Below are 72,089 nucleotides of genomic sequence, written 5' to 3' on the forward strand. Positions count from 1 at the left end.
GTTGAACTGAGAAGAAAACTGAAGCTGGCAGTGATGCACAATCACTGTGCATCAGCAGTTCACGCCAGTGCAATGGCCTAGACAAATCCACTCATCCTATCCAGCTGAGTAAGATGCTGACTCGGTCTGACTTTGACCGAGTTGACCCCAGTCCGACTCAGTTGACCCGACCGATTTGACCCGGTGACCGGCGCGGACTTTACCGGTCACCTGAGCTGTTTTCCACCGACTTTATCGGCCGATGCACAATGGTGGTGTATTGAGACAAACTCAACCTTCGAGATCAAGCCGGGGTTGATTAGAGAGTTACCGAAGTTTCATGGCATGTCGAATGAAGATCCAAACAAGCATCTCATGGATTTCCACAACGTTATCATGGCTATGCTTCCACCGGAGACTAATGCGGATGGAGCAATGTTGTTCCATTCTCTTTGGCGGACAATGCTAAGGAATGGTTGTATTATTTCCCATCCGGAAGTGTCACTACATGGAACGGGTTGAAGAAACTCTTTCAAGAGAGGTATTTTCCTACGTCAAAGGCTACGCAAATTCGCAAAGACATTTGTGGGATAAAGCAACACGTAGGAGAATCTTTGTATGAATGTTGGGAGCGATACAAGAGATTGGTGGAAAGCTGTCCACACCACCAATTTAGTGACGTAATGATAATACAATACTTTTACGAAGGTCTCCAATCAAGTGATAGATATCTTCTTGATGCAGCGGGTGGTGGATCTCTAGTGAACAAGACGGTGTCCCAAGCTACCGAGTTGATTGAAAGCATGGCTGAAAACTCGCAACAATTCTACACAAGAGGTGAACCAATGGTTAGGCGAGTGCATGAAGTTACGGATTCATCATCACACCGTGATCAAAGGATGGATAACATGGAACAAATGATGCAAAAGATGGATGCGGTTATTTTACCTTCATATGGTGAAGAGTTGGAGCAAGCTAGTGCGGTCTTTCCAAATCAACAAAGATGGTATGATCCCTACTCCAATACTTAGAATCCGGGATAGAGAGATCACCCCAACTTTTGGCTATGCAAACAAGCAAGGCCCGGTTCAACAACCTACATTCAACCGTTCGGGTGGATTTGAACCACAACAACAATAATTCCAGCCGCAACATCAACAATTTCAGAAACCACAACAATCGATGCAAAATCAAGGTTCCGATATCGATGCAAAGCTTCAAACTCTTATGCAAGGCATTTCTACCATGTTTAAGGAAAGTCAACAAGAAACTAAGAGTGCTATCAAGGAGTTGCAGACTCAAATGGGCTCCATGGCGGTTGATATAAACAAATTGAAGGCACAAAATAGTGGGAAACTCCCTTCTCAACCTATTAACCAAAAAGAGGGTGTCAATGCTATTACGTTGATAAGTGGTACACAACTTGTGCAACCCGAAATTACTGATTCGGGCAAGGTGGAAACACCAAAGGAGCCGGTTTTGGAGGAAAAGAGGGATGAAATTACCCAAACACCCGAGGTACCTATTCCTAACTCTAAAGCTCCGGTTCTACTTATGTTCCTCCTTTACCTTTCCCTCGCAGATTTGCAAGTTCCAAGAAGGCGGAACTAGAAAAGGAGATTTTAGACGTTCTAAAGAAGATACATGTGAACATACCACTCATTGATGCTATCAAGCAAGTTCCCAAGTATGCGAAGGTGTTGAAGGACTTGTGTACCAATAAGCGAAGGATCCAAGATAATGAAGTGTTAAGTGTGGGGGAGAATGCTTCGGAAATCTTACAACACAAACTCCCACTGAAATGTAAGGATCTCGGTAGCTTTGACATTCCATTCACAATTGGTAACACCACATTTAACAAAGCTATGTTGGATTTAGGTGCATCCGTTAATGTTATGCCTGCATATATGTACAATTCACTTGAGTTAGGTACTCTTAAAAAGGTTGGAATTGTATTGCACTTAGCCGATCGCCCTAATGTTTACCCAATGGGTATTGTTGAGGATGTTCTTGTGCAGGTTAATCAACTTGTATTTCCAGCTAACTTTTGTGTGTTAGAGATGAATGAAGGCTCACCAGACTCGTCTCTTCCATTGCTACTTGGGCGTCCCTTCATGAAAACGGCGAAAACCATTATTGATGTGGATAAAGGAACGCTAACTATGGAGTTTGATGGAAAAACAATACGTTTCAACATTTTCGAGATGATGAGATATCCTAGTGATGTCCACTCTTGTTTCTCCATTGATGTTATGGATACATTGGCACAACAAGTGTTTGAATTGAATGGTGATGATGCTTTGGAAACCGTTTTGACTACATCCATGGATAATCGTGTAGAGTGTGGTAATGAAGTCAAGGAAACCCATGGTGATCTTAATTCACTACAAGGATGCCCGGAAACTCATAATATCTCTTTTATTTCTTTACCATGCAGTGATGAAAAGCTTGTACCTTCCATTGTTAAATCTCCGAAGTTAGAATTGAAACCTCTTCCCGATCACCTAAAGTACTTGTACTTGGGTGATAAGGAAGATTTACATGTGATTGTTTCTAACAAGCTTAGTGAATTACAGGAGCAAAAACTTCTAAGGGTGCTAAGGAAGTACAATACGGCCATAGGATGGACAATTGCCGATATCAAGGGTATAAGCCCTGCCGTGTGTATGCACAAAATCCGTTTGGAGGACGATGCAAAGCCTACAAGGGAAGCGCAACGTCGTTTGAACCCTCCCATGATGGAAGTTGTGAAAAAGGACATACTAAAGCTTTTGGATGTGGGTGTTATCTACCCCATATCCGACAGCAAGTGGGTGAGCCCGGTACAAGTAGTACCAAAGAAATCAGGTGTGACGGTGCTGGAGAATGATAAGAACGAACTTGTCCCAACTCGTGTGAAAACCGATTGGAGGGTTTGTATTGATTACAGGAAATTGAATGCCACCAGTAGGAAGGATCATTTTCCATTGCCTTTTATTGATCAAATGCTTGAACGTTTAGCTGGACGTTCTTATTATTGCTTCCTTGATGGTTATTCAGGTTACAATCAGATTATGATAGCGCCGGAGGATCAATAGAAAACCACTTTCACTTGTCCTTTCGGTACTTTTGCTTATAGAAGGATACCTTTTGGCTTGTGCAATGCTCCAGCTACCTTTCAAAGGTGTATGGTAAGTATCTTCTCAGAATATGTTGAAAACATAATCGAAGTGTTCATGGATGACTTTAGTGTCTTTGGTGATTCATTTGACCTTTGCTTGCACAACTTGTCATTAATCCTTGAACGATGTTTGAAACAAATATTGTGCTAAATTGGGAGAAGTGTCATTTCATGGTAACTCATGGCATAGTTTTAGGCCATATAATATCTTCTAAAGGCTTGGAAGTCGATAAATCTAAAATATACCTTATTCGTGATTTAACCCCTCCCACTACGGTGAGGGAGATACGCTCTTTTCTTGGTCATGCAGGTTTTTATCGTAGATTTATCAAGGATTTTTCCAAGATAGCATCACCACTTTGCAACTTATTGCAAAAAGATGTGGTTTTTAACTTTGATGAAAAGTGTATGGCGGCATTCAATCGTTTTAAAGAACTTTTGGTTTCATCCCCTATCATTAAACCACCGGATTGGAGCAAGCCTTTTGAGATCATGTGTGATGCAAGTGACTTTGCGGATGGTGCGGTGCTTGGGACACGTGTGGGGAAGATACCTCATGTTATTTATTATGCTTCTGGAACGTTAAATGAGGCCAAACAAAACTACACAACCACTGAAAAAGAGTTATTAGCTATTTTTTTTGCTTTGGAAAAGTTTCTCTCTTATCTAATTGGTATAAAAGTTGTTGTCTTTTCTGATCATGCAGCACTTAGGTACTTGCTTATAAAAAAAGAGGCGAAATTGAGGCTCATTTGATGGATTCTACTTTTGCAAGAGTTCGATATTGAAATCAAAGACAAGAAAGGAATTGAGAACATCTTTGCGGATCATTTGAGCCGTCTTGCTGTGGACAAGGAAGCTATCCCATTGCGTGAAAGTTTCCCGGATGAGCAACTATTCTCAATTGCCTTTGGAGAACCATGGTATGCTGACATTGTGAACTACTTGGTGTCTAAACAAATCCCAAAGAACTTGTCTCGTGCTGAGAGGGACAAACTTAAGAGGTTAGGGAACCAATACATATGGGATGATCCATACTTATGGAAACAAGGTAGTGACCAAGTGTTACGAAGGTGCGTTCCCGAATCTGAATTTAATTCTATCTTGTCTTTGTCACTCCTATGCTTGCGGAGGACATTTTGGGAGTAAGAGAACCGCTTACAAGGTACTTGAAAGCGGTTTCTATTGGCCAACCTTGTTTAAAGATGCATATATATTTTGTACAACTTGTGATAGGTGCCAAAGAACAGGCAATCTAGGTACCCGAAATCAAATGCCACAAACTTTTATTCAATTTATTGAAGTTTTTGATGTATGGGGTATTGATTTTATGGATCCTTTTGTCAACTCTCATGGGAATTTTTATATCTTACTTGATGTGGATTATGTTTCCAAATGGGTGGAAGCTAAGGCCACCCCGACTAATGATTCTAAAGTGGTTTCAGATTTTGTGCAAGCTAATATCTTTGCAAGGTTTGGAATTCCAAGAGCCATAATAACAAGATCTTACAAAGCTTGTTGAAGAAGTACAATGTGTCGCACAAGATTGCAACACCTTATCATCCCCAAACAAATGGACAAGCCGAGGTTTCTAACCGGGAGGTGAAATCCATTCTAGAGAAGACGGTGAACCCGACAAGGAAAGATTGGAGCATGCGACTTAATGATGCTTTGTGGGCTTATAGAACCGCATACAAGACACCTATCTGGATGTCTCCCTTTAGGCTTGTGTATGGTAAACCTTGTCATTTACCCGTTGAAATTGAGCATAAGGCATTTTGGGCTACTAAGAAATGCAATATGGAGATGGATGGGGCTGGAAAGCAAAGGAAGTTACAACTCCAAGAGCTAGAGGATCTTCGCAATGATGCATTTGAAAGCTCACGCATTTATAAGGAGAAAACGAAGGATTTTCATGATAATATGATTTTTAGGAAACAATTTTGCATTAGGCAGAAAATGCTTTTGTTTAATTCTCGCTTGCATTTATTTCTGGGTAAATTAAGGTCACGTTGGATTGGACCTTTTATTGTTACTAATGTGTTTTCTCATGGTGCAGTGGACATTCATAGCATAGCTACAGGCAAGGAACTTAAAGTTAATGGGCACCGGTTGAAACCATATTATGAGAATTTCACTTCTGAAGTGGTGGAAGGAGCTAATTTTGTGGATACACTCCCTCTGGAGGAGGCATAGAAAGCAAGGAGATAGTCGGGCTGATGACGTTAAACCAAGCGCTAAATGGGAGGCAACACATAGGATGAGTATTTCTTGTCTTGTATTTATTTTATTTTCTTGTTCTTAGCTTTTTCTTGTTTTGTTTTTACTTTTTCTGATTTCTTGTCATTATCATGTTATAATTTCCCACCTTGACTTTCTTTGGACGATTCAATTTACATTGAGGACAATGTAAAGTTTAAGTGTGGGGGAGTGGTTAAGCATATGCATTGTAAAATTTTCAATTTTTTTAACTTTTTTGTAAAATAGTGAATAAGAAAAATCCAACTTGTGGTTAGTTTAGAGTCACATAGTATACATGTCGCTAAGATTACATCGAGATTCTCATAAGAGTGACTGAACTTAGAGATGACAGAAAACATGATCGGGTTTCTTACTTGTATGAGAGTTAAAGTTGTATTTAACCATCCCAGTGACAAATGAGGTGCAGATTGAATTCGGTATTAGATTTGTGATACCTTATAGTGGAGACTACCCATGTTACATCATGTCAGGCACCGACCTTCATTTATAATATGTGCTTTTAGAGTGTGTGTCACCGTACGTTAACTCCGGGTAGAATGGTGAGCTACCCAACCTCCCACCAATAGAAGCACTATTTTGATCTCTTGAGTGCTATTTTATCAATCATGAATGTTGACATCAAATTGCTAACTTACATACCACTTGTGATCTTGTTCGCAGTTAGCACCATCCACTTTATCACTCTCTACACCGACAGGTCCATATAAACATTATCATCATCAACAAGAGGAACATCACAAATTCGAAGGAAAGTTGAAGACGTTTAAGGTTTACAAGCAACAGTACAGAAATGAGCAGGTTTCAGATTCAAGTAAAGCAACAAGACAAGGAGCAGAATTTTTACAAGTTGAAGACTATTGTACAAGAATGAAGATTATTAAGATGAGAATTCAAGAAGTTTGTGATATCGAGACATACAAGTTATCGAGCGGTAAAGTACTTACACCATCGCCTTTGTACTTGCATTTTTATTTTTATCTTTATTTTGTATTTGTATCATTTTCTCTTGTTAAAAAAAAAAAAAAACTTGGGACATGGTCATTATTATGCTAGGTCCCTTGCCAAAAAAAAAAAGAAAAAGACAAGAGAAGAGAAATTTTTTATTAGGTTCATCATTAGTTTTCATATTTTGTTTATTTTTATTTTGTATCTATTTTGTTATTATAAAAAAAAGTCAAAAAAAAATTAAAAAAAAAAAATCATTGCATCGTATTTTTGTTTGTTTAGTTCGCATTTGGATTTGTTTTTATTATTAAGAGCAACTTCATAAAACCCTTTCTTGTGAGGCAGAGTCGAGGCTTTTGATCACTCTGAACCCGAATTTCTTTCGAGAAGGGATGGTTATTTCTCTCTCAACTTTTAAGGATGAGATTGTGTTCATTTATGTGTCTAACTTCTTATGACTAGTGTGCAAAATCTCTATGTCTTCTTAGCGCGTTGGATGCTATTATTTCGGAGAACTAGTAAGTTGGAAAAGCAGGTTTTGTGGGTATATCTCTAGTAAACCCTCACAGGAGTTGTATGTATCCTTTAGAATAAGTTTTGTTTGGTTTGCTCGAGGACTAACAAAGTCTAAGTGTGGGGGAATTTGATAGGTGTTATAAAACACCTAATTTTATATCTAGTATTTATGCTTTCTTTGCGATTATCCTTGTGAATTACATCTCTTATGTTTAGTTTTGAGTTATTAGGTGCAATGGAGTCATTGGGAGAAAAATAAGGAGAAAACCGTCCACTTAGAGCGAGAAAGGCAAAAAGGTCAATTCACACGCGATATTTGGAGCGGGCTAAGGTGCAATGGTAGGATGTGAAGAATAAACTGTCAATTCTTCGAAGGTGACAGTTGAGCAGAGAAAGGAATTAGCTTGCCAGTTCTGCGAAACTGACAAGTCATATATGAGTTTGGTGGCCATGTTAACTTGTTGGGTGCCTATAGCAGTTTTTTCCATTACACAAGACCTAGAATTCAGTGAGAAATCAATTTCTCATTATTTCTTCTTCTTCCACCTGAAAATCGAGAGAGGAGTGGCTGTTGTTGGTGATGATAATAAAATCAGTGGGGATCGACTGGGATCAATGGAAGAATTCGTGAAGGTTCATATGAAGAAATTAGATATTCGGGAATGGGTCTGTGATGGTATCTAGGTTCTTATTTACAGTTAGGGGTTCGATTTGAAGAGAAGAACCAGAAGAATTCAGATCGAGGATGAATCCTGGAGTGATTTATAAATTGAATCTGGTGATGTTGGTGGAAGAATTCGAGGCTGAACTGAGAAGAAATTAGGGTTTGGTCGATTGTGTTACAGAGTGATGGCTAGAACAAAGATGTTTACGAATTGATGAATCTGGTGATGTTTTGAAGAAATTGTCAAGAATCAGAGATGGGTTTGTATGCTATGTTCAGGTTAGTTGAGAAGTGAACTTGGCAGTGAGATACAATTGCTCATGGTGGTGAAGCCGTGTGTTGTTCTTGAATGGGTTTGAATCTGAGTTGCGAGAAGACATGGGTTGTTTGTGATTGTGAAGAGATTCATATGGTGCTAGTATATGTGAAATTAGGGATCTGAAAATGGAAGAATCTGCAAATTGGAGAAGGAATTCAAGAAGCTATGCTCAAATTAATGAGATGGGAATGATTGTTGTGCAATGTGTTTGGTGGACTGGTATTACAGGTTGTGTGTTGAATGTATGAGCAGAAGGCAAGGCTGGAAGCTTGGCTATGTTGCATAAGTGCAGGTTGTGTTGAGTAAGTACATAACGAGATGGAGACTGGCTCAAGTGTGTTGCATGGAAGTGAAGAGTTTTCTGTTGCCATGAGCTGCAGGTGATGGGATTGGCAGTGATTAAGATGGTTTCTGCCATTGATGGTGGTGACTGAAAGATGATGAAGTGAAGCAGTTGAAGCTTAAATGTGCCAGGAGTTGAATTGAATAGGCAAATGGCTCAATGAACTGATGTTGTTCATGCGAAACTGAGAATGGTGAAGGATGCAATTGTGTTGGGAGATTGCAGGTGGAACAGATGATTTTCAAGGGCTAACTGAGATGGAGAATCGAAGACAAGGTGGTGCTTCATGGGTTCAAGGATTTGAATTGCAGGCAAAGGGGCTGAAGTTTATGATGTTGCTGTCAGTCAGGGATGGAATTTCTGTGGCAGGAATTGAGCTGAATTAGATGAATGTGCTGGATGAACTAAAGTTGATGGAGGGAATTAGTTGAGGCACTGCAGGTTACAGGACTGAAGTGTTGGTGTTGTTTTTGGTTCAATGGTGCCATGTTGGTTACAGTGAAGTCAGGGAGACTGCAAGGCTGAAAATGGAGATTGAATCTCAATTGCTGGTGGTGGTTGCAGCTGTGGCAGCAGTTCAGGTTGCAGCTGAGCATTGTTGTTCTGGTAAGTGAAGAATGGGTATGAGGTGGGAAGATGAGCAGCTGAAATGGATTTGGGGTGATGCTGGTTATGTATGCAAGACTGGAGGTGGTAGTTGTGTTATTATTACAGGGAATCCAAGGAAGATTGCAAGGATGAACATGGAATTTAGGATGGATGGGTTGTGTAAGAATGGATATGCTGCTTAGATGAAGTTGTATCTGAAGTTGGTAGAAAACATGGTGTTTCAGGTGGTGCTGATAATGAAAGGACTACAATGGGTGTTTGAGCAGCAAAGAAGTGGTGGTTGAACTGAGAAGAAAACTGAAGCTGGCAGTGATGCACAATCATTGTGCATCAGCAGTTCAGGCCAGTGCAATGGCCTAGACAAATCCACTCATCCAATCCAGCTGAGTAAGATGCTGACTCGGTCTGACTTTGACCGAGTTGACCCCAGTCCGACCGATTTGACCCGTTGACCGTTGACCGGCGCAGACTTTGCCGGTCACCTGAGCTGTTTTCCGGTGACTTTACCGGCCGATTTCCGGCGACGATTTTGGACATATTTTTTACATGGGTTTTTCTCACATTTGGGCTTGGTGGACATCTTGCTATTGGACTTTGGGCTTTTGAAGACTTTACCTAATTTTGGAAGGGAGAAAAGCTACAAAAAGAAAAGTTTTCTACAACTTTTGATATCACGTATTGTTCTTGGATCTTTGGAGGAAACTACTTCTAGGGTTTGCTTTGTTGTCATCTTCTTTATTTATTTTATTGATTATGATTATGATGAACTCCATTATTATGAGTAACTAAACTCAATTATTGGTTATGGGATAAAAGTTGATTTCCAACATGTTATTTGATTCAATGAATTAGTTTTGTCTCAATACTTTATTGTTTATGTTTCATTATTAATATTGTCATATGATTTGAATGCTAGTTTGTTTGAGTCCGGAATCAATTAGATTAGTCTTCATCTCTATTGCTAGATTTGGGTTTTCAATACGAAAAAGTTGTTTGTCCTTGATTTTAAGTAGCATAATTGTGGGTAGTGCTTGTAGTGATACATCCTACTAGTCACATATGAATCATAACCTTTGTTAAAACGAATTAGTGCTTTTACACATTTTGTTTGCATTGATTAGTCTTATTTCATAGAACTTATAGCTCTTAGGGAGTTAAACTTAATTTTGATTTTTACACTTTTGGTTGCTTTGTAGGTAGATTTCACGTTAGCATCTTTTAATGTTATTTGTGATAAAATCGGGAAATAAACGGGATACTCTTGCGATCAAGATATCCTAGGACTTCTAATAGATGAGAGATTAAATTTCAATTATAATCATTGATGAAAATACATTTTTGTGAATGATACTATCTCGTCACCAATATCTTCTCCTTATTGATTATTCAATTATTTTATTGCTTTTAATTTACTTTCATTGTTTTGTTTATTTAGATAAAACAAACCCCCCCCCCTTTGGTTACTAAGAAACTGAAAATTGATAACAACAAAAGCCTCTCTATGGGAACGAACTCTTTCTTATCGCGTACTATATTTATTTCTAGTTGAGTGAGGAAGTGAATTATATTTGCACGGCTGACAACCGGTCAGTGTCATGTTCCACGGCAGAACCCTTAGTATTGACCGACATCATCTTCGTATATAACAAGACACAATTCTTACTTCATCGTGCCAATGGAGAACCATGCCAACCACGTCTCCGCACCAAGGCATGCCAACCATGTCAACCGCACCACATGTGCCAATGGCATGTCGTGCCAGCCACATCTCCGCGCCAAGGCATTCCATCATGCCAGACACACCACCATGCCAGCAACGTCTCCGCGCCAAGGCATGCCAACCATGCCAGCCGCTCCACATGTGCCAATGGCAAACCATGCCAGCCACGTCTCCGCGCCAGGCATGCCAACCATGCCATCCGCACCACATGTGCCAATGATATGCCGTGGCAGCCACGTCTCCGCGCAAAGGCATGCCAGCATGCCAGCCACACCACCGTGCCAATGGCAAACCATGCTAGCCACGTCTCCGCACAAAGGCATGCCAGCATTCCAGTCGCACCAGATGTGCCAATGGCATGCCGTGCCAGCCACATCTCCGCGCCAAGACATGCCAGCATGCTATCCACACCACCGTGCCAGCCACGTCTCCGCGCCAAGGCATGCCAGCCGCACCACCGTGCCAATGGAAAACCATGCCAGCCACTCCTCCGCGCCAAGGAAGTCCAGCATGCCAGCCACACCACCATGCCAATGGAAAACCATGCCAGCCACATCTCCGCGCCAAGGCACGCCACCATGTTGGCCTTAAACCATGTCGCTGGCTGCCAAATAAAGGGTTGCAACAATCAACGACCACCCTTCCATCTCAGACGCAGATCTTAGCCATCCAAGGTCACCAACCAACGCATGGTAACCTTTGGCCCAACGCCAAAACCCTAGTTTTGGCCACGCCTAAACCGCGCCAAGGCATGCCAACCGTTCCACATGTTCCAATGGCATGTCGTTTCATCCACCTTGCCGCGCCTAAACCATGCCATGCCGTCCTTTCCTTTACGGCTGCCAAAACGAAGGGTTGTAACAATCAACGACCACCCTTCCATCTGAGACGCATATCTTAGCCGTCCAAGGTCACCAACCAATGTATGGTAACCTTTGTCCCAAAGCCAAAATCCTAGTTTTGGCCACGCCTAAACCGCGCCAAGGCATGCCGACCATGCCACATGTGCCAATGGCATGCCGTTCCAGCCACCTTGTCGCGCCTAAACCATGCCATGCAGACCTTTCCTTTACGGCTGCCAAAACGAAGGGTTGCAACAATCAATGGCCACCCTTCCATCTGACACGCAGATTTTAACCGTCCAAGGTCACCAACCAACGCATGGTAACCTTTGGCCCAACACCAAAACCCAAGTTTTGGCCACGCCTAAACCGCGCCAAGGCATGCCGACCATGTCACATGTGATGATGGAATGTCGTGTCATCCACCTTGCCACGCCTAAACCACACTATGTCAGTCTTTCCTTCATGACGTTGGATGCCAAAACGAAGGGTTGCAACAATCGACGACCAACTTTCCATCTAAGATGCGGATCTTAGCCGTCCAAGGTTACCAGCTAACGCATGGAAACCTTTGGCCCGACGCCAAGCCCTAATTTAGTTGCGCCCGAACAATACCAAAACCCTAGTTTTTGGCCGCGCCTAAACTATGCCAAAATCCTAGCTTGGCCATGCCTAACCATGCAAGGCATGCTTTCATGCCACTGGCTACCAAACGAAGGGTTGCAGTAATCAACGGCTACCCTTCCTCTCAAGATGCAAAATCTCGTCTGTTGAAGGTCACCACCGAGTCGGCAAGTCTCCCAAGCTCAACTTGCCAAACAGCAGCAACATGCTACATGTTTTCCACGAAAACACTCGAGACATCAACACATGTCACAAACTGGGGGATGCTCATTGGGGTATTGGTTTGGCGGTTTACATCATGCGGCGTATACTACTCCCATTACAAGGCAGTGTCATAAGGATGAGGCGGTTAGTAAATACATGGAGTAATGGCAAAACGCTTTCCTTCGTTATGGAACATCAATTCCAGGCGTTACCAGTTACCACCTCCTCTCATTTACTCAACCGTTTCCATTTCTTATGAGACCAGAGTACGTTTCACTTCGACTTGTATAAATAGGTTTACCTACTTTCACCGAACAACAAGTTTTGGTCAGGAGCACACAACACTCAGAAATCACTTGTTAGCTTTCCCATCTGTTAGATTTCACTTTCTGATACAAGTCAAACAACTACTCTTCCAGAATCAACTATTCTGGTCTCAACGCTCTCTTCGCTTCCCTCCCAAAAACCAACCCTTCTCCTTCACTTTGTGACCGAAGCAAGTCTGGAACGACCATTTCTTGGTTTAGGCCGGATTTGTACAGATTGATCTCCCGAATCTAAAGTACTCCCTTGTAGTACATTGTTTAAGGTTTAAGGTCGTTTCTCACCCACAACACACAAAATTACCGAAACCAGCAGAAACTGTTTTCACCCTCAAACAGGTTGATATGAGAGTAATCATATGGCTAATCTCGGTTAACTATTTGTGAACCAACCTAGTGTACACTTTTAGGTACGGTTACATAAACCTAAATAAGGGTACATTTCATTTGTGTGTAACAAGCTAAGTTCGAACTAACGGTTGAAAGATATTAGCTTGGTTGAATCAGTTTTTTCATCTAACGGTGATTATTGAATGCTTTGTTACCAAGGTAACTTGGATTGCAAAACCTGATTTGAAAACTATATAAAGGATAACTCTAGCAACTGGGAAAACTAATCCCCACACCTCTTGTGTGTTACTAGTTGCATAACTAGAGTCGATTCTCCTTTAACCTCAGGTTTCTTCTCGAAAGGTTGTAGGTTAACGACTTAAAGACTTCATTGGGATTGTGAATCCAGACCCAACTATTATCTTTGTGGTTGCGTGATCTGATCTTGTTGTTTCTATCGTGTTGAGTGCAATTGGAATAATTGGCTCGAGATTTTATATCTCTGATAGGCAAGGTAGAAAAGTAATCACAAACAAACTTCGTCTCATCGTTTGTGATTCCACAATAACTTATTTCTCTAGTCGATTAAGTTTATTGTGAAGTGATTGATGATACTAGGTTGTTCTTTGGAAATATAAGTCTGGTTTATCAATTGGTTCCTGTTCACCTTGATTTATCAAAAGACGGAACAAAAACTCTTGGGTATTTCTGTGGGAGATATATTTATTCAATCCAATAGACTTTTTTGTGTGAGACAGATTTGTCTATCAATTCTTCGACTTTGGGTCGTAGCGACTCTTAGTTGTAGGTGAGATCAACTAAGGGAATCAAGTGCATAGTATTCTACTGGGATCAGAGACGTAAGGAGCGCAACTGTACCTTGAATCAGTGTGTGACTGATTAGGGTTCAGCTACAGTCCAGTCTGAAGTTAATTGGTAGTAGGCTAGTGTCTGTAGCGGCTTAATACAGTGTGGTGTTCAATCTGGACTAGGTACCGGGGTTTTTCTGCATTTTTGGTTTCCTCGTTAACAAAATTCTGGTTTCTGTGTTATTTATTTTTCGCATTATATTTTGTTATATAATTGAAATATCACAAGTTGTGCATTAAGATCAATCAATTAGAATATCCAACCTTTGGTTGTTGATTTGCATTGATTGACACTTTAACATTGGTCTTTGGTACCGTTCAAGTAACTCCTCTTATATTCACTCAGGCTCGCAGATTTCTATTTGCTGATTTCAGATTGAATTAAGAGTTAGAGATATTAAACTCTTTCATATACTTTACTCTAGATTGAGTCTGACTGTCTAGTTGATTCTTTAGAAAGTGTATTGGAGTAAGTCCTCTCAGATTGCCAAACGAATTGTTGGGTGTGGTTATGATACCACCGCATTTTCACAAGGGATCACCTTTTCTCAAACTTCTTTGAGGTAATTAGTAAACCTCACTAGGTGCAACATTTAGAAAAATAGAAGCGGAAACAGTGGAAATGCATTGTTCGATCATCTTACACCAAGTCTCAGAAAAACCTAGTTTCTCAAGATATTTATATGAGGAAAGACCATTCTACTCTGTCAAATTCTTTGGACATATCTATTTTATTTCTTAACTCCTTACCCCCACCCCATCCTTAATTAGTATTTTTCTTTTTCATGGAATGCAAAACTTCATGAGCTATTACAATATTATTTTGTATTTTTCTACCAGCTATAAATGCAGTTTGAGCAAGAGAAATAATCTTTTGCAAAAAAAAAATCTTAGCCTAGTAGCTAATAGTTTTGATATATGATCTTATAACTGACATTGCATAAATTGATTGATCTAAAATCTAAAGCAGCCTTAGGACAATTATTCTTACAAATAAGAGCAGTAAAATTATGATTAATCTGTTTTAGCATGTGATTAGAGAGAAAAAATGGAACCATTTTAATTACACCGGATCCAATAGTTTCCCACATTAATTGGTAAAAATCTAGTGGGAAACCATCTGGACCTGGAGTGAACCAAAGTTTGTCAAACACCCCACTTTTAACCTCCTCATCAGTTGCAGAAGCAGTATGAAACATATTATCAGCCTCAATAATACAATCAAGCATTTTATTCAAATAAGAATCAGGATCAGGAGGTTACTTCTGCTCATATCCCCAACAATATCTCCTAAGTTCACCAGCCATAAAATCTCTATCAGATAACCAAATACCTAGTTTATTTTGTAAAGATTCTATCTGGGTTTGTTTTTTCTTAAATTTGCCTTTTGATGGAAATATGATGTGTTCCCATCGTTTAGTTTTCTAGCTTCATCCTTACCCCTTTGTCTCCAAATATCCTCTTCAACATCATACCAGTACTTAGGATCTTTAGTAAGTTCTTCTATCCTAGTATTGTTATTTCTAGTTAAATATGCCAATTATGATTCAATATTTGGAATATTAACAGTGATGTTACCGAAATGACTATTATTCAAATCTTTCGAGATATGTTTGGTCTCTAAAAGGCCTCTAGTGAGATTAAAAGCATAAGCTCCTTGAGATTGACAATTCCAACCATTTTTATTACATCGACACAAGTGGAGTCTTTAAACCAGGCTCTAGTTACCTTGAAGGTTTCTTACTGGTGTTGGATAAATTTAAAAGAAACCAAAAGGATAGAATAGTGATCACTTCCCACAACAATAAGATGATACAAAGATGCATTAGGAAAATTATCAAACTAGTCTATAAAACTTATAACTCTATCTAATCTCTCTAGAATGAGTTGGTTTTCATTTATATTGTTTATCCATGTAAAAAAAAATTAGCGATGTAATTCATACTATGCAAATTATTACTAATCAAAACAGCATTACTGGTACCCAATTCAGATCGATTAAGCCTTATGACTCTCCAAGGATTATCATGCTGACTCTAATATTTCTAAAGTAATCCCATTGCATCTTTCTATTATCATCATTTATAGCACCATAAATGCAAGTTAAGAGAGTACCAATATTTCTGCGGTGAAATTTAACCAAGCAATTGATAATATTGTATTGAGAATCTATAATCCTTAAATTAAAACCATCTTTCCACAACAAGCAAAGACCACCAGACAAACCAACACGATCCAAGAAGAATGAATTTGGGTACTTATATCTAGCAGTAAGGTATTGCATTCGTTTTTTTGTTTTTTTTGTTTATAGTCTCAGAGAAAAAGAAAATGTCAGTATCATGAGACCTAATCAGCATTTGTAAATGATTCCTAGTATATTTATTATCAAAACGACAAAGTATTCCAAGAAAGCACCTTCATATCTTTTTAGTAAAATAAATATTTAGAAAGGTTCTATTTAAAATGTTTAAACAAAAACTAAATGCAGGGAATAAGTTTTTAGTTGATACATTTTATTTTTTTGTATTTGAATGCCAGAAAAATACCTTATTCTCTCCATTTTCGTCACAAGATTTTGTCTCTTTGGTATTGTCTCTTTAGGTTACTGGTGTAACATGGATGCTCTTTTGATTGTTGAACTGGTTAGTATTTTCCTTATCATAAGCATGATTTGTGGCACCATTTCCTCATTTTCTTTCCCCAGTCTTATACTCTCATCATCTTTCCCCACAACTACTATGTTCCCAATATCAACCAGTATTCCAGATTTTGGAGGGACGTCGAATGGAACATATCTAGTAATCTTCTTTGGAGTTTGACTTGCAGGTGTAGTATCAGTTTTGACCTTTTTTGTTCTTTGAAGCATCAGTTTTGACTTGCAGAATCGTACATTATTCTTATTTTTAACACCCACCTTTCCAAGAACATGCAGTTTCTTATGTAAAGCTTCCAAGTATTTTGAAACCTTCTTACAACACCCCTTTGAGAAATTTATAATATAGCAGTTTGGAAAAATTGTGTGGGTTTTTTTTCCATAAAATACCTGATCCATCTTGTCATCCCTGAAGCAGTAATAACCATTACTCCTCTTCTTAATGGATTGTTAACATCAATCTTTACACATACTTTGACTGGTATTCCTGGTTCAGGAACAAAATTTGGTGGATAAATGACTTGAACTTCTCCCATAAGTTTCCCTATCTCTTCCACAACCTTTACATTCTTATGTTCAGGTAAGGAATTCTTCAATTGAATCGCAAACCATTGAATATTTCAATTCAATTCCTTGTACATCTGCATCGGATTATATTCATGGAGTAAGACCATGTTACCATTAATGCTACATGGTCTCTCATCCACCACCTTCTCCAGTGTATCCCTGCTTTGAACTTCAAAACCATGATGTTTCTATCATTTTCCATTACTTGCAGCTCTTCTTGCGGAATAAAAGGCCAAGTGCAACTTATGTGTTTTTCCACAGCAAATAAACTCATTTTAAAAATTCATAAAAAATCTCTCCTACCAAAATTTTTTTTTTTTTTTTTTGATTCCCAAGCATCAGAATTCTCATCCTAATGATAGATGTATATACTTCTTCAGTGTTACCCAGGGCTAAAGTTGCATTTTTGAACTTAAGACAAATCAGTAACCTCAATTTGGTTTTCCTCCGCCATTTCTAGGGTTTGAAGGTTGATTGCAACAATTATAAATATTTTATGTCTATGGTTTGTGGTTATTCCAAAATCTCTAATTACAGAGTTTGGTTTAGGGTTTTGAAATGGTATTTTTGAATATCCGGCATGGAGATATTTGAGGAATGAAAATCCGAGATGGAAAAGGAATTTAATAGTTGACTGTAGTTATAGGTATTGAGCTTAGGAAAGTTAGGGTTTGCATGACCATTCTTATCAGCTTGCCACACGTGCGATTTTTTGCTTACAATGAATCCGAGTTGAATCGTCTGTGTTGGATATGAAAACTTTTCCATCCCCAAGAAGAAGAGCTAGCAAACCACATTATCACACCATCTTCAACAAGATTATCAACAAAGGCAGCAAAAGCTTTAACCAAGATATAAACACCGGAAGATAAAAGGTACTTAAAGTACTTGATTTAAAAGAATATGACAGAGAAGGGAATTTAGTCAAAGCTTTGATCTTAGTGGCATCCCTTAGTGTAAAAATTTACGACTTATCAGATCAAGACTTAGGAGTACACAATATGTAAACACATTTAGAGAGAAAAAAGAATTTAGCTAGACTTGGACAACAACAAAAAATCAAAAATACAACATAATTTTGTAGAAATGAAAACTCAAGCTTGATCAAAATCTTCAATTGCATATAGTATGAATTTAGAAGCAACAAAATTTAAGTTTGGAGAGGGATATGATAAAAAAATTCTACTAAGCCCAACCGACAATGACTTTGAAGCTAATATTTTTGGTGACATGTTATTCTTATAAGTCTCTACATTCCAACCAAAAATGGGAGCATTCCGAGATGTATAAAACCACCATCTACGATTATGAATATCAGCTATTGAAGATTAACGGTTGAAATTAAAATTTGTGGATAGTGAAATTTCGTATTTCGGAACACACTCATTTTTGGTAGGAATGTAGAGTTTTATATGAGGAACATGTCAACAAAATCTTAGCTTCAAATTTATTGTCGTTTAGATTTTATAAAAAAAAATGGTGCCGCCATATGAAAATTATGTCATTATAACCATGTCAACGGATTCTACCTCAATGATAAAATATGTAAATTTAGTTGAACATTTTGTAATTGGATAAACTGGGGGGACTTGTATGATCGTCGATTTAACATTATCTAATCTAATTCTTACTCCCTCCGTACCACATATATAGGAGGAGTAGTCAAAATATCTTAGATTAAAATTTTTCTTTGATTTTATAAATTTTTATGTCTTTTACGACTTTACCCTTAATTATATTCCCAATGTTAGAGATGTACACTAAATTGTGATGATTCCCGAGCAAATAAATAAGGATAGTAGAAGTAAAAAAATTATTTTGGAATTTGGACTATATCTATATAGTGGTACAAGGAAAAATGAAAATTCCGCCTATATAATATAGGTTCGGTGGGAGTAATTAATATCATTAATTTTCCATTAGCACTAATTAAAATCTAGGGCATGTCAGTCACTAATAAAAAAAATAGTAGGATAATGAGTCATTGGAGATTACTGTTTTACTCATTTTTTTGTCCTCATTCAGCCCCAGATTATCCCCCAGTGCAGCCCAAACCACCGATAGCTTAATACGGAGTATTTTACCAAGATAGAGCGGGCGGGCTAAAAACTGGTCCATGCTTAGGCCAGAACCCAGAGAACTAAAACTGGGCACACCTAAATAGATATCAGGTTGCCGCTAACAAAAGAAAAAAGAAATTACAAAGAGAGGGAAATAGGAGAGTTGGAAATTGGCGAGATTGGGAGCATTTCTGTTGGCTCGTCCTATGATGTGATTAAATTGGCTATCTCCATTGATTTGGCAACCTATAAGATCTGATTTATCATGTTCCTTACTTTCCATGGGGTCTTTGTTCCGCATTAACGAAGACATTGGATGACGATTAGGGCATCACTCTCCAGAATTATTCTCTTGAAATTTCGATCTTTAGCAATCCGAATGCCAAGAATTAAGGCTATCTGGCTTCAGTCTCTAATGGGTTTGAAGCTTGGACAACAGAAACAGCGGCAGCTTGATTATTTGAAACTTGAAAGCTTCATCAGAGTTGATTTTGATGAATTCTTTGGGGCGCAAAGTCCAGATATATCAACTGAATTGAGATTATCAGTTGACATAGGGATTGTCTGCTCCACTGAAGTTGGATGGAGAAGGAGCTGATGCAGGTATTTCATCTTCGCTTCCCTTACAATGTTCTGGATTCTGAAATTCTTCTTCTCGAGAATAACTGCATTTCTTTATTTTCCATATACTCCACAACAGACATGCAAAGATTGCCCATTGTCCCCCAGCTGAATTCAGTGGTTTATCAGGTCTGGAAGGTTTTATTATGTCTTGGGTTATTCTCATGGAGTAATTGGAAGCAAAATGGGCAGCCTGAGTAACATGGCACTTGACACAGATATGCCCGGACCGTTTCAGTCTAGCAATGGCAGAGGAGACAAAGAGCGTAGGGAATGCTGATGAATTTACTGGTGGTTCAATGAATTACAACACCACCGTGCCGGATCCTCGACAAGAAAATGTGAACTCTTGGTGGAGGTTGTTTGTATTTTCAGAATTTCAACTAAGGAAATCAGGATTTTTACTTGAAGTTAATGCTCTTTTATTGAGCAGCTATTGGAAAGACTTTGAGCTAAATTCAGCACTCCGGGTGAAGATCCAGATGGACCAGACCGGCTTATCTTCGAGGTGCTCTTCAGGTATGGAAATGATAGCAATTTCCATGACATTGTGTGGAGAGGAATAGATAGAAAGAGCTTCTTGATTCAATTGTTTAGACTGGTGGTCAATTAGGTCGCTGACTGTCTTCATGTTTGCAGGAGCCAGATTGCAGGCGTCATGGCTTGAAGTCAGCAGTTGTAGGGATTTTCAAGTTGATATTGCTTCCATCTCCAGCGAACCAACATGTACGTTGTGGCTTGAACTGAGTTGTAGTTGCAGTTTAATAATTGCTGCTCTGAAGGCTTATTTTGTCAAGTCCACAAAATTATACAAATGTGAAAAACTCGGTTCGGTGGAGTTTTTTTTTTCTGTCCACCCATCATTCTTGTTTTTTAAAATGGTTTACATCCTTTATTAAACCGCCCTAGATTTTGGAATCCTGGCTTCCCTCATACTTACAGCTATATATAACATTTTATGGTTAGGGATGTTAATCAAGAATGTCAATGATATAGACAGCACTTATGTTCAGGAGTTGAAGATGTCAACAAAAATCCTCATTCAAGCATTTTGACTCTTCATACTTGCATCCAAAGTGTCAATACCAGAGTTCCGTATAGGAGTGTATTCCCAGTTTCAGCTTCTGACGATCGAATTGTTCAAGAACTTCATAACTTAGAGACAATGCAAACAAGGGTATTCGTTCTACATATGGTCTCGCCATTAGGATTACGTATTTTCGAGAAAGCTAAAAAGATTGGTATGATGAGCAAAGGGTACTCATGGATTGTTACCGAAGGCTTAGGCTCTGATTTGAGTTCATTGAATTCTTCGGCTATTGACACAATGCAAGGAGTAATAGCTATAAGGCCATATATTCCTATGTCCAAAGAGCTTACCTCATTTGGAGTGCAATGGAAAAGAAAGTTTCAGAAAGAGAACCCAGATATTGACTGGAATTTGGATATTTTAGGTATATGGGCATATGATACAGTTTCGGCCTTGGCAAGTGCAGTAGAGAAACTTGAAAGCACCAGTCCTCGGTTTAGTAAGCAAAAAACAACTTTGAACACAAGTGATGTTGAAAAATTAGGTGTTTCTCAAGTAGGTCCTGAACTTTTGCATGGAATTTCAAATATCAAATTTAAAGGCCTGAGCGGGGAATTTCATCTTGTCGATAGGCAGCTGCAATCCAAAACCTTTCAAGTACTCAATGTCGTTGGAAACGGGGCAAGAGAAGTTGGAATTTGGACACTTTCAAATGGAATCATAAAGGATATAAGCTTAGTTGAGACTACTAAAACCACATACTTGACATCAAATAAAGACAGTTTACGCCCTATCATATGGCCTGGAGATACCACGGACATTCCTAAAGGTTGGGTAACTCCAACTAATGAGAATAGGTTAAGAATAGGGGTTCCAGTAAAACAAGGTTTTAATGAATTTGTCAAGGTAGAAAATAATTCTGGTAGTTATTCAGGATATGAAGTCACTGGTTATTGCATAGAGGTGTTTAAAGCTGCAATATATGAGCTGCCATATGCTGTTCTCTATGATCTCATTCCTTTTCAGGATAGCGAAGGCAAAGCTGGAAGTTACGATGATCTTGTGTACCAAGTGAATGCTCAGGTTAGTACTGTAATGCAGAATCCAACATAGACCTATCTTTTCCTAATATTGTAAAGTTATCTAACTTACTGATTAAATATTGTTGTATTCTTAACAGAAATATGATGCCGCAGTTGGGGATATTACTATTACCGCCAAGCGATCAGAGTTGGTTGATTTTACGTTGCCCTATGCGGAAGGAGGGGTGTCAATGGTTGTGTTAGTGAAAAAAGATATGAGCAAGGATACATGGGTATTCCTCAAGCCGTTGGAGTGGAAGCTCTGGGTAACAACAGGGGCCTTCTTTTTTATCATTGGTGCTGTCATTTGGATTCTCGAACACAGAGTAAACAGGGAGTTTAGAGGAGGGCCTCATCCTCTGTATCAGTGGGGCACCATGCTTTCTTTCTCCTTCTCAACGTTTGTCTTCGCACAGAGTAATATTACTTCACTTTTTCTAGCTACATGGCTTTGTATATAGTTCTAATTGTGTCTAAAAGCTTGGTGTTTCAATCATCTTGCAGAGGAAAGAGTGCTAAGCTCTTTGGGCAGATTTGTAATTGCAATTTGGCTTTTTGTTGTGCTCATTATCACACAAAGTTATACAGCAAATTTGACATCCATGTTAACGATTCAACGATCTGATCCAACGTACACTGATGCTATAGAACTTAGGGATCGTCGGTACAATGTTGGTTATCAGGAAGGTTAGTTTGTGTTTGGAATGTTAAAAGAGATGGGTTTCTATGAGTCCAATCTTATAATCTTCAAGTCTCCTAAAGAATTTGACGATGCTTTCTCGAATGGGACAATTGTTGCTGCTTTTGAGGAGCTTCCCTACATTGAACTCCTCCTTGCAGAATATTGCAATAAATACATGATGGTCGGAGAAATCTATCAATATGATGGACTTGGTTTTGTAAGTCTCTACTTTTCTTTTCAACAATTCCTTAGATTTAATATGTCACCGTAGTACAGTGGCGAAGTGTTTGAAACTCGTCAGCATGCACCTATTGTCATTGATCTTGGTTGGCATTATGGTTCTCGAACTTACATGAATACTCTTTTGTTCACAGGTATTCCCAAAAGGTTCTCCCTTGGGTCCTGATATTTCAAGAAAAATCTTGAGCATAAGAGAGGAAGGTAAAACGAAAAATCTTAAACGAGCTTCGTTTAAGACCCAAAGATCTTGTTCAGACAGGGACCCCTTTGCTTCATCAAATAGTCTTACTCTCAGTAGCTTTTGGGTCCTTTTCCTGATAACAGGACTCTGTGCAGCATTCGCAGTAATTGTCTACTTAATTGTTTTCTTATGCGAAAACAAACAAATCCTGAACGAGCCGAATTCTACAACCTGGGAAAAAATCATCGATTTGCTTACAAAGTTTTACGAATATGACGAGAACCGGATGATCACATATTTTGAATGCAATCCTGTGTGCAGTGAGCGAAATAAAGCCACGGTCAATGGAGATCAGCATGCAGCAGAAACTGTAGATTTTGGTGATTCACCTCCACGGGTTGAGAATTCTCCATCAATAATGGGTTACGGAGACGTCACCCCACAGAGTGGCAACTTTAATACAGCAAGAAGAAACTCTAGAACATTGAATGCCGATTACGATATAGATATTGGATATTTTACACCTACATCAGAAGGTGATAGTACAGAATTTGGAAATTGTACGCCAGGAGATAACGATTCCGTGTCAGGCATTAGAAACTCAACTTTACACATTTTAATGACACAGCAAGGTCATAGGGATTTTGAGGAACATTAATCTTTAGATTTTATACCTATCTGTACAGAGTTTGGATCTAATTTTAATTCTTCAAAATTGTTTATGTCGAAAATGTCTGTAGATTTATTGATTTCAGATGTGCAGTGTAATTTTTTTAATTGTTGAATTTTATAGTTCATCGAAATGATTGTTATCTTAACTTTTCTAGTCTCTTCACTCCTTTGTATTGGAAAACTTGGATATTAGCAGGTCCGTTCAGAAGCACAATGTTTCCGTCGAGATTGCATTTCAGTAAGTAGAAGACAAGGATCGTAGCAACTTCCGCGATCTCGCCAGCAGCGAAGGATTGGAAGTGCGGGACCAACAATTTCCGCTTAGAGGCATTGCGTCTGAGTATAATGATTTGGATTTGTTTGTATTACTTTTTCAGATGATTTGACAAATACTGGGATTTGAAGTGAAGGACGGTCAGTTGTGATTAGCAAATTTTCATCTCCCAAAGTATAAAAGACATATAAGTTATGGTTACTGAGGGTCGAACCTTTGACGTATGTACCATAACTAGCGACTTATGAGATTGGTCTCTCATTTAGTCCCACATCAATCAATTGACACACGATAGGTACGTATATATACTGTCAGTTTCACAGCAAGGTTGTCCCTTCGGGGACATCCGATAAATGGCCCCCGGGCAAGGATGACTCACAAATTGAGAAATGGTGTGCCATATCTAATTCAAATCCAAATCTAAACCCTTTTGCAGTACTCCGGGTACCAAGTACTGGGTCTGGCGGAGATAAACCGTGCAACGATATGAACAGGGAGTGGACACACTATTCTAGTTGGGTTTACGCATTCGCGACCGTTAAAGTAGCATATCCACTTTATCCCTGTCCAGGGACAGAGCAAGGAGCACTTTTCGTGTCCTGTTTGTGATGAACATGGAGTATTCACAAACATGGAGTGGACACATTATTCTAGTTGGGTTTACGTATTCGCGACCGTTAAAGTAGCATATCCACTTTATCCCTGTCCAGGGACAGAGCAAGGAGCACTTTTCGTGTCCTGTTTGTGATGAGCAAGGGGCACTTGCCGGCCTGTCAGAGGATGGTTTTACATGTTCACATGTTGTAGTGGTCTGACCATTAGCACAAATCAAGAAATGGTCAAAATATTTTTGATTTTTTAATAGCTTCCCAATATGGCCATATCTAAGTTGTGACCAATGATTCTGGCCAAATCCAAATCTAAAGCCTTTTTCCAGTAGCAAGTACCGGATCTGGCGGAGATAAATCGTCTAACGATCTTATCTCCAAATATGTGGTAAAATTTTTACACCGGCTGTCTGCGGGCTTAACTCAACTTACCTATTGGTAAGAGTAATCCTTAACATATTTCATGTCGTGTTGGAATGGACACGCTACTCTAATTGGGTTTACACATTCGCGACCGTTAAAGTAGCATATCCACTTTATCCCTGTCCAGGGGCAGAGCAAGGGGCACTTGCCGGAGGATGGTTTTACATGTTGGCATGTTGCAGTGGTCTGGCCATCAGCACAAATCGAAAAATGGTCAAAATCTTTTGATTTTTTTTTTAGTTTCCCAATATGCTATATCTAAGTTGTGACCAGTGGGTCTGGCCATCTGCACAAATGGTCGGAATTTTTTTGATTTTCTTTTCTTTTTAGTTTTTATGATTTTTTTTTTTTGGTTTGCCAATGTGTATCTAAGTTGTGACCAGTGGGTCTGGTCTGGCCATCAGCAATTCTACATGCTCTGATCTTTGGTACTTCGGTATGGCAAACAAAGAAATAGATCATAGCAACTAAAAGAAAAAGATCATAGCAAACAAAGCTCAAAGAGACAATTTATTTATAAGAAAGAAAAAAAATTTACAACGAATGGAGGTCTGAAAGAGACCTATACAAGAACTGTCAAAGCATTTACATATATAATTGGGTAGACCAGACTGGTCCTGTCCCGTACTACTACGAATAATTTGGCGCCAATGGCCGCCTTCATGTGGATGGGATCTTCCTCAGCGCTTCTCTTTTTTGCTCATGCCTTTACTCTGTGAGCAGATTATGACTGGCCAATACCAATTAATCTCAAAAAGCTGTTTCCAGGTTCCTTCCAATAGAAACCCTGTAAAAGGATAGGAAAAACGTTGCATGCTGCAAAGATATAGATCACCAGAGCATGTTTTCCCATCCATTCAAAAACCAGAGTTGGTATTCTAATACTAAATGCATCAGCCATCACATAAATTGCGGCAAAAAGAAGGCCTGCGGCACCAATTGTAACACATGTGTAACTTAAAGAGTAGAGGGCTTTGTTTATGTGCATCCCACAGAAATCCAAAGTGAATCCCACAACAACTAGACCAGCTGAAGGGTTCGTCCAAGATATTATCCTATCCTTGTGATCCTTGAAGTGTACTATAATATGACCAAAATGCAGACCAATCATGCAGGTAACAACTGCCATCACAGAACTTAAAATTCCTTCAGGGTCAAATGGGGCTTGACACCAACTAGGTGCATTGGGTGGAAGTGGGCCGTTGTCTGGTGAGTTGATGCTGCATTCCTTTGTCCGTGCATAGGTCGGCTTCTTATATAAATGCTGAATGCCTAACAATTTACGGTCAATCATTCCAACAGCATTACAGCCAGGTCCAGTGTCTCCACGAACTCCACATTTTACCGATGTTATATTTGAAGAGAAAGAGGAGTTTTCATTAGGAATTTGGTACTCCCAATCAGCAACATGTAGCCCATACAGCAATGCAGTATATGTCACCGTAAGTACCAGAACAAATATCCACTGGAATTTATACTTCTTAAACATAGTTCGTCCTGATTTCACAACGCCCTCCCTCTTGAGCCAAATCTCGCATACAGCTGTTAACAGATATGCTATCGCAATTCTCTGTAGGGTACCCAACAACCTAATTTTTTGAATATCAACACCAAAGGTTAGGCTGTTGATACCATGTAAATAACCGCCTTGAAGCAGAATGCCGATGACAAAAAGTTTAAGCGCCCGAAGCACAGCTTTCTTAGTTGCGTCAACTCTGCACGGAAGTTTCTTATAGGCGAGAGCAAGAGCAACTCCAACAATAAACAAGAAGAACGGCATGACAAAGTCAGCTAAAGTAACACCATTCCACGGTGAATGATTAATAGAAGGTATGATACCACCAGCTTGATCTACAAGTACCATAAGCGCCACCGTGAGTCCTCTGAATACGTCAAGAGAAACCAGACGTGGCGGCTTCAAAGCAACACCTCTCCCACCAGTACCACCATCAGTACTGCTATTACTAACACTATTATTATTAATTGTTGACTCGTTCGGAATGTGTATGCAGTGATGATCATTAGGAACCGATGTTGAAGAATTCATAACTGACAAATCTTTATCAGCCATTGACACAAATTTCTGATTGCTAATTAATATTGTTATTCAGAAGAAGAGATGAAAGAATAAGAATGTCTACTGCGCCAATTCGAAGTGTTTGTTTATATGGAGGTTATATTTTGTCTCCAGACCTCTTCTCTTAAATAGGGAGAATGAGGAAACTAAAACAAAGTAGGATTCGGATATAGATTTTAAAAGCTGCCTTGCTTTTGTTTTTTCTCTATCAAATCAACCGCTTCTAAGTTCTAATTAACTTTGGGTCATGAAACTTGTCCCGAAACGTAGAAGCCATATTTGTCTAAATTATGCATTATGACTCAATTTTCCACATGGCGAAATAGATCTGGGACCATAGCTAGCTAGCACAGATTTTGCAAGGTTCATGCCCATTGATACGTACAAATATGATAAAGTTCATTTATATTTTAAATAAGTAATCACTTTTAGGTGGAAAAAATGTCGGTTAAGTGCATTGTTAGTGGCCTAACATATCTAATACTCCATATACGTGCAAACAAATTAAGTGATCCAGGCAACACATTGTGTCACGGGCGGCATCGGCTAGCCAACCTTGTGCATGATATATGCAGGCGAAACAAACACGGCTGTTGGCCTCTGTGTATAGCTACATCAAAAACACATAGATATTCATTCTGTAAAACAGAAAGACGTGTAAAATTGTACGTCTAGCTTGCTTAACCTCTCAAAAGGCGATTACAAGCATAGCCAACATGGAAGAGACAGAGTCTAGGACTTCTGGGGTTTCTTGTCTCTTGGTGAGATGCCAAGTCATTAACCAACTAAACTATATTCCTATTGGGCTAGGTTAATTTTTGTTGGAATGTCTGCTGTTCAGAGCAGTTATTATGGACCACAAGGTAAAAGGAAAAAAAATTGGAAGGATTTTACAAGCCTCCTACATGCTTATCAAATTCTATGTCGTCCTTGAGTGATGACAGCGATCTGAATTCAAAACCGGCCAGTATCATATCATAGGTGATTTTTCTTTATTTTCTTGCCTAACTATCTTGGGCATGGTTTGTAATAGGTTGCATGCCTTCTTAGTTTTTATTAAGGGGAAATTAGGGGGAGACCCAAAAAAAAATATATTCTCGTTCTCAGACCCACAATTAATTTTGTATACCGTGACACCCATAATTATATGAAATTATTATATGAATCAATACATAACTGGTTATGCATACTATCTTTTCAGGCATAACTCGTTATGCATACAATCTTTTTCAGGGGAATAATTGGCAGCGCAACTTGGACATAACATATCTAAAAATCCGCGCCTTAAGATTTTACAAATTTTATATCATTGGAAATCTTTTTAAAAGAGCTACGCAACGAGTACAAACAAGAATATCAAATTTTTGTTTTTAACGAAAAAATCGAAGGTGATCCTCATTTTAGGGAATTTTTTTGAAAACTTGATACTTAACCATTATGCAGTCACCAAAAACGATGCATAACATATTCTGCAGACGCATAACGGATTATGCAACCATTTTTTCGACTGCATAACAAGTTATGTATCTGCATAAAAAAGTTATGCATCTATAACAAGTTATGTAACCATTGTTTTGGTTGATTTTAGCCGTACATATAAAAAATTGATGCATAATGCAGTATGCATCCATATTTACGGATGCATATCAGGTTATGCATCTATTTTCTCGATGCATAATGCATTATGTAGCCATATTTTCGGACGCATAACAGGTTATGCAGGTTTTCTGGACTGCATAACAAGTTATGCAACAAATTTTGTAGATGCATAACAGGTTATGCATCCATTTTCACGAATGCATAACATGTTATGCAGACAGTTTCTCGACTGAATGACATGTTATGCAGTCATAACCACATCATCATCTTCTTTCATGTTTCATTAACTCCAACGCAAACCATCAGCTTTCAGTTATTCGGGGGCTCTTGGTCAAAATCATGTATTTACACCATCATCTTCTTTCATGTATTTACACCATCATCTGCAATTAAACCTGCATAACATGTTATGCAGGTTTTCTGGACTGCATAACAAGTTATGCAACAAATTTTGTAGATGCATAACAGGTTATGCATCCATTTTCACGAATGCATAACATGTTATGCAGACAGTTTCTCGACTGAATGACATGTTATGCAGTCATAACCACATCATCATCTTCTTTCATGTTTCATTAACTCCCACGTAAACCATTATCCTTCAATTATTCGGGGGCTCTTGGTCAAAATCATGTATTTATACCATCATCTTCTTTCATGTATTTACACCATCATCTGCAATTAAACCTTCTCACAACTCATCCAGTATTGCTTACTCCAACTCAATTCACGGCTGAGAGTTTCATAAAAATCTGAAATTCATTTCAAAATCTTCATTGAAAACAAGTTTTGATCATAAATCTATGATGACCAAACCGTGTTCTATAAACCCATTTAGGGATTTTTGCTGCTACCATTAATAACAGTAGTGAATTTAAATTTTAATGAAGAGAATCGGTAGTAAGAGTGTTCGTCGTTAATTCGAAGAAGAATACGATTTGGTGCTGCTGTTGAGATCAATCGAATTTAGGCATGAATTTGTTCTCGAAATCAATCGAATCTCTCCCTTTTTATGAGATCTAGGTATAGTGGAGAAGAAGAAGAAAAAAAAAAAAAAAGAAGAAAAAAAAAAAAGACAGAAACAGAATTTTATATATTTTGGGTTTGAGAATAATTTTCTTCCAGAATTTGGGTGCGGGCCTATAATTTTGGGAGTGTGGTTTCAAAGTAGAAACATCAGGGAGAATGGGTCTCCCTGTAGTTTTCACTTTTATTAAATCATGACGAATAATTTGGCTAACTAAGCAAATTTAGGGCTCATTCGGCTAACTAAGGAAATTTAGGAGTATAACTGTATAAGAGCTTCTCCAATGGTGAATATGGATGTTTCCTATGTGGCATCATTTTTAAGACATCTTTTGGGTATAAAATCCTAAATATTAGGAGAAAATAAATTTTATCTCCAACCCATAAAATGCTGAATCATTCTTTTACTTATTTGTATGTATACTAGGTATCACCGGGGACTTACGATCCCGACTCAACCTCTATAACAAATCTATGTTTTGAATAGGTAAAGGAAACCCCGTACAATGGTGTAATTTTGTTTGTATAATCTATGTTACATTTAGAATCTCAAATCGATAATTTTTCCTTCTTTGCATGAACACACTACAATCCAAATATTTGTTGGAACTCAGGAGACCTCGCGAATAAAATCTGCACATGATATCATCATTACAAATACAAAAATTGCTATGTTTGTAGCTTCTTTTATCTCTGCTAGTCTCCGCTTTTTTAAAAAAATAAATAAATAAAAACAAGTAATATGAAAAGAAAAACATGTTGTGTTAGTGAATTTTAAATTAAAATTAAATTTCTATTTTACAACTTGGCTTCATAACCAAATTTTACATTTGGTATTAGATTTGAAATCTAATTTTTGGACTCCACACAGTTCTTGTATCTTCAAGTTTATCCCCCATTGTTAAAGTTTTGCAAAGCGTAAACCTAAGCCGAAGAAAACACAAGCAATAGGTTTATACAATGAAATAAACATCACAACCGAACACTTCCATTCACATAGGAAAATCAACACAATCAAATAATTTATAAGTAGACACGGAGCAAAATCAACACAATCAAATAATCCATAAGTAGGAGAGATGTGATGGGAATTATAAAAATTACCTCAACTTGAATCCTTTGCCTCTCGCTTAGACAACCCAGTTTTGATTCTATAAAAAATTAGAGGAATGGAAAGAGTTTGGACCGATATGCGGTAGTTATATTCCCTATGTCTCCTTGAAAACATCTTGATCAACCATATACCATATATTATAATTGCATTGCAGGTATCATGATTCATGCTTTAGTATCCAAGCAAAATTTTCCTTCTTGTGGTATCTCTCTAGAAACTTAAGTTGCTCATTCCATATATTTGTGGTCAAGTCAAGTACCCCCAACACGGATACAGTTCACCGAAGTTGCTCCATGAAGAAAAACACAGGTTGTAAAAAAACTCATTTGTCGGTGCCATCTTGACAATGTTCTCTCAATATATTCCAGATGCCGTTTTTGTGGTTTCGTTTGATGCAATTGGATGGTTACCTATAAGAACCCTCTTCTCCTCGTCTATAAAATCCTTTTACCCCAAGGGGAAGACAGCTCGTATAAGATCCATCTATGATCCATGTCATCTTGACATGGTTCTATCAATTTATTCCAGAAGTAGTTCTCATGGATCTTGTTTGATGCAATTAGCTAGTAAATTATAAGAACATTCTTCTCCTCGTCCATAAAAAACTTTTCTACCCCAAGGGGAAGACGGTTCCTATAAGATACCGAACAACAACACAAACTGGATAGCGATGTTAAGAACTCGAAACCTAGTGATAGAATTTCTTGTGGAGTCTGGGGATGTAAGATAGATCCAAGAAAGTCAAAACATCACTAAAACTTCTTTCTGAACCGAACAAAAACTGCACATAAACAAAGAATCTCAAAATCAATATATGTCTTAACCAACAGTTCTCACACTCTGTGAAATCACTGAAATATAACCTCCTATAGATAGTTTGTCTTCCCTGCCACACAAAAAATAAGATCGCAAGTGGGTGTCACAAATACTCCACCTAATATGAAATTAAAAAAAAAAGAAAAAAACATTACCGAGATAACGTATTATACATAGACCCAAGTGGGAAAACCTGGTTCAAATGTGTGCTGTAAGACTTGATACTCTTATGTATACCACACTTCGGTTTCCGGAATATAGTTGTATTGAACATCTTTGCTTGCCAAAATTGAATTTGTAACACATGCAAAAAAAAAAAAAAAGCGAATAACTATCTTAGACGGGAAAACCACGCTGCCACAACAAAAATTTTGAAAAAAAAAATACCAATACACATGAAAGAAACACATCCCAAGATTCCCAATACTTACATAGCTCTGCAGAGCACAATGTAACACCTACATCTCTCTACGTCCCTGACACAACTAATGTAGTCTTTACATCAGGCTGCACTTACCATGTATTTACGTTGAGCCTGCAAGCCTAGGGAAGTATGGTGAAATCTAACATACGTCTGATACTGAAAGATCATACCTTACTTTCAACTTGTTCTTCCTTTCTCTTTCTCGGTAAGCGGTTACGTTGGGTCACATAAAAATGTATGCTTAGTTATTGTTCTGTTGCTTTGAAGCGTTTGGCCTGAGTTTCATTCGGGGGATTACAGTTTTCCATGAGTGCTTACTTGAGCTTCAATCTTTACTCAAGAGTGGATTTCAAACTCAGTAGTTATATAAATGGAAGGTTCAACATAACTGGTTACAGGAAAAGACAACATTGTATTATAAGGGTTTAATGCCTTCTGGCTATTCGATAGTAGAAAATGAAATAACGAACAACCGTGTTGATCATGATACTCTATGTCTTGTCGATCCTTGCGTTGGTCTGTAGTTTGACTGTGCACGTGAGAAAAATACGGTACATTCAGTTTTGTTTCCCATCCTAGCCGTACGGCCATGGTTCAACCTCTCAACCTCAAATCTGCATTTAATCTGGTTTTAGTATGCACCTTATGTTGCGAAAGTAATTGAATTATCTCTATTTATAATTAGCTATGTCACCAGTAATTAAATTTGTTGTGGATTTATAGATGTAATTGCTTTTATTTGGTATTTAAGGTAATTCCATTCCATATTTAACTAATCATTAAATACCTCATAACATATCTTGAAAAAATATCAGTTGTTTGTTTTAATTAAAACTAATTAATGAGAGTTAGTTTCGTTTAATTCGTAATGGTGAAAAAATTTAACCTTTATATAAGAGTAAATCAATAATTTCAAACAAATTTTTTTAACCCTTTCCCTAGATAGGTACACATATTCATACCTATTATAGTTTACATTGGTACATATATATATACCACGTCCAACCAAAATAAGAATGCGGTAATATATGTTGACAAAAAGAAATGACATGAAAATAATTATAAAACAAAGCATGATCTGCTAGTCATTTAACCTGAAACCGAATCTATATGTCTTTGAATTGCGCTCGACTTCCCATATTCTTTCTGCAGTTTTATATACTATAAGAGCTTTTTTTTTGCGTATTTTCATTCTTTCTCAATCCTAAATTCTATTTGTGTTTATATTGTATCTTCGTTGTAGATGTTCTTTGACTATTACCATCCCACTTTCTTGTCTTGTCTTGTCTTGTCTTCTTTTTTTTAAAAAATTTTCTTTCATCTTTGTAATAATATTTCCCAAATTCTACTACCTGTTATTCAAATGCATGGTATGGGAAAAAACTCATATTATCATGCTCTCTCTATATATGTTATGTTACTTTTTAAGTATTTTTATTATCATCCTAGGAATGAAATCACTTCTCGATCTATTTCTTTTAAGTGTTTCTTTATTCCAATCATTGAGGTTGTACATCAAACCTCAATAGAGTATTTTGTAGTTCTTTTTTCATCTGGCCCCTCATAAGACATTGAATCTTCTCTGAAAGTTTTCCCAAGTAAATAAGATTGAAGCATTTTACTATCACATGACAATAGTTGTGTTGCAAAATATTTTTCTGCATTATTGTTTCTTCAGTCATCCAATTCTAAAAATTGGCTAAACGTGATATCGTTCCAGTATTTGTCTAATTTTTTATATTGTCTAAACTTTGACAAATCGTTTTTTTCTCTCTTTTCGATGTACATTTATATGATCATAGTAATGATCTTTAATCCAATCTTTTTGAAATTCATAAAACTCAATTATTACGAAAACATGATCTCGTAGTGATATTGTCATCATGTATGTGTTGTTCCAACTCATATTTTTCTTCGGAATATAACCAAATAGTCTATAATTATCTCAACCAAGTATCTAATTTATTTTGGTTAAGGCCGCAATGAACCTAACGTGATTCTAACATGCAACCTTATGACATGACGTGCTACCATTGCGCCACAGATTTATACTCGAGCGGATAAATTAGGGAGTGAGGGGTGCCCAGAAGGTCCAGCCATGGGATCCATATAACTCAGATGGTTATATTGTATTGGTTAAATAGAAAATACATGAATTATATATGAAACTGAAGACATTTGTTGGGGTACAACTAACTATGTGCAGTATTTATGATGCACGAAAACAAACATGGACTCGAGCAGTATGTCACACTATAATAATTTGCACCTAAATTTGTTAAACCCTTTGTCTCAAAATGGTCTGTTTACCTTATCTCCTTGGTCAATCCTTGCCAGAATAACCAATTATCATACATGAGATAGACTTACGCATTTCGTGTAGAGTCTGTGGACTCATGTTTGTCTCACTCAGGATTGGAAACATGAGAGTCCCCAATGAAATCATCTCCCACGGTAATGAATGAGGCAAAGTAAAATCATTTAAAAGCTAGAATAAATTAGATAAAAGAAATAAGATATACCCCCAGACTCCCAGAGTACACGCGGTAAACATTCCAAACTAACTAACAATGTTTTCATCACAGTTTTCATATATCATTCCCTGGAGTATCAAAACTCAACTATTTTTTCCAACAAATTGAATCATATAACCAAAACAATAAAACTTTTGACTAATAAGAACCCTCATTACCTCTTGAAGCTTTCTTTACGTAAAAATAAATAGTTGCGGTATTACACCAACAACCTTCAGAATGACGCTGGTTTTGGTATTAATATGTTGTTTAATATTTGTCAGGCAGTTTATAAATCGCTAGAGTATTACAACAGCAGCCTTCAGAATGACGATGACTTTGATATTAATATGCTCTTTAATATTTGTCAGGCATTTTATCAAACAATTTGGATGAAGTCTAACTGAATTTGTTCCAAACTTGACAAAATTGCAAAAATTTATCTGTAAATCACCTCAAAGAGTCTTTGAAACAGTTTATCTTATCGCAATCTTCATAATATAATACCTCGTTGCACGTAGTTAAATAATGACGCGATTTGATTGTTGAAAACTCTCCTTTGCTTAGTTTAGTTTTTAGTGAATCAGCCAATAATGGTTACAAAGAAACCTATTGGACACTAACACTAATTAGGATTCAAGTTATGTTCTCTATACAATCATACTTTGTTCTAGGATTTTGGATATCAAATCAATATAATTAATATAATCTTTGGTTAAAATGGTGGTTGATGTCCAGTCAGCGGATAAATTTATCCCTTTTTAGTATTGGTACCTAACACAACCAATCTATAATGATATCAATTAAGTGAAGGAGACAAAATAATCAAACTTTTCAAATTCTTAATTAAGTTAAGGAGGCCAAGTTTACCTCTTTGGGAACCTTCAATGTACTTAACTACGATTACGCGTAACGAACAAAACAACACCGATTTGTATGTGAGAAGCAAAACTTTATATACCCTTATTCTTGAAGGCCGCATAAAATTTTAGTGGAAAATTTATTTCAAAATACTGAAGTTGAAAAATGCACTTGCTCCCCCATATCATACGCTTTTGATACCCACAAATTAAACTGAAAACTAATTCTCTGAAATTTCAGTTCTCACAATTACCAAAGCTTCCTATTTTATTAATCAAGAAAGAGATGCCATAGTGATGAAGAGAATATAAAATGCGAAGATAAGAGAAGAAAAAATGCTTAAAAAACAGTTATATTCTACACAAAATTGGTTAAAAAGACCAAAATCAACAATTCCTGAGTGAAATGGACAGATTTTGATACTGTTTAAATGGATAAAAATGTAAAAATAGGCAGGATGTAACCAGTTTCATCGTGCTCATTTTCAAATATTTTTTCTTATTTTTAATTTACCCAGGATGTATCCAGTTTCATCCTTGCTATTTTTTAAATTTAAGCTAGGATGAAACCAGTTTCATCCTTACTATTTTTTTATTTTTTTGGCCATTTCACCCAAACTATTTTTTACTCGTCTATTTAAATCGTGATTTAAAAATATTTGGACAAATGACCCATTTTCCGTATATTCTAATTTTATAAAGAAGAGACGAGAAAATGCCCTCCAATTTTCACTTGAAACATAGTAAATTTATAGTATATATGCACCAAAAAATGAATCCGTTGAGAAACAATGAAATAAAAAAGAACCTACATTATCACCTCCTGTCTGCAATCCCCCAAAGCGAACTTGGTCCCTATAATCAGCTTATTATGTGAAGCATGAGAAGAGCCTTTCATCACACATGGAAAGGTCTGTCATGAGACTCATGACGGCACCACAGTTTAGCTTTCTGACTCTTTAACGATATCTTGCACTGTACTAACATCGAAATTTTGAAAAATGAATTCAATGATTACCTGGCTCTTGTTAACTCCCGTCTTCTTTGCAAGCATCACCTTGTTCGAGTCATCTGCAACTCAAACATTACAAAATCCTGTATGATGAATACCTAAAATTAAGCCCAAAAAAAAAAAAAAAAAAATATCCGGATCAAATAAAGAAAGCCTGCCCATGGGAGCAGAAAGTATTCAAATAGCCAAGCATGAAGAATCAAAAGTGATCTCTCTGGAAACCCTCTTTGCAACCTCCAAGTATAATGTGGTATCATTCCAACCTGCTGAAGTGCTTGTTGTTGTCGTAGTTGTTGAACAACAGATCTATGTAGCACAATATATGGTTTTAGTTCAAGTACCACGTTGACTTGAAGGCTGCAAGTACCATGCTTATATAATTATATAAAACAAACTCAAACAGGTATTTACTTCAGCTGACATTGCTCCCAAGTGATTTTGGTGCATCTTTATTGTGTCGGAGTGGACATCTATAGTGCTTCAAGCCATACCCATGTGAAACTACAATAGCTACAATAACCTACGAAAGTGTCAAATTTCATTTATTCCAACAACAAATAAGTTAATGATGTAAAAATAGCAGCAAATGGATAGAATGGTATGCCTTATCTAAATATCCTTTGACAAACCACATTGCACAATAAACATCAAGGATGTGATATATACAATTGAAGGAAGATCATACTCACAATTCTGTAGTGCTTATACCCTAAATTTTTTTTTACTGGTGCTAATGGTCTCCTCAGAATTCAGAATGTTGTTCTATTGTAAAAATATTCACAATATATATTAGAGCCATGGAACTAAGATCTAGATTCAATACCTCAATTTTAAAAGAAGGTGTTTCCAAGGATGGCCTAAAAAAAGTCATCAGACCAAAAGGCATCTGTAAAGTCTTACTATTGATACTAACAAATATGATTAATAAAAACAAATAAAAGCACCCAATAATAAATCAATGCACCAAGGAAACAGCTGACAGGTTTAACCTAAAGCTGTCAATTTATAACCCGGCTTGCGGGTTGATTCTAACCCGGATTGTTTCAACCCGGCCCGGTTTGGCTTGTTGTCTAAACGGGCCGGGTTAGGGTTGGCATATACAACCCTACTAGAGAACAAGCCGGGCTAGGGCCAATCCGCGGGTTACCCGTCAACCCGTCAAAATTAATAAATATATCCCTCAATCCCACCAACTCTTTAAAATCCATGATTTGCAAACATATATTAGAATTAGTTAATTTTAAATCAATAAATAATGCTAATTTTGGATCTACCCAAACAAATATAACAATTTTTAGATTTTAAATAATCAATCAATAAATTAAATTACAACTTAGATTCATCAATCACATATTTATTCGGGATGTCCTAAATTGATAAAAGGACTAGCATAATTTAAACAGTGAGTTAGTCTTACTCACATTAATTTAAACTTATAAAATGATAAAAAAAAAAGTAAAATGCTTAGTTGATGTTAGGGTTCTCTGCCTAAGAAAACTAAAGCGCCGTAACCGGCTATATCGTTGATTAAGTGGCAATAAAAACATCCACTTTACAACTCAGTGGTGGGGCTTCTAGTTAAACACTAAATTGACCTAGGTTCGACCTTTACTAAATGAATAATCCTAAACAATCCTAAATTTTAAATTTAATTTTTAAATTGATAACATTAACAAGCCAACCCGCCAAGGTTGACCCGTCTAGGGCTAGGGTTGGGGTTTTGAGCTTGTTCGTGAATAGTACTAGGGCTAGGGTTGACCCTAACCCTAGTACGGGTTGGCAAGCTAGGGCCGGGTTGACCCTAGCTTGCCCGTTTGACAGCTCTAGTTTAACCCACCTAGATTCAGCTGAAAGAATGAGGAATGACCTGCACCTTCAATATTGTACTTTTCTCGCCTGCCGTATTGATTGTAGTGTCTGTCAAGTCTTACTACTGATGCTAACAAATATGATTAATAAAAGCACCCAATAATAAACCACCCATAGTTCAATTATGTCCAAAGCACGTCTTGGATACAGCTAATATGTGTTGCAAAAGCTGCAGTCATAGTCAGTACTCCCTGCTCCACAGCAAACTGGATCTGATTCTCATGAACATTCTTTTTTTTTGTTCTAGACAAAGTGGGAACTTTGGGTTGAATCAAAAGAGCACCTATAAATGCTTAGGTAGCTACTAAGCAAATTATAATTCACGTATAAATCATGGACATCAAATGGGAAGTAAATCATCAAATATTTGATAAATACGACTTCCCATTTCAATTTCCTACATCGCGGCTTGAGTACCTTGTAGCTAAAATTAGTCCCAAGTCCTACAAATTACAACAAAAGAAAGAGAAATCATACAATGAAAGCAATTAAAACGATGAATAGTGTCTTAAAGTTGGAACTTACTATTATCTTAAGCAAATTGATTCTGACAAATGTTAAGAGAGGAAAACACAATCTCAAACCAAAGGAAACACAACTGTATATAAAGACTGGTGCTAAAAAATGCATGTCATCACAATTTGATATAGCTGTGGTACGCATTTGAAAAATCAACGTGCAAATAACAAAACGGTTAACACAGAGGACTGAATCTGGTGTGAATCGAACACACAACTTTCTGACTTGATGTCAGACGCACTACCATTGTGCCACAGACTCGTATACATTAATGAACTCGTCTGAACCATGAGACTTTGCTGAAAAAGAAATTAAATATGCCAACCTAAAATATCTGATGGAAGAAAACACTACTACTTGTGCGTATCTACCAAAACATAATTGCAGTTACTGAACCCATATGGCAGAGCATCAATAAATTATGTTTCAGAAAAAACATGCAAGTTGATTGTTGTATGAAATAGGATGCACATGTCAAGGTTTATTAACTATGTTGTGTAATATAAAAAACTTCGATGGCCAACATCTTTTTTGTTCCAACAAATAGCTTATAGTTTCCCATTCTTAAATATAAGATTCAGTCGTTGCGTGACACAACAAATATAAATGACATGCCGCAAAACCAATTTTGCATCTTCCAAACGCCAAATCTGAAAGACATGTAAAATCTTATATGCACAACTTTCATTATGACATTGTAAGGCCTGGTCCTGTGAATGACTTTAGAAGTTAAAGAATAGTTCTCGTTATTAGTTGCTTTCTTTGGCAAGTGCTTACCTCATGTACTAAGCTTTGTATCTAATTCTGTAACCTCATACCCACCCTAGGGTTACCTTCGTTAATGCTCAGTGATAAAATGACAACCATAAAATTAATACCCATACAAAAGTTTCTATGGTGGACGAAAGCGAATCGAATTTATGAGGATGTATCCTAAATTCTCTAAAAATTGGCTTTGTGATATCAAAGTTAAAAATATGGAGAAGAAAGAAAAACAGGTATAAAATTGGGAGATTCTACTATGTGCGACCAACTTCAGCAGAGACAAAAATGGGATACCACTTAAAGAATTCGAAAACATATCATTTTCTAATACTTCCAACCAAGATGATTTTGGAATTAAGGGAAGAACTCAGTAAGAATGTAACCGGGTTTGAACATAAAGTCATAGCCAAAAGGAGTCTCTTACCTTATCGATTTCTTCTGGTGTAATCATAAACGGAAGGCACATCATTATGTTATCTCCAGCAATATGTAGCTAACTTCGCCAAATATAGCTATTCAGCAGATAGAGTCAGAGTTTTGGAAAGGATAGTTTCAATATTGATATTAGCCTGTGTAGTATGTTCCTTTAAAACTTCTGGACTGGATTCTTACAAATCACAAAGCAAAAGTTAATGAAAAGTGACAGCAAATCAAGGTTTCCCTTATTTTTCTATGACCATCTATATCCCAAGATCTTATTAACGTATAATATCCATATTTGGAAGAATATACTTAACCTCTATATCTCTCACCACTCAGAATGTTGATTCCTTGTCCTAGATAGATTTCATTGTTCCCCTATTGCAGGTAATTTCACTGCTTCAGTCTCATATGAACATATTGTTTATTCATCAACATGTCCATTGAGAAGAAGTATCTGCTCACCGGCTGAGGATTTACCTATATCTGCAACAGAAATACAACACATTATACTCACAAACCTTAAAGCTTTGGTGCTCACTAAGAAATTCTCTTATCAATTAGGTTTATGACAGACATGCCAACCTGACCTATAAGCGTGTCATTCAAGTATCGTTTCTTGTTTTGTTGCTCCTCATGTAGTTTTTCTTCACCCTTGTGAGAAAGAATAAAAATTTCTTTACCTTTTATCGAAGTTTCAAGGCGCAACACTCTATGCAATCTCAATGCAACGCAACATATCACGTCCCTGGAATACCCTAAACCGCTCCATACACTCAATAATGTGATGATAATGAGCAAATGGATCTGGGTGCAGGTTTGGACAATTCGTCCACACTATATTCTAAAATTTTATACTTTCGTCCCCTGCTGCAGATGCTACAGATCCGGTGTCCGCATGATAAGCACACTAAAAAAAAAAAAAAAGAAAAATCGGCAAAAGACAAAGCTATTACCAATTAAGTCTCTCTTGTTCTTATAAATGAATCGGCACTTAGCTAGGCGGGACCATGCACCATGCAAAAAAGAAGGCCAATGAATTAATTGTTTTCTTGGTCTCAGCAATAGGGTAACCTGCATTTAGAAGGACTTGCCGTAAGGTATCAACAGAAATACAGAATAGATAATTAAACGCATAATAGGTAATTTACTTGCAGGTTCGTTATAATTGTTCTTTCCGCGTCATTGAGCTGCGCAGTTGCACCTTCACTTGTAATAAAAGTTTTTGTGTGATGCATCGGAGCAGAAAATAGGGTCGAACAACTCAGTTGGATTCAGTAAGTTAATCAGAATCTGTATTAACAGGCTCTGTTCTGAAAGAACATCTAACAACAAATATTTGGACTAACGTGGAAATGTATCAATAATGCTTTGGAAATGTGTGAGGATTCCGCAAGCGGTAAAGTAGTGCGTCAAAATTAGATGTCAAAAGATTATGAAAAGGTTCTGGCGGAAACTAACTTGTGGTTAGTAGGCCCCGTATGGATCCTCTGCTTCATCTATAGCTCCCATATACAATAAGGAATTACGTATTTATCCGAATCTATCGTTAATGCCAAATTTAAATATGTTGGAGTTAAAGCCAAAAACACAATTGCCATGGGCAAAGGATAAAACCAAGCACATGTATCAAGTGTGTGGATGAGTACGTAAAATAGGCTCCCAACTGGGAAACTAACAAAAGAAGAGAAAAAATGGATGCAAAGATAATTTACCTTCAATTTTTATAAATAAATCCCCTGGTATTTTATAAATCCCTTGGTATTTTGAAGATGCTAATGATGTCTGCCAGAGATACCGGTAGCAATTAACAGATTTACTCATTTCACGTGTTCAAGCTGCACCATCCATAAACAACCCAACCGTATGAGTGTGGTACTTGAGAGGGTATTTAGCCACAACATGTGCCTGGTTCATTAGAATGAAGGATCAGCAAGAAAGCCAAGTGTCGCATACACACATATGCTAAATCTTCACCATTCACATAAAAAAAGAGATCAAAGGAAAATTAAAAGAACATATAATACAAAAGCTAAGAAACAAACAGAACCTATACTACAAATTTAAACCGTAGCTAGAAAACAGCTAATGGCTTACCTAATCTGGTAATCAAAACCTAATAAAAGTATCCAACAGTCCAATGAATGACCCCATCAGTACATTCTTGATCATCACCTTCGCAATGTATGATAGAAAGATTGCCAAGGGATAGCATGGATATCTAGACCGAAAAAATATTAAACTTTTTTTTTGAGCAATACCGATTAGGGAAAGTTGTAAATTAACATTCTTTCCAAAAGAAATTATATGTATGAGACCCGCCATATTTACTTCCCAAAACCAAAATTGAAACATGAAGCACAGATGAAATCAGGTAGTTTTGTCCATTTCACCCAACTAAGTAGTAGTATATTTTTCAGTGAACTTGTTAAATAATCCCACATCGCGTGCTTAATAAGCTTCGGGTAATCTTATCCTTGCAAGCCGGTTTGCGAGGTTAGTTAGGCCCGAGAATTCCTAATAGAACTATCACAATTGGTCCGCAAATTATGGACAATGAGCATAATAGATCTAAAATGTGAACATGATAAACCCAATGCGCCACCAAATAAATTCAGATACATAGTGAATCTGTATTCCAAAAAATAGTGGACATGAAGCATCATTGAGATACAAATACATGTCCACTGTCCAGTCAGTAAAATAGATGGAAATACCTGACAGATCAAAAAAAAAAAAATACTTAGATGTCAGCGAAGAAACCACGTGGGAGCGGTAGCATGATAATTGAGGAAAAAGCAGCTCTTTGAATAAACAAGAACCCTAATTGGATACTTTGTTCTCCGTATTGAATATCATTCTAATAAAAACAGGATTCAATTAACAATTTTTTGTTTTTGTTTTTTTGTTTTTTTTGCAAAAACTCATTACCAAAATTGCAGAAACTAACAAATCAATTTAACCAATATAAAAGAGTAACTCAATAATTTGAAACAAAAACGAATAAAAAACCCTAAAAATCATATAAGAAAATTATGAATTAATATATCTCAGCAAGATAACACAACACCATTAAACTACTTTAATCCCCAAAAGATCAATTACTATTGCCCAAATCTCTTCTTACCTAAAAATCTTTTCAAGTTCAACTGAAAGCAATTAAAAAAAAAGAGAGAGAAAGATAAGTACATGGTATACTTGATTCAGCGTAGGTCGTGCTGTATGAGAAGATGAGAAAACCAAAGAAGAACTGAATACGTGGAAGAGGAAGCCTCTCTCTGCATCTCTATAACTCAGCTGGAAAAACGGAGAAAGAATTGATGGCATATTTGCGAAATCGATGTGAAAGAAAGAAAGATGGGTATCCAAAGGATTTAGGTTAGATCGATGATTTACTCTGATGATTACTGAAAGAACCTCGAAAGGTATTTAAAGTTCGACATGGTACAAATTGTTACGAATAAGTGGCAGGAGACCCTTTTATGGTAAAAACCGCAATGATCTTCATATACAGAACAAATTGGTACGAATTGTTAAAACCGTGAATCTTTCATAGTTGTGGTTCTTTCTCAGCAATCCAATCAAAAACACCATCCGGAACTAGGGATGGCAATTTGCCCCACCCAAATCCATCCCCGTAGGGATCCGCCCCTATGGGTTAGGGTTTTACCCGTATAAACGGGAAACGGAGCGGGGTATGGGGAATCCCCGAAGTACTGATGCGGGGATGGAGTGGGGATGGGATTCAAGGTCCCCACCCCATACCCGCCCCGTACACCTATTATATATATATCTGTTATTTAGGGTTTAATAAAAATATATAGATATCGTTTTTGTTTATTATTTCGGTGTTCATGCTCATTAGGGTTAAAGGCGCTCGTAAGGTATAATTCATAACTCCCTAATCTATACAATTTATATTTTTGATGATTGATCATGGAATGTTAATTAAATCATGTTGTAATTCATTTCCATACCGAAGCTTCGACGTTTTCTCATTCGAATCTATATGTTCAAATAAGACCACATGTTTCGTTGAATTCATTGACATTTATAAAAAACAAGTGATACTTTTTTGTAATTTCTTTCTTACTGTATAAGAACATAAATGATTTTTGATTTAATAGTTGGCTGTTTCGTCTTCTTATTAACTCCACAGTTCATGGTGGGTATATGCCTATATGGTCATGATGTGAATCTTTAGAGATGGATACATAAAATGTCTTTTTCTGATTATGAATCTTTTACTATTTATTTTATCTTAATTCTTTATGTGTATACAGTTACAGTGATTCCAAAGTCGTAACAAGATGATCATTACACCGATCCTAAACGAAACTGAAGAATCTCAATATGAAGACCATGTACGGACAACTCCAACTTCGCCTCCACCAGCTAATGACGTCCAACTTCAATCTAATGATACTGCGCAGCCAAATGCAGCTGATGGTGACGATGCCGAGGATGAAGCTACCAAAACAAGAACAGGGAGGAAGAGGTCCATAGTCTGGGGTCACTTTAAAAAAAAAAGAAAATAAGAGGGGAAGACAAAGCGGTTTGCGATCATTGCAACAAGATACTAGGAGGAAAAAGCAACCATGGGACAAAGCATCTACATGATCATATGAAAAGATGTCCTCGACTTAAACAGACAGACATAAGACAAGCGGTACTTACTCCGAGTAGAAAAAAAGATGTGTGAAACCAGCTTACAACATATAATTTTGATCAATCTGTCGCCAGGAAGGAGCTCGCTTACATGATAATTCTACATGAATACCCGCTTTCCATCGTCGAGCATGAAGGATTCAGAAGATATTCAAATGCACTCCAACCACTGTTTAAGGTGGTATCCCGAAACACCATTAAAAATGACATTTTCAAAATATACGATGAAGAAAAAGTTAAAATAATGCAGCTTTTAGAGAAACATCAAGGAAAAATTGCATTAACCACTGATATGTGGACCAGTAAACAAAAGAAAGGATACATGGTCATTGCATCTCATTTTATCGATGATTCATGGATCCTACAAAGCCAAATTATCAGGTATGTATACATATACCTATATATTTTATGTAAATGTTTTTTCTATTGCTAATACATGTGTTATCTGTACTAGGTTTATGTATGTTCCATGTCCACATACAGCTGAGGTCCTCTCGGAAGCATTGATGGAATGTCTGTTGGATTGGAATATTGATGGTAAGATATCTACTATTACTGTTGATAATTGCACCACTAATGATCTTATGATCAAAAATACCTTGGAAAAATTGTCAAGTAACTCATTACTATTGGGTGGAGATTTGTTTCATATGCGTTGTTGTGCGCACATACTAGCTCTCATAGTCAAGCAAGGATTAGAAGGGATTAAAGGGGCAATCGAGTTGATTCGTAATAGTGTTTCTTACTGGAAAGCAACACCAAAACGAGTTGAAAAATTCGAAGAGGCTGCCCGTCAGTTAAATATTGCATGTACAAATAAGCTAGTCCTTGATTGTGAGACTAGATGGAACTCTACATATATGATGCTTAATATTGCTATTAAGTATCAAAGGGTCTTCACTCGCCTAAAGCAACGAGAGCCACAATATAAGTATTTGCCCGGTGAAGAAGATTGGTCGTTGGCAAGGGAGATGTGTGATAAATTGAAGATATTTTATAACTTCACGGAGAAGTTTTCTGGAGTAAAATATCCTACAACGAATCTTTTTTTTCCAAGTATTTGTGAGATTAGATTGTCATTGAACGAGTGGAGTAAATCTAAATTTGATGTGATAAAATAAATGGCATCAGGTATGATAGAAAAGTTTCAAGAGTATTGGATGGTGATCAATGGGATAATGGTAGTAGCAATTATGTTGGATCCAAGGTTTAAGATGAAATTGATTCAGTTTTACTTCCCGCAAATTTATGGTCCATCTTTTGCAGACTTCGAAATGACTCGAGTAAGCAATTTATGTTTTGATTTGGCTAAAGAGTATGAACTGAAAGTATTTGCTCATAAATCTATTGGCCAAAGTGATGTTTCATCCACTTCTCGATCAGAGATGTATGGTATAGATGATGACGTAGATCCTTTGGATAAATTTGATATGTTTGTCTCTAATAGCACTCAGACTAGTATTGTTAAGTCAGAGTTAACATGTTATTTGGAGGAAAGTCTTTTACCTAGGGCGAATGATTTTGACATACTAGCATGGTGGAAGACAAATGGAATCAAATATCCGGTCTTGCAGTGTATGGCTAGAGACATCTTAGCGATTCCAGTGTCTACAGTTGCTTCAGAATCTGCTTTTAGCACTGGAGGTAGATTTGTGAGTATCCAACGTAATCGACTTCATCCAAAAACATTGGAAGCTCTGATGTGCACTCAAGATTGGCTGTGGGATAAGATGGAAGGTAAAAGAATATTTGTTATTAAAGCAATTTTTACATTTAAATACTTATTTACGATTATATATGATACATTTTATTTATATTTCAATAGGTGAATTAAAATCAGAACGTGGAACTTTTTGGGAAGATAATGAAGAAGACCATGATGAGATTATTAACATGGAGGAAGATGATTAACAATGAGGAACTAAGAAGTAAAAAGAACCATGATTCTTCATTGTGGATCAATTATTTCCTTTATTTTTCAGTTTTAGCTTCGTTATGATAAACTTAAAATTTTAAGATACACTGCACGGGTTATTATTATTGTTTGAAACATTATAATTATTTTTAAACTATTATTATTTATAAAATTCTAAATATTTATTATAGTGTTATGGTAACCCATGGGAAACCCATCCCCTACGGGGATTCCCCATACCCGTCCCCGCCTCATTCTTATGGGGAACGGGTAGGGGATGGGTTTTGGTTTATTGAACGGGGTAGGGGATGAGATTCAAGGTCCCCGCCCCATTGCCATCCCTATCCGGAACTTGCCGACCTTCGGATCGAGGTCCCCATTAGATCTTGTCCGTTGATTGGCTCTTTGATCAAGGAGTCAAAGTGCATGTCTTTTTATAACAATGATAATTGGTTAAAATTGTTTTCGTTTTTGTTTTTAATGATTTTTATTACAAAACTAGTGACAAAACCCCTAGGTGAACAAACTAGTGATAAGAAAAAACCGGTCATATTATTTCTACCAAATAAAAACCGTTTCAAATAAAACTGGGACAAAAACCCCAAGCCAAATAATAATGTGTAAATTTAGTTTTTGTTAATTTAAAAAAAGACAAACATGCCCTTGACCTTTTCTTCTTCTTCTTCTCTGATTTCTTTTTTCTTCTTTCTTCCGTCTCCTTCTCCCACCACCATCATCACCAGCAGCAACAAATCTCCACGAACACCAGCAGCAACACCTCCGTCACCACAAGCAGCAACACCTACGTCACCACCAACATCAATTTCGTCTTCAAAATTTGGTTTTCTTCTCCGTAATAGTTGAGAAAGAGGGTTAAATATAGATCGTGGTTCTTAAAAATGGGTTAGTGCATCAAACCTCTTTAATTCTTCATTGTAATTCGTATCTCTGTAGTTTAATTTTGCTTTGATTGAGAGTGATGTTGTTGAATCGATTACTGAAATCAGATTTCACAGAAAAGGTAAATCGGAGGTCAAAATTAGGGTTTCTGTTTTGATTGATTCTTTTTTATTAAATCTCAATGGTTTGTTAGAATTAAAGTGGGTTTGTTCTGATTTGAAGTAGAGATGGTAGTATGAAGTTTAATTTTGATTTCGTAGAGAATTATGGTTTATAATCTTCCCTAAATTAAGAAACTAGGGTTCTTCTTTGATATTGATCTATCTGCAAAATTTAGGGAGAGGGGTTTGATTAAGAAGGAGATGATTGAGAAAAGGATGTTGATGAATTTGAATCTCTGATGAGTTAAGAAGAGGGATCTGATTTTAAGTTGAAATAGTGGAAGAGATTGTTATGTTTCTTAACAAATTAAAAGATTTAGTTGTTGCTGCTGTTTGGTAAATGGGTTTTGGACCTAGAAAGATATTTACTGAGATGTAGTATATCAATTGATAGAGTTATAGATATCCTTGAAACTGCAGTTGATAGTTGTGATAATTAGTTTAGGTTATGATGAGTTGCAGGGATTATGAAGCTACAAATATGATGAAGGTGATGGCTTGAGATGTTATGGAGTGAAATGATGATGAATTCTTTTAATGGAGATGAAATAGACATTTCAGTTGTTGATAGAAATGAAATAGACATTTCAGTTGTTGAGAATTTGATGTGTTTAGGTTAATTAACTTACAAAAGTTACGGACACAGACTTGGAAGTTCGTGTTGGTGAAATGAAAATATGTGGAAAATGATGAAACCAATTTCGGTTTCATCTAGTTTTGGTGAAACCAATTTTGGTTTCCATCATCTTTAATTTGTGTTGTTCTTTTGAAGTAATTGGATTCATTATACTATGACGTTGTTCAATTTTGAAATAGAAATTGGTGACTGGTGTTTTCATCATTTGTTTTGAAGTTCTAAGGGAATCTGATTTACTGAGCTTGGGGTTTGTGTTTTCAATTGTATTGGATTTTTGAGGGAATTTGATTTCTGAGTTGGGGTTTTGTGTTTGTTTATGTTTTCATTCTCAATTTGTGTGTTTTACTTTTTTAGGTTGATGACGTTTTGGAGTTAAAATGTTTATAAGAAAACCACCACTTCCTAGAATGCTGCTAAACAATGTCTCATGCATGAGAAATGCCCAACTAATTCTTCGAAACATTAATGCATCAGTCCATGACGGAGGTGCACTCGTGTTAACATGAGCAAATGGTGCAGGAAAATCCACTTTCTTAAGAATGTTAGGTTGTTTCTCAAATCCTTCAGCTGGAGAGATCCTACGGAACGGTCACGACATTACAAAGGCAGGAGTTTCTATCCGGGTATAGGCAACTCATTTACCTATCCAGATTGAGGATGCGATGATATTGAGGTTAACATAGAGGTTTCCGAAAAGGAAAACCATGGTGGATTTGCTTGATTGATCGTGGAGATGTATGGAGAGGGTTATCTGGTGGTTTAGTTTTTGTTGCAGAGGAAGTGGGATTTTATCCCTTCAGGTAATACATGTAACCTGATCATAATTTAACCACTTTCTAATAAGAAATTTGTTGTTTAAGTCTGTACATATTATTGTGGATTGAATTGCTAGATACTAATCTATGAATTTCAGAAAATAATAGTAGTTAGGCATAAATTTTGGACTTCTCCTTGCCAAAGATGCTTTATACTTAATAAATAATTCATGTATATGCAATGAGGTCCGTCGCTGCTCCATCATGTATAAAATTGTTGATGTTGTTTTCTGCATCATTTTTTTTTGGAAAATGTCGTAGTTCTTAGTCACGTCTTTGCAAGATTCATGCCTTATTGGGTACTATAGTAAGAGATTCTATCCGGGTATAGGGTTGCCTTCTGCTTACAGTATCATTTGAAGTTTTACGACATTAGCAATTTACCATAGACTAACTATACCATCAATATTTAAGTACTGAGGAATCCATATATCTGAAGCATAAGCTCCAGATCTCCACTAAACAAGCAGAAATTCGGTAGAGAGAGAGACTGACTTCCTTGAATATATACTTCAATGTCATTATCGTGCTAAGATTATTGTCTGTTTTGTGAATTAGTAGTTTCTCCAATTTGTGTTCAGTTTATTATGCTTTAGACATTAAATTGTATTATGCAAGCCAACTATCTATATTTAATCAGATCTTTTGGTTTATGTGGGCTTCTTATCCTGGGCACGTTATAGTATCAAATATATTCGTCATGTATTAACCAGTTTTTTCCTCATCTATTGGCAGGTTCAGTTCATCATTGAAGTTTGTGTTGGTGAAATGAAAATATGTGGAAAAATGATGAAACCAATTTCGGTTTCATCTAGTTTTGGTGAAACCAACTTTGGTTTCATCATTTTTGCCTAGTTTATTTTGGTTTGGTTTCATCATTGAAGCTGTGTTGGAGAAATGACAATATGTGGAAAAATAATGAAACCTAATTAGGTTTTATCTAGTTTTGGTCATTTTTGCCTAGTTTATTTTGGTTTGGTTTCATCATTGAAGTTGTGTTGGCGAAATGACAATATGTGAAAAAATGATGAAACCTAATTAGGTTTCATCTAGTTTTGGTGAAACCAATTTTGGTTTCATAATTTTTTCTGTTTGGTTTCATCATTTTTTTTCTTATTTTGTTGAATATTGATCAATGAAATTCATTTTTTGTGGCGGTGGCGACTGGTTGGTGGCGGTGGTCGGCGATAATGGTGGTGTTGCTGGTGGTGGTGGTTGGCGACAGTGGTGGTCTGTGGTGGTGGTCGGCGGTGGCGCGGTGGTGGTTTTCGGGGATGGAGGTGGTGGCGCTGTGTTGGGTGGCGGTGGTGGTGGTGGCGAGGTGGTAGTTGTCGGCGGCGGTGGTTGGCGGCGTGGTGGTGGAGGCGTGGCGTGGTGGTTGGCGACGCGGTGGCGTGTGGTGGTTGGCGGCGGTGGAGGTGGTGGCAGGTGGTGGTTGACGGTGGTGGTGGTTGGCGGCGGTGGAGGTGGTGTGGTGGGGGGGTCGGTGGCGGTGGCGGTGGAGGTGGTGTGGTGGTGGTCGGCGGCGGTGGAGGTGGTGATGGTGGTGGTCGGTAACGGCGGTGGAGGTGGTGATGGTGGTGGTCGGTAATGGCGGTGGCGGTGGTGGAGGCGGTGGCGCGGTGGGTTGGCGGCGGTGGCGCGGTGTGGTTGGCGACGGCGGTGGCGCGGGGGGTGGGGGGGGGTGGTGGTTGGCGGCGGCTGGTGGAGGAGGTGGCGCGGTGGTGGTTGGCGGCGGCGGTGGCGGTTGGCGGTGGTGGTGGCACGGTGGTTGGTGGCGGTGGAGGTGGTGGCGCGGTGGTGGTTGGTGCGGTGGCGCGGTGGTGGTTGGCGGTGGCGCGGTGGTGTTGGCGGCGGTGGAGGTGGTGGTGCGGTGGTTGTTGGTGGCGGTGGAGGTGGTGATGGTGGTGGTCGGTAACGGCGGTGGCGGCGGTTGACAGTGGGTTTTTTTGGCGACGGCGGTGGTCAGTGGTGGCGGCACATTGGTGGTTCTGCTGGTGGTGTTATTTTGTGGTGGTGATAATATAATAGAAATTAATGGTGGGGTCGATTTTTATTTTTGTTGGGGTGATTTAAAATTAAAGGTGGGGTCGTTTTTTATTTTTGTTAGGGTGATTTAAACTAGAAGGCTAATATAGACAATTTATGTTAAATGGTGTTTTTGTGAACAATTTATTTTGTTGGAGTTTTTGCATATGGATAGTGACACCTTTGGGGTTATAACTCGCGGACCGTTTTTATTAACAAAAAGTGTGATTAGAATGGGAGACATCCTCTAAGTGAATGTCTAAAACTAGAGGTTCACTTACAGGATGTCTAACTTTTTTTCCACATCATCCTCACATCCATGGGTTGGAGATGATTTTTTATAAAAATGGTTGTGTATCCTATGTGGATGAAGACTTTTTTCTTCACACACATTCCATTGGAGAAGCTCTAAGATACATTTTGTTTGCGTGACAGATTTTGGATGATGAGGGACCATAGGGGAAAATTCAAGGAACAAAGAATTTTGTTCAAAATGACAAGATCAAGTCGTTGAGGTTCAACTTTGTCAAGCGAATCTTTCTCCGCATGTGGCTCGGGCCGGAGCCAGCTTAAGGCATAGGTCTGCAGTCGCACAAACCAGCTTAGCTGTCTCCCAAGTTTTTTTTTCTTTTTTTTTCTTTTTCTTCTGTAAAAGGGATTTCAGTAAAAGGAACTAAATGATGGCTTGAGCCTGAGTTACATCGATAGAGCCATCTAATACTGAGGATTGAAGTGAACCTCTCCTAATATTAAAATCATCTACTAACAATTTGTACATAATACAAAAAGGGTGAGTCCCTTCCCAATCTAAATTACAAGTATAAGATTGTGCTTTGTTTGCCACTATATTTATAGTTCTGGGAACAAATTGAAATCCTAGAAAGTTTTGACAAGACTTAACTGAAAAGGATAGGGTACAAGTACATCACCGACTTTTTCGTTCGTCAACCTGTATGGACAAAACCTAATATAATTGCAAGTAGACCAACTTAATGATCCTTGATAATATGTATATAGAGTTTGTATTTCTATCTCTTCTCAATCAGAAAGTATAGACAATAGAGTCTATGAACCTGATTGTTAAGAAGAGTATTTGGACAATCTAAAAAATCAATATCCAAGATCAATCTAGCCGTATCCAAATAATCTACTCAGAATTATACCTAGTATGAAACTTGTTATCTATCTTTCAAGATACAAATTTTAAAAGAACGAATCTCGTAATTGACCACAATTAATATGGATATATCTACTAGAATTAAATATGTACCACTTGTATATATCATATTATAAAGAAAAATAATATAAAGAAAAAACGGAAAAACACAAGACACCAGAAGTTTTGTTAACGAGGAAACTGTAAACACATAAAAACCTCAGGACCTCGTCCGTATTTGAACACTGAACTGTATTAAGCCGCTAAAGACACTAGCCTATTATCAAACTTCCAAGCAATTCAGTTGCAGTCGTGCTCCTCGTGTCTATTGAACCTCGAAAGGCTCTATGCAATTGATTCCCTTAGCTGGCGTCCTTTACATCCTAAGAATTGCTCCAACATAAGTGAATACTTTTGATACAAATTTTCCTCTAAAAGATAAGCATATTCAATTTTCATTTAGATCAAAGATCAAGGCTTGGATATTTGTTTGCAATAGACAAAGCTAGCAAACCTCACAAATCCTACACTCAATTAGCTGATAAGCCTGGATTCTTAACCACCACTCAAGAAAAATCGTGAACTAATCAAATAAGAATAGTTTTCAGATATCTATTCTAAAGAATCACAAAGTCGTCTGAGACGGAGAGAATTTTGCGATTTCTATGAAAGAGATTGCAAAAACCTCGATAATAGAAAGAGCAAGATCAGGATACACGAACTATCAAGGTAAAGATAGTCGGACCTGGCTTCACGAATCCCTAAGTGAAGTTTTTCAGTCGTATACCTAATTATGGTTCTCATAGAAAACCTATGTCAATAGTGGACGACTCTAACAGTCAACTAGGACACAAAAGTATCATGGAATGAATTTCCTAGTTGAATAAGTGTCTATGTTTATAGATTTTCAAGACTGAGGCTTGCTTAGAATTTAAGCTAAGATAACTTGAAACTCAAGCAAACATTTTCTCTGTTAAGATGAAACTCTTGTTAGGGTTTCAAATAAGCATGTGAGAAGTTTGCCTTGAAATCACATAGAAGAATATAAACTGTGTTCCGGTTACGGAACCGTGTATGATGATAGTTCTTCACAAGTATGTATTTCAAACTAGTAAGCAATATCGTGCTCATTTAAACACTTAAGAATTTAATCATGATGCAATATGCAACGTGTTTTAGTGATCAATGAAGTCTTAAAGGTGTTTATGAGAGTCAAAGCATTTCTAAGCATATTTAAAAAAGAATAAGTCTTTGAGAATCTGCTAATATTTATCAGGACCGTTGGTAAAACAGTTCGTGAACCGTTAGCCAATTCATGAATTCATGACGTTATTGTTTAGCAGCTCGTGAACCAAGATGTCTACGGAATCGTGAACTGGGTGCGTGAACCGTTGGTTATTTCACCATTTCAGATCACCATCGCTCGTGAACTGGGTTGGTGAACTGTTTCATTCAAATCCTTACGGTTTTCGAACATCATATATCCATGGTTTGCGAGCCAACTTACCCCGAGTCCAAATTACATTAGATGTAATAAACTCTCTTTTGATGTTTATAACCTTCCCAATGCCATAAATATGTTGTTTCTTCTTGCAATATTCAATGCTTGTACTATTATCACTAGATTTACAAGGATTGCTGGGGAGATTTTCGACATGTTGATCACTGTTCTTCTCATCCAAGAGGCCATTAAGGTAGAAGACTAATAATAATTGGGATTTTTAACAAACTGCCACACTTACAAATCCCGAATCAAGAAAATGTCACCGTTTTTTCCAGAGTTTATTAAATGCCACAACCGTTAGATATTCCGGCAGGGCCCACTAACTCGGTCTATAATCATTGAAAAAGTCAATACAACGTGTCAACATTACCTAACTACCCTTGAATTCGTGTTGGTCCAAACTCGACAATGACTCACACTATTAGGTCGATTTGAATCAGTCACAAGAAGCAGCATTACCTAACTACACTTGAATTCTCTTTCTCTTTCCTTTCCTTTCTTCTCTTCCTTGTCCTTCTTCTTTTTCTCCGGCGTTCCAGAGATGAAATCTCTGTTGAGAAAACCTTGCAGAAAATTAGTGAAACCAATCAACCGAGTGTGGTGCTGATGAGTTCATAGTTGGGTTTGGTTAGAATCCACGATTGAGTTGAAGCGAAGTGTTTCTGTGAAGGTTAGAGTTTGATGTTGAGTTTATTTGGAATTGATAAGCTAAACGGGATGTTAACAGATGAAGATCAAAGGGTTATTGCTAAATTGAAGTTGTAGTATTGTCTTGAAGAAAAATTGAGATGTTAATGAAATTGTGAAGAAATTAGGGTTCCTGAAATGAATTTCGAGATTCAATTAAGGGTGAATAAAAAGGAATTAAAGGATGGGTTGAATAGATTGGAAGATTTTGATGGATGAATTGAGTTTGATTGAGAGAATAGAATATTTGGGAATTGAATTAGGGTTGGTTAAGAACTGATGTTGATGGATGAACTGAATTGAGGGTTTAGATGATTAATTGGAGGTGAGTTTGATCTGAATTGAGAGTTACGGTTGGAGACTAGCTTAAGTTCAATAGTTAGAGTTTGTATTTGGAACTCAGATGAATTATGAAGTTATCTGGGATGAACTGGCTGGTGCTTGAGTAAATGAGTTTGAGGTAATTGTTCTTCTCTATGAATTTTGTTTAAGTTATGCAGTTTTGTTGTTGAATTTATGGACGTATCTATAGACAGTGAATTGAGATGGATAAGATGAGTATGGTGGTTATGACATGAAGCCATTATTACAGTTTAGAATTTAGGGTTTGAATGTATGTTGTTGGTGTTGTCTATGCAGATGGAAGCACTGGTGGAATTGAGATTTAACAGAAGGAAAGACAAATTTGAAGCTTCTGTTGTTGTTGACTGATCAAATGGACATTAAGCTCACTGCCATGGAATGAATGGGTCTGTGATAAAGAGGGGTTTTGAGTTGAGGTAGTGATTCATAGGCATGGTCCTAGTAGTGTTGTGAGATGATTGTGCTGTGAATGTGTTTGAGTTTGAGTTATGGGTTGCAGAGAAGAATTTAGGGATCAAGATAGAAATTGAATGTGTTTGTGTTAGATTGAATTATTGCAGGGACACGATAAGTTTATTGGATGTTAGAGAACTGAAAAGAATGAAGCAGCGATGGAAGTATAGATGAATGTTAGGAATTTGCAGGGAAAATGGCTGAAATTTGCCTGAGAAAAGCGCAGAAAACAGCTGAAACTCGATCTAATCTTTGTTATGTTGAATCAACTCGGTACCAACGATGGCTTATTCTGGTTAGCACGATGATCGATCCAACCAGCCAACTCAGACCGGCAATGACTTACGCTGTTCAAAATAAGGAATGGGTTTGGTGAGTTGGTGACAGATTTGAGGATGTATATGTCTTTTACTAAGCTGGATAAATGCCACCTATGCACTAACTGATGGCAACAATTTTTTTGGATGGAAAAGGTCAAACGTGTGGCATTAAATAAACTCTGAAAAAAACGGTGGCATTTTCTTAAACTGCAAATTAGAAATGTGGCACTTTATTAAAATCCCCATAATAATTCTCTTTTGGAAAATAAAACAGATGGAGATTTTACTGAACAAAAGTTTTGTTAACTTTTATTTTTTTTCCAACTTTGAATTACAGAGAATGGTTAGTGAATTTGCAATTCCAAAGGCTGAAAATCCAAATGATGAAATATATCAATTTCAATGGCTATATACGAATGGACTGATGGGACTAATTTTCACCTCTGGACTTCTTCTCTTTACTGCTTTAAAGAGCAGAAGGGCCAGGGCATGGCGTTAGGGAACAGGTCTGAAGAGGATCCAACTGATCTAACAGTGTACTTCTAAGAGTACTTGGAATATAAATGCAATTTCGAACTTCATTGCAGGATTCCTCATAAGCCTTATTGCAGATATGGGGTTCCTCTCATGGTTTTGGTGTGGACAGCGATATCATTCACTATTCCAAAGGAAGTTCCAACTGGAGTTCCCTGAAGGCTATTTACTCTTCCATGGGAATCTGCATCGCTGTATCATTGGACAGTAATCAAGGTAGTTTTGTAGATACAATCTATTGTACACTTGATTTTTTTTTTCTTTTAGATACTATTTGACTACACAATCCAAGGATCTAAATCCAAAGTATGAAATACTGACATAATTTATCGAAACCGCATGATATGGGAAAAGTCCCACCCATGTACATTTTTACTGCCATTATAACAACTGTGATGGTAGCTTCTCTGTACTTTTTTGATCACAGTGTTGCTTCTCAGATGGCACGACAGATAAAATTTAATGGGTCTGCTATTGCAGTTGAAGATATGTTGTTGATGTTATGTTCATGGTACTTCTGGTGATGAAGAAATGGATGACATGATAGGTGCTGGTTGTGTATGTTGTAGGCTTTTGATTTGAGGTTATGGCACTGAATTGCAGAGAGCTTCGCACAAGTAGAATGGTTGATTAAGTTGCATCTAGAGACTCACAACAGGAGCAGATGATGGCGTGCCGAGCAGCTGAGGATTGTTGGTGCTGATTCTGCAGTAGCTAGGTCAAGAAGATGGTGTTGTTGGAGTTTCTCGTGTAATATAACTTGTTGGAGTCTCAATTTTCCCGTAGTGTATGCTACTGCCACACTTATAGGGAGGCCAATATCTGTGTTTTACGATTTATATGATATTTTTAGTCATGTTCAAAGAGTCTTTATCATTTTCTATTCTTTCGTTGCGCAGCGAACTTTCATACAAGGTGATTTGAAGTTAGCTAAGTAATGTAATTGGAGTGGCATGATAACTTGAATGAATGTAAATGTGTTACACTGGCAGGTTAATATGAATGTGAATACTTTCGGAAATTCGGTTTCAGCTATAATATTTTTCTTTAAAAATAGTTTTATGAACACAATTTCTAATAAGAGTTGTGTTCCATATTTCAACTACACAAACTAGAGATGGTGAAAGAATGTCTTTACGACATAACTAGGTGTTGTCCAACATAGTTCCACAACTCTAACAAGTGTCGTACAAATCTTATTCATAATAGTGATAAGAGTTGTTACATGTTTCTACAATACACATCCTAGGTTGTCTAAGATAGTCCTTCAACTTATACAAGTGTTGTGTTACATATTTCTATGATACACATCCTTTGTTGTGTAAAATAGTCCTACAACACAAGCAAGGGTTGTGTTATTCTTGCAAAAAACAATCGAAAGAGAATCACAACTTTGGAAAACTATTGTCGAACCATGAATCACATCACCCTTTACAACTCTTAGTCAGGTGTTGTAGAAAAGCTTGGACTTTCTACAATACCCCCACTACACAATGCATAAAATGGAGTTGTCGTAGGTGTACTACAGCGCTAATATAGTGTCGTCAATGATGATTTTTCCCATAGTGATTAGTTCTTGAACAATAAATTGTTTTGAACTAAGATTGCTAAGGACCAATGAACATCCATTGTTTGAATCAAATTTCGAGATGTTATAACAATATAAGCTTGACTCGAAATTTCTTCTTTGCAATAAATCTACTAGAAGTCATACGGCATAGTCTCATATAGATAGAATGGTAATGCATGTGAGTAGATAGAATGGTTCAGTCTTCGCATACATTTTTTGATGAAGTTCTCCAAATGTCTTCGTTGATCTTCAGTCTTCGAGGGTTATTCAGTAATGTCTGATGCTCAACTAACAACTTTTGTACCTAGTCCGATACTTGACTTAAGTAGATAAAAAGTCAGATATATTTTGTTCAACTAACATTGACAACAAGCTTGAGATAGCAAAAGTTGTGAGTTCTACCGAGCAGTGCTCTAACATTAACTAATATATCTACCTCTTCCAAAATAGCATCACTACGCCATAAGATAACTGATGAGTGCCAAATATTGTATATATTTATCCCTTTTTGTTGGCATTTTAACTCATCTTTTATGCATTAATTCTACATTTTATCCCATATTCTGTATTTTCATTGTTTTCAAGAATAAATATTTTTATTAATTAATTTTGCATTTTTAGGTAGTAAATAAAGTTCGGATGAGTCGCGGAGCGAAAAGAGCAGAAAAGTAGTGGAAAGCCGGGAGAAATTACGCAAGGAAGCCGCGAAGAATGGTGCGCACAACCTCATTTTCTACACACAAAAGCGCCTCCGTTCTCAGCCATCAGATCATTTCTCAGAAGCATCCGACGGTCGCTCCTTCATAGAGCATCAAAATCTGATGTCCCTGCCGAGCACCACAGCGCTGAAATTCCAAGCCTTCAGATTAGATGGTAGTTGAATCCAACGGTCGCTCCCTTGCTGTGCATCGAAGTTTGATATCTCCGCCTCACACTACAGTACCTAACTCCATCAAGTACCGTTCATTTTGTTGTATCATATAATCCAACGGTCGCTCCTCGCTTGCCTCCACATCACCGTCCGATCTACCTACCATCTTCGCATCTCGCAGCTCAGAGTCACAGAACATCAAGACTCGATGCATTCGCCTTACACCCTAGTACCCGAGCCCATCCACCTAACCCAAACACACCCCCTACCCCAAACACAGTCGAGCCTTCTCTTCCACCCACCCCTCTGCAGAATCACCACCGTCTTCAACAGAGCCATGTCCTGCCACCACCAGAACACCACCTCTGCCACTGCCGCTTCACCACCACACCTCCACCATCATCACACCTATCCTCCACCATCATTACCCCCTTTGTTCTAGCCTCCTATTGTATAGATTTCTCCCCTAATTTCTCTCTAAAAACCTAGGGAAGAAATCAATAAAATAGGACGAGTTAGAAATACGTAATTGAAGCATGGGAATGGAGCAGGAGACTGAGGAGAAGAATGGGTCGAAAGAAGACTCGTCAAATCACATGTTAGGTGAGTTCAATTTCAATTCCTAAATCTCTGTAATTTGGGGGTTTTTTCTAAGAAACCCTAATTCATGATTGGAACCGTACCAGGAGAGAATTAGAGTAGGGGAATGGGCTCAAATTAGACCCATGACATTAGATAAGCAGTAAACCTAATTGTACTGCTAAATTGTGGCATTTTGGGAAAATGGGTGATAACCCTAATGTGTTGTGGGTATATAAATGGGTGTGGGTGTGTTGTAATAGTCATGTTTGGACTAGCCTACATCCAGGACTCTCATGTCCTGTTAAATTTCAATTTTCAGTTTCTTGCTCATGTTATTTGCTTCCTGTTATGCTTCATTTCAGTTCATGTTGTGCTTAATATTGTTTTTCTTAGTTCAATCTGCTGCTTGTTTATGTCTAATGTTTTACAGTTCACTTGTTTTACAGTTCACTTGTTTAATGTTCATGTCTAATGTCTAATGCTTAATGTTTTACAGTTCACTTGTCATGTTTAATGTTTTTATTTTCATCTCCTGTTAACATGTATCCTGTTTAGATGTTGCTCACTGTTAGTATCAATTCACTATCATGTTTGTTGTTGCTCCTGTCACTGTCAGTTACATGATGGAATGCTAGGCTAGATTTCTTTGAAGCTTTATGCTAATTGTGCAATGGCAAGAAATCAGTGCTCATAGCAAGCTGATTTTCTTGCCATTCTTGTTGTATGCTTAGGTTGTAGTTTTGATTGTGCACTGGGAGAAACTAGTGCTTATAGCAAGCTAGTTCTCTTCCCATTCTTTGAGTTTACCTCCTGAATGTTTTCTGCCTAGCCTTACTTCATTTCAGTCTCTTCACCACAACCCTGCCCTTGGCCTTAGGCCTTGGTTCATCTTGTCTTGTTCTCTTGTTTGCCTTGTGTGCATTTTCCACTGCTGCATTACTACTTGCTTCCACTGTTGCTGTTGCAGCTGCTGCTGCTGTTGCTTGTTCTGCTGCAGTTGCTGTTGGCCTTGCAGTGCAGCTCCTGCTTCTGCTGCAGCTGCTGCTGCCTGCCCTTTTGTTGTTGCTGTTTTCTTTTACTGCCTTTGGTTGCTTGTACATTCTGCTGCTTTTTGCTTGCACTGCTCTGTGGCTTAGGTCTTTGCCACTGTGCTGTTTTCCTTTGGCTGCTGCTGTTGCAGCTGCTGTTGCTGTTGCCCCCCTTGCAGTTGCCCTTCTGTTGCTGCTGTAGCTGTTGTCTGCTGCAGCTCCACTGCTGCTTCCTCCCCAAAGGCCAAGCTCAGACCCCATCCAACTGAACCAAAGCCCAGTTGTTTAACCCAAAGGCCTAGTTCAATAGCCAAGCCCAATTCAGTCAACTGTGGGCTTAACCAAAGCCCAGTTGTTTAAGACCAAAGCCCAAACTCATTAAGGCCCAATCCAATTTAACTGTGGGCTTAATCAAAAGCCTAAGTTTAAGGCCAAAGCCCATTTGCACTTTCAAAGACTAACTGAGCCCAAGCTCAGTTCCTTTTATTGTTAACAAACCCATTAGTACATTAAGCCCACTAGTTCCAAAAGGCTTCTAAGCCCAAAGCAAATCTAGGAACCCAATTAGCTAAAACACTTCCGAAACACACCCGATCTCTGTGGATCGACCCGTACTTGCACGAGCTACAACTGACGACCGTGCACTTGCGGTATTACTGTAGGCCCCCGTTTTTATTGCGCTCATTTTTATACACATCTCCGGGCCCACCAAGTTTTTGGCCGGGGATAATTTTTAGGACTCTTCCGGGGCCTACCAAGTTTTTGGCGCCGTTGCCGGGGACTACCAAGTTTTTGGCGCCGCTGCCGGGGACTATCAATAACATCTGATTTTCTATTCAGATTCTTGATTAAGCTTTCATAGTCACCCTTTGTGCTGAAGTTGTTTAGTCCTTTTTTTTTAACCCAAGTTGTTGTTTGGAGCAATCCTACTGATTCTGCTTATTGCGGATCTGAACATTCTGAAGGTCTTGCTCTTCATTTTTTTTTCAAAGTTACCTGCATCATTTGTAAGCATTAAAGTAAAGCTAGAGGGTTGGGTTTTAGATGTCCAAGTTGCATCAATATTTATTTTGAGATTGTGCCTAATGGAGTATTTTGTTTTCAATCGCATGTTTGATGTTTTTCCTGGGATTACTTTTCTTATATATCATAAATAAAATTGCCTTTGAATTATTTTGTCCATGGATTGTGCTTTTTCTGGGAAAAAGTTTTATTGCATCTTGCTTTCCATATAAACTATATTTTGGTTATACTAGCTAGTTCTAAGGATATTTCATATTTTTGGATTTTATAACCAACCCTTACAAATGTCTATCAGTTTAGCAGAATCATTAAATTGTACTTGAACAGGAGTAAAGCCTAGTTCCCAAACTATTTAGCATAGAACAAAGAAGAAAGAGATGTTCAACAATCTCTTCTTTTTCTCTACAAAAGGTACACGTAGGACTAGTATTTTTAAATATCCCTTTTAGCTTAGAGTTTTTTTTAGAGCATTTTGAATATATTTCCACTAGAAAAAGCTTGATTATTGGGGATAATACCAATTTCCATAAGGATTTCTAGAAAGATTCATCTAAGGATAGTCTGGAAGAGTTGATTCCAGTTTCATTAAGTTTGTTGTACATGGATTTGACTGTGGATTTGACCGAGGTTGTTAATTTTTATTTTAGGTTATCTTTCTTCAAGTAATTGAAGTTGTTTAAGAAAAGATTTATCTCGCAGATTTTTGATGTCATATTTTCTAGAAACATTGAGCATATGAGAGATATTCCACTTTTTAGTAATAGAATTAATTAAATCTGCTACAAATATTAGAGAGTTGTTTGTTGAGTTTCTATGAACTGAATGTTCACTATCTAGACCATTGGTATCTAATTGTCATCCCATAAATTCACGAGGGAATCCATTGATGCAAAGAGACTTTGGATGTCCACTCTCTGTAAAAAATTTGGGATGACAAAACAGCCCAATTGTAGCTGTTTTGGTCTTTTACTCCTTTTATAATTTATGATTTATAATGGCTTCCCAGGCCCATTTGCACCCTTAGCATTATTTTTTTAATAAAAAAAGCATTACTATAATAAAAGCTAAAAGTCATAAAATGATGAGCCTTGCATTTAGCCTCCGGGCAAGTAATAAAAGTCTCCGGGCAAATAATAAATTTTCCAAAATATGATCTGTTTTTTAATAAAAAAACTTTATAATAAACACCAAGGTATTATTTCTAGGTTAATGAAAATCAAAAAAATAAACATTAGAGACACCCATTTAGGAATACCTTTATTCATAGATAGATCAAAAGTCAAGTCCTTTGATAGCATTATAGAAAAAATGGAACAAAAACTTAAGAACTGGCTAGCAAAAATCTTATCCCAACCAAGTAAGATTGTTCTAAATAAATCTGTTCTTTCTAGTATGCCAACTTTTAGCATGGGATGTTTTGTTTTGCCTAAGAAAATTACCAAAAGAATGAACGATATTCAGAGAGATTTCTGGTGGGGAAAACATACTAATTCTAAAGGTATTTACATAAAATCTTTTGATTTCTTGTGTAAACCAATTGACCAAGGGGGTTAGGTTTTAAAGAGGCTAACAAAGTTAACCAGGCTGTGATTAGCAGGATAGCTTGGAGATTGGTGAGTAGTCCTGATGATTTATGGGCTCAAATTTTAAAAGGAAAATACTGTAAAAAAACAGGAGCTCTTCAATCCAAAAAGAAATCAACAACTTCTTAGATTTGGAAATGCATTATACAAGGTATCGAGCATATCAAAAAGTATAGTGTTTGGGAGGTAGGAAATGGTTTCTTTATAAATATCTGGGATGATAAATGGTTACCAAACAGGGAACAAACTCTAGCTAGTTTTGTCCCTAGAAACTCTAATATAACACTTGTGTCTGATTTGATAAATCATGACACAAAGAAGTGGAACGAGTCTTTGTTACTTTCAACTTTTTATAGATCTTTGGTCAGTGAAATAATGAACATAAGATTATACATACAAAGGGATGGAAAACTAAAAAAAGATAAATTGAGATGGTTACTTACTAGAAACGGTGAATTTTATGTTAAATCTTTATATGCAAAGTTATTGAATCCATCTAACATCATCCATGACAAAACAAAGAAGTTTTGGAAAGGATTATGGAGTATGAATACTTCGCAAAGAATCAAACTGTTTATTTGGAATGCCTGCAAGATGCATTACCTACTAAACAAAAGTTAAAATCAGTGGACAACAAATGCATTTTCTGTAAGACTGCGGTGGAATCTACTTTTCATTTGTTCTTTGACTGTGACTATGCTAAAGCTGTGTGGAATCTACAGCCAATGACAGTTCAGGGAGTACCTCACAACTCAGCTTCTCTTAAAACTTCTTTCTTGCATAAATATAAGGAATGGTTAGCAGGAGATTTGAATTCCATCTCGATGGAACTAGCTGCAACAAAGTGCTGGTTTATTTGGGAAGAAAGGTGTCTTAGGGTATTTGAAGATAAATCTAGAATACCAATTCAGTTAGCACTAGAGATATCAAGACACTATGAGTACTGGCATCCAATGACTTTGAATAGTTTGAATCAAACACAAGACAGAACTATCAAACCAATACCACATTGGACCTTCCCAATGACAAATACTTTCACACTAAATTGTGATGCTTCTTGGTTGTCTGAAAATATTAATGCAGGCTTTGGTTTTGTTCTTCGTAATTGGACAGGAACCTTCAAAGGAGCAGAATCAGGGATCTTCAGGTCCTCCACTGCGGAAGAAGCAGAAGCTCTAGTTCTCCTCCAGGCAGCTAAATGGGTCAAACTACATAACATACAACATCTGGTCATAGAAGGAGATAGCAGGGCAACAATTCGGTATTTACAGGGAAAGGAATCAACTATCCAATGGCGAAGCATTGCAATCCTGGATGAAGTAAAGAAGCTAGTAGAAAAAATTGTATCTTTTTTTGGGTTTCCAGTACGTAGACAGACGAGCAAACAAAGTGGCAGACCAATTGGAAAAGAAAGAAAGAAAAAATAACACCGCAATTTCTTGGTTAGACCAAGCTCCCTTATTTTTAATTCGAACAATTGCTTTTGACACGTTCAAAGCTTACAAATCTTGTAATATAAGTACAAACCTTGTATCAGCTCAAGAGGAGGCTAATCTTACAGATTTAGTCATCAGCAGGACAACTCTATCTGAGCTTGCTCCTAATGAGACTGAATCAAATGCTTAGCCTTGTCTGTTTCAAGTAATATATTTCTATTTTCAAAAGAAAAGATGAGCCTTGCATTTTGAACTCCTAGCATGGGTACAAATATTTTTCGGACCCTTGTCCTGCAAACCTTGCTTCTCCTATGTGTTGATGGTGGCATATTAGTGGGAAATACAGTAAGGCGGATTTGCAGCTTTCGAGCTGTGTGGCGTTCCAATGAGGTGTGGTAATGCGCGTGCTATGGCTTACATAGTAGTTGGTGTTTCGCCAGATGTGAGCTTCAAGTTTCCCTAACTTATTGATAAGGTTCTAAGTTGAGCATTTTTGGACTAGTAGGGTTTTTCCCATGTACAAAGCTCGGTATTTAGGGATAATTATGTTACAAACTAATAGTCCCACAACGGCGAGAACCAAGTGTTAGTACCAAAATGAAAGTAATAAATACGGAAGGAAAATGCTCATTGCAGGCATGATCCTTCAGGCAGATAATGGGAAATGATGAGTGGTCAAAACTCGCATTTTATGTGAGAATTGGGTGTCCAACCTAAGCCTGGTTACGACAATATGGGCACTCCCATTTGTTACCGATCCGATCCCTACCCACCTTTTAAAACAAAAATTCAAATTTTTTAATGGAGGAGCAGTACCTCTGAGTCTGTATCAAGTCTTTGCCCTTTGTAAGTACCTACCTCGTTTAGAACGATCTTCGGCTTCTGAACTTTGGTTCTTCCAAGTTCCATAGACCAAATTTACAATTACTCCCTTCTATAGTCTCCTTCACTGTCACTACTGTTTATGCTGCTATTTACGCGATTCTGTTTTGGTAATGTACCCGTGAAGCCTAGCCTTTACTCTCTCAATTGCACCTAGCAGACTAACATTTTTTATGGTCCTTGCACTGGTCGTCGGAGCTGGTGAAATTGCTTCTTAACTGGACAGAACTACGATCGACATGGGTTGGCTTGATACTGAGGTTGATTCATTTCTCTCCATTCACAGTCGATTGGTTTTTACTTTTTATACTTGCTGATCTACTACCTCGCCACTCTTGAATTGAAGTTTTATTGTTCTTATTCGGAACTCGTGAGCATCCTAATTCTTACCGACTCATGTCTTTGGAATTACCCTCCTACTACAATAGAATTGAAGCAGTTGAGAAATGCATCAAAAATTAAAAAGAGCAAGAAAAATAAAAGAGCCAAGGGGGTTGGACAAGAGAACTTTAAAGGGGGAGAAGAAGGCACAATTAATTGTGTTTAGGGAACACCATCCAAGTGGTTTACAGTTTTTGTCCTCTGGGATCATGGTTTACAGGTTATATTATCAGGGTAATAGTAGTCCCACACCGGGGGATACAATTACGAGAACTATGTTTATATGGTATTAGGATACGAATGTTGCATGCCAGTCGGCTGTGAATTGGATGCTCAAAAATTAATAGCTCTATATGGGCTATCAGCTTAACAAAAAAATCAAAGTTGTTGCCTTGCAGATTTCTTGCGAGCTCTGCAGCTGCAGAGCCTCTCTCAGAGTATCTAGCTACTGCTTATCAAACTGAGTTTTGAAAGTTTTAAATTTTCATTCAATAAATTTTCCAACTACAATACCTATTTACACAAAATGTTCATATACTACAGTGAGTAAAACAATAATATCAACAACAAACATGATTCTATCTTACTCTATGATTCTAAGGCTACAACAGGGGAGTGAAGACTTCCTTACCGGCCATTGCCACAAAGAGATATAGCTTCGATCAAAAAACATAGAAAAAGAACTTTTATAACTTGTGCTCTGTGTGCCAATTCTTATGATTCAAAAATGATAATAGTGGAGAATTTGTTGGCCTGCCAACCTCGAGAATCACCTTAATAATATCTTGCCACAACAATTGCTAAAGCATTAGACCCTGTTTCGCAAGCACAACAAATGGACTCCAGCAACTAATTTCTATACCTCTTCGAGGCACCTGCATGAATAAAAGCAAGTAATTGGTTTACATTGGATAGGAGGTCGAACTGACATAGACGATGAATTTATTAGGTGACTTGGGAGCATTTTATAAAGACATGATGTTTTCAGTTAGACATGGCCAGAAAGCAAGACCAAAGCGCGGTTTTGAACACCTTTGTTATGACTGATAACTACCTGACGTCTACTGCATGCATTAACCACCATGTCGCAAATCTTATCTGTGGAATCCTATTTAATGAATTAAATTATTTGAGATGTAAAAGTACATACCACATCAAGAACTCTTTTTGGGTCAACTAAAAGCCTTTACCATAGTATAAAACTATTGGATCCATCATCCTGAAATTCACTTATACTTAGAGACCAAAAAAATGGAACACATCCTCAAAATAACATGATAAGCTGCAATTAGTAAGGCATAATTGAACCAGCAGCTAGTCACCTGTTTCCTTCCATCCATCCTGGAAAAGGTTCCTTGTAAGTACTTTCAACGACACTCGGACGTATTATGGCTACAGGTATATCCCCTCTCATACTGTTGATCATCATTTCTCTCATGGCCTTAGTGAGCACATATGTGTCCTGCCTACCGTATCCTCGCCCTGTTAAAATGACAAACCAACTTCCGATTAAGAATGAGCATTATTAAAGAAAGTTAAAACCTCTAAGGGTAATATGAACTCAAACTTGTATTTTCTTGAGATGATGGAAATGAGATGTTGTAAGCAGAGAAGAAAAACAACAACCTGTATTACCTTTCTAAACCCAATTCAAATTTTCTTGGAAAGTCTCTTTTGAATGCAAAGCCAACTTCATTTCAGCTTCAATATCTAGCAAGGGTGGAGCTCTTGCATGGGTATTCGATGCGAGTTGTTCCCTTGCTAGGATATCCCCGATGGAAAATGGTTCTGCCAAGATTCTACCTTGTCTTCTTCCGTTAAAATAGGATGTCAATGAAATGAAAATACATCCATATTAGTAAATTATATTTCAAACTGTAAAATTCACGAATTATGAATCTAAATCGCATATTAAGTTTGTTTTGATTGTTAACTTGTATTCTTACCAGTTGATACTTGCAAGAACAGTTGAAGTTTCTTGCACCTTTTTGCGAAGTCATAAGTCGAAAAACTCCTCGAGCATTTAAATTCATAGCAACATTATACCTGCAATCATGCAACTACCTGTGTGAGAGAATACAATGTATGTGACGGTGTATGTTGCTTGCCTAAGCTTTCTGATCCTCGGTCCTTTTCTTGAGCTGTATTGCTCAAGTTTCTAACATTTGGAAAACCATAATAAGTTCTGCATTTGAAACATATTTCTTACCTTCATTTCTATCTCTGATTCTCTCTTGGTTTCTAGCCACCACCATCACCACAGCTCACCACCAACAACAAACGCACTAACGTGCAAAAACATACATACACATTAATTCAAAGCATATGAATTCTGAAAAAACCTGAAAATTTACAGACCCAGAAACAATCTTTTACCAATTTCCATCAAGATTCAGTTCAAGTACATTAAAGATAACAAATTAAAGATAGCAAATTAAAGATGATCAACGCAATCCTTACCTGAAATTCACAGTTCCCAGTTCTAGATTTAGTTTCCTATGAACATAAGTGCATCAGCTTGTGTAAATGGACAACCCAATCGTGCGATTCAACTCTGGATTTTAATCGAAATCTCAAACCTCAATTCAAAATCCCCGAGATTTCAAATTTTTCAGACAAATCGATTTCGGGATTTTGCAATTGAGTTACTAATGAAATAGAGTAATTGTTCTCCAACAGACAACCCAATAATCTGATTCAACTCTGGATTTCAATTGAAATCTCAAACTTCAATTCAAGATCCCCAAGTTTTCAATTTTTTGAGACAAACAGATTTGGGGATTTTGCAATTAGTTTGAGCTATTACTGAAATCGAGTAATTGTTCTCCAACCTAGCTTGGGAATCACAGTGATGTTGTAAACTATGTGGTTCAATGAGATTACGATCAGTTGAGAGAGAAATTCAGAATCAGCAGATCGAGTTCTTCTTGTTTTCTTCGATGGATTTTTGGAGAAAAGACACAGCAAATAACCAAATACCCTTTGGTTGGTAAGAAATCACGAAAACGTAAAGAAGAGGAGGAAAAATACAGAGGGGTAGCGCGGTCATTTAACTGTGAACGGTTGAAAACACCTCTTTTCTTTATATTAGTAAGAAGATGGATTATTTGAAAGATTACGAACTTGTTTTTCTGTTCTTTTCGTTTTTAAACAAAGCTGAGAGAGACGAAATATAAGAGCGAAATAAAAAGATTACAAGGAATGAAGGTCTAATGGAGACCGTTACAAGAACTGTCAAAGCATTTACATATATTTATAAATTATCAGACCAGACTGATCTTGTTCCATACTACTACAAAATATGGCGCCAGCCGCCTTCATGCTTGGCAAAAAGGTCTCCGGTATCGGAAAATTTCTTATTTGGTCCTAAGCCCATAAAGTTATTTATAGTAAGGTCCAACTAGATTTTACTCTTATTTTAAGGTCCAAAGTTATTTGAAAACATGGAAATGACTAATATACTCCACTGTTTAAGTACGTGTGAAATAACATACTTCTATCAAATCAGGATTTTATTTATCTGGAGGTCCAAATTTAATTAAAACATATAAAGGACCATAGATTTGTTTACAAATTTGAGTACATATCTGCCACACTGCTTACAAATATGAGTACATATCTGCTACACTACTTAGGAATCTGAGTACTCCTCAATTCACTTTACTTTATTGCAGCACCAGCACCTCTGCAGTCAACCATTCACCACTGCCTTCAGCTCCATCTTCTCAGTAATCTTCTATCTTGCTGCATCACAATCTTCTTAGCTTAAACCACAACTGCAACAGCTACATCAACACCATTGTCATTTCAATTCAGCTGCAACACAGACTTGTTCTTCTTCCCTGTTTAAACAACACTACCATCTTCATAAACCCATTGAGACGAACATCTCATCCAATGATTTTGTTCACAGTAATCACCACCTACAATTCCTCCTCTATCTCATCTGTATCTTCAGTTTACATCAGCAACCCAACCTTCTATGTTCCTCCAAATCCATTTGCAGCACACCTTCTTTCAAACACACATCACAACCAATTTGTAACTTCATCAAGACCACCACCAATTTCACAAGCTTGCAAATCTGAACCAACAACAACTCATGTTCCTATCATTCAAAATCTGTCATTTCTTGCAATAAGTTCTGAACTGCAGCTCCAGATCATCTCCATATCCAATTCCAGTACTGAATCAAACGTAACAAAGAGCATCTATTTCAGTATTTCATATACGTACTGAATCAAACATAACAAGGAGCACTTCCTATCAGTATGCGATATATGTACTGAAGATTCATGAACTACAAATCAACAGTATGACAACAACAGGTGACAAATCTATGAAAAATAAGATAATCGAAAGACATATTACAATATTTCACATAAGTACTGAAGGGTAAGACTAAAAAAGGAGCAAAAACACAGAAATAGCACTTCCTATCAGTATTATACATACATACTCATGGATCGAACCAAAAAAATTGGAAAAACTTCAAATAAAACAAAATTAGAAGAGTTTTGTATCAGTACGCCATATATGTACTGTCAATTCATACTCGAAAAACAACTGTAACAGACCTAAAAACCATAAAAGCGTCAATCAAATCGATTTGATTATCAGAATACAATAAAAAAAACAAATAAAGAAGAAAAACCGAACAAAATAATCAAACAAGATGATTAGAAAGCATACCTGGAAACAGAAAACAAATATTCTCCTCGTAAATCATAACGATGCACCATCTTGTTCTTCTTCTTAAAAGTAGACTAGGTTTCTGTCAGTACGGGATATACGTACTGTTGGTTCATACACAACAATCAGCTGCATGTCAAAAATAATTAACGAATCCGTGAAAAAACAGTATTGAAACACTTCTATTTCAATATTCCATATATGTACTTCTGAATCAAATAAAAAAAGGTCTTCAAAACTAGGTTTCTGTCAGTACTGCAGATACGTACTGTTGGTTCATACACAAAAATAAACCGAAACACATCTAAAACCAACAAAATGAAACTGATATGATCAGATCTAGTGAAGAAATTGACAAAAAACATGATTACCCATGTAGATCTGAACTATTTTTTAATAAAATAAAATAAACAATCAAACAAGGAGATCAAAACATAATCAAACATCCATTAAACTCTGAATATAACCGAATCAAAGAAGATATTTCAGTATTACATATACGTACTCATGGATCGAACCCAAAAATCAATTAAAAAACGCGGTGCAACACAAACACACTCAGAGATCATACCAAATCGACGAAAGTAAACTCTTCCAGTTTACTATCAACATCAGATCTAATACCTAAACATTAGATTTTTCTATAAACATGAAAATTTCTCTAATCCGAGAAGAAAAAAACCTAAATTAAAATAAGCTTTTGAAGAAGAAAGGAAAAATGAAAACCTAAACTATACCAACAGTAAGAAAGTGAACCTACCGATTAATCTTAGTTTGAGTTCACGAATTGATCAACACCTCAGAAGATCTTCATAGCCGGAGCTCTTCACCGAACCACAGATGAGAAAATGAAGAAGAAGAAGAAGAATAGATCGAGAAAATGAAGAAGAAATGGATTTGGTTATGCTTTTATATACTTGAGGGTGTTTTCGGTATTTAAAAATATGTCCCCATATGTTCCACATGTGTGCAGGACCAGGGCTTAAAAAATTGGGTCCATTTTTCTGTTTTCTTTTTATTATGGACCTCCGATTACTGGACTTTTGTGGGTGGACCTGCCACTAAGTAGGAACATTATAATAGGATCTATAGGTAATTCCTACTATTACAATATGCACCCATATTACGATATGCTTCTCTCTGGCTCATGCATCCATAATTGATTATGAGAGGCCAATACCAATTAATCTTAAAAAGTTGTTTCCGGGTTCCTTCCAATAGAAACCCTGTACGAGGATAGGAAAGACACTGCATGCTGCAAGAATATAGATCACCAGAGCATGCTTTCCCATCCATTCAAAAACCAGAGTTGGTTTTCTGAAACCAAATACATCAACCATCACATAAATTGCGACAAAAAGAAGGCCTGCAGCACCAACAGTGACGCATGTGTAAATTAAAGAGTAGAGGGCTTTGTTTATGTGCATCCCGCAGAAGTCCAAAGCGTATCCAGCAACAACTAGACCAGCAGCAGGGTTCGTCCAAGATATTATCCTGGCCTTGTGATCCTTGATGTGTACAATTATATGCCCAAAATGCAGACCAATCATGCAGGTAACAACTGCCATCACAGAACTTAAAATTCCTTCCGGGTCGAATGGGGCCTGACACCAGCCAGGTGCATTCGGTGGAAGCGGGCCTATATCTGGTGAGTTCATGCTGCATTAGGCGGGTCTCTTGTATAAATGTTGAATTCCAAACAATTTACGGTCAATCATTCCAACAGCATTACAGGCAGGTCCAGTGTCTCCACGAACTCCACATTTTACCGATGTTATGTTTGAAGAGAAAGAGGAGTTTTCACTAGGATTTTGGTACTCCCAGTTAGCAACATGCAGCCCATACAGCAGTGCAGTATATGTCACGGTAAGCACCAGAACAAATATCCAGTGGAATTTATACTTCTTAAGCATTGATCGTCCTGATTTCACAACTCCCTCCCTCTTGAGCCAAATCTCACACACAGCTGTTAACAGATATGTTATCGCAATCCTCTGTAAGGCTAATTCCTATGGACTAAATTGGAGTGCTAGATTGGCCAAAAAGTGTTGCAAATCAAAAAATAAGTGCTGGAAAAATGTTAA

The 72,089-nt window shown here is 37.3% G+C and overlaps 4 protein-coding genes, 1 long non-coding RNA gene, 2 other non-coding genes and 1 pseudogene across 10 annotated transcripts; 4 read left to right on the forward strand and 4 right to left on the reverse strand.

Moving 5' to 3' along the window:
- The first annotated feature begins 19,129 nt into the window (after window positions 1-19,129).
- On the forward strand, window positions 19,130-23,580 carry LOC113317462 (glutamate receptor 2.8-like). 3 transcript variants are annotated; one of them, XM_026565577.1, is made up of 7 exons: window positions 19,130-19,592; window positions 19,690-20,129; window positions 20,250-21,723; window positions 21,821-22,139; window positions 22,227-22,621; window positions 22,779-22,845; window positions 22,969-23,580. In XM_026565577.1, the coding sequence occupies exons 3-5, from the start codon at window positions 20,776-20,778 to the stop codon at window positions 22,412-22,414; spliced, it is 1,455 nt and encodes a 484-aa protein (XP_026421362.1). In that variant the 5' UTR covers window positions 19,130-19,592; window positions 19,690-20,129; window positions 20,250-20,775; the 3' UTR covers window positions 22,415-22,621; window positions 22,779-22,845; window positions 22,969-23,580. The 3 variants fall into 3 exon arrangements, with proteins under 3 accessions (XP_026421362.1, XP_026421360.1, XP_026421361.1); XM_026565575.1 differs by having other exon boundaries at window positions 20,250-20,336; window positions 20,577-21,723; window positions 22,779-23,580; XM_026565576.1 differs by having other exon boundaries at window positions 20,250-20,336; window positions 20,624-21,723; window positions 22,779-23,580.
- Window positions 23,581-25,386: 1,806 nt separating this feature from the next.
- LOC113316907 (heparan-alpha-glucosaminide N-acetyltransferase-like) lies at window positions 25,387-26,951 on the reverse strand. Its single transcript, XM_026565066.1, has one exon. It carries the CDS (start codon window positions 26,871-26,873, stop codon window positions 25,527-25,529), a length of 1,347 nt encoding a protein of 448 aa, XP_026420851.1. The 5' UTR covers window positions 26,874-26,951; the 3' UTR covers window positions 25,387-25,526.
- Window positions 26,952-38,820: 11,869 nt separating this feature from the next.
- TRNASTOP-UCA lies at window positions 38,821-38,892 on the reverse strand. The gene has a single exon. It is a non-coding gene; the product is annotated as a tRNA-Sec (tRNA).
- Window positions 38,893-44,126: 5,234 nt separating this feature from the next.
- On the forward strand, window positions 44,127-45,605 carry LOC113315997 (zinc finger BED domain-containing protein RICESLEEPER 2-like). The gene is made up of 3 exons (XM_026564231.1): window positions 44,127-44,314; window positions 44,560-44,865; window positions 44,939-45,605. Exons 1-3 carry the CDS (start codon window positions 44,127-44,129, stop codon window positions 45,603-45,605), a joined length of 1,161 nt encoding a protein of 386 aa, XP_026420016.1.
- A 17,548-nt stretch (window positions 45,606-63,153) lies between these two features.
- Window positions 63,154-64,041, forward strand: LOC113315998. The gene has a single exon (XM_026564232.1). The coding sequence runs from the start codon at window positions 63,154-63,156 to the stop codon at window positions 64,039-64,041; it is 888 nt and encodes a 295-aa protein (XP_026420017.1).
- A 668-nt stretch (window positions 64,042-64,709) lies between these two features.
- On the forward strand, window positions 64,710-64,816 carry LOC113319828. Its single transcript, XR_003345811.1, has one exon. It is a non-coding gene; the product is annotated as a small nucleolar RNA Z279/snoR105/snoR108 (small nucleolar RNA).
- Window positions 64,817-65,785: 969 nt separating this feature from the next.
- LOC113319091 lies at window positions 65,786-68,430 on the reverse strand. 2 transcript variants are annotated; one of them, XR_003345076.1, is made up of 7 exons: window positions 67,774-68,430; window positions 67,523-67,598; window positions 67,260-67,359; window positions 66,949-67,124; window positions 66,636-66,795; window positions 66,464-66,532; window positions 65,786-66,188 (listed from the first exon to the last, which is right to left on the reverse strand). It is a non-coding gene; the product is annotated as an uncharacterized LOC113319091 (long non-coding RNA). The 2 variants fall into 2 exon arrangements; XR_003345075.1 differs by having other exon boundaries at window positions 66,949-67,121; window positions 67,774-68,413.
- Window positions 68,431-71,168: 2,738 nt separating this feature from the next.
- Window positions 71,169-72,089, reverse strand: part of LOC113315999 — a 1,549-nt pseudogene continuing 628 nt past the window's right edge.

Source organism: Papaver somniferum, chromosome 10 (genome assembly GCF_003573695.1).
Source record: "Papaver somniferum cultivar HN1 chromosome 10, ASM357369v1, whole genome shotgun sequence".
Classification (NCBI taxonomy): domain Eukaryota; kingdom Viridiplantae; phylum Streptophyta; class Magnoliopsida; order Ranunculales; family Papaveraceae; genus Papaver; species Papaver somniferum.

Excerpts from the sequence above, each read along its gene's own strand:
- LOC113317462 (XM_026565577.1), top strand. The coding sequence starts at position 20,776 with ATGCAAACAAGGGTATTCGTTCTACATATGGTCTCGCCATTAGGATTA. Across the intron at positions 21,724-21,820 it reads TGTACCAAGTGAATGCTCAG|AAATATGATGCCGCAGTTGG; the intron begins GTTAGTACTGTA and ends TATTCTTAACAG. Across the intron at positions 22,140-22,226 it reads AACGTTTGTCTTCGCACAGA|AGGAAAGAGTGCTAAGCTCT; the intron begins GTAATATTACTT and ends ATCATCTTGCAG.
- LOC113316907 (XM_026565066.1), bottom strand. The coding sequence starts at position 26,873 with ATGGCTGATAAAGATTTGTCAGTTATGAATTCTTCAACATCGGTTCCT.
- LOC113315997 (XM_026564231.1), top strand. The coding sequence starts at position 44,127 with ATGATCATTACACCGATCCTAAACGAAACTGAAGAATCTCAATATGAA. Across the intron at positions 44,315-44,559 it reads ACAAGAACAGGGAGGAAGAG|GAAGGAGCTCGCTTACATGA; the intron begins GTCCATAGTCTG and ends ATCTGTCGCCAG. Across the intron at positions 44,866-44,938 it reads CTACAAAGCCAAATTATCAG|GTTTATGTATGTTCCATGTC; the intron begins GTATGTATACAT and ends TATCTGTACTAG.
- LOC113315998 (XM_026564232.1), top strand. The coding sequence starts at position 63,154 with ATGGAGTATGAATACTTCGCAAAGAATCAAACTGTTTATTTGGAATGC.